We start from the raw sequence: 68,963 nt of genomic DNA on the forward strand, positions 1-68,963 counted from the left end.
ACCTGAAATCAAATATCAAAGATATCATTTTATTCATGCCAAGTTGCAATAGAAAATGAGAAATCTTAGGCACTAGAGTTCACTGAGAACAATCCAAATCAATTTTTCATACACGCAATTTATTACATAAGAAAGCACTAGCGGATAATATGCAGCGACACCTTTTGCGAGGACTAGGAAAAAAACAAATACAAGTACTTGACCAGTTGACCTATTACATTCTTAGGAAACCACACTAACGTGAGTCTTTCATATGATGAAATGACCACTTTTTTTCGTGGAAATGGTCACATTGATAAATTGAGTCTTCTCTTTAGAGATGTGATCATCAATAATTTTAATTTTCTTGTACCTACGGAAAACCTAATCAATGATTGCACCTCCAAATTGATTAACAAGCAAGGGTTCAGCCACAGTTCTCATGCAATTTGCAACATTGTATCCATCATCACTAAATACAATAGATGGGTTGAATTCACTATCATAATCATTCCATTTGACTGCAGAAACCTCCAGGCGATCAATGGAGAAGTATCCTCCTTATAAAACTTCAGATTTCACTTCTGATGGGGATGATGTGTATTGGGGGATGTTGAAGGAATCCATTTTATCTTCCCCTATGAGTCCCTGCAATGTACATCCTATGGTTAGCATAATAGATTTTATGCGAATTTGAGATCAATTATTCCTTCCTAGTGCGAATATGCTGTATTACCACTTGTTATATTAGTTCATGGTCAAGAAACTCCTATAGGTCATCATCATATCAACATATTTGAAGTCCTTTGATTTTTTAAAATTTCATTAACTAATTCAAAAATAAATAGATAGTAGGATCTGATTCCATTATTAACTTTCCATCAATTTAACAAATTCAGATTAAATACTCAAATTTTCAGGATTATTTAATTAATTATGACTATACTAATCATAATTAAGTGAAACTAATAGGAAATTTTTAATCATTTAGTAACCAGAGTAGTAGTAGCCTATGTTACCTCAGAGACCATGTCATTGAGGGCCATGCATAAAAGCTCCTATATGTAACAACACTCTTTGCTAGATGGATCTTCACTTCTTCTCCCTAAAAATGTTAACACCATTCCCCCTCCTGCCATCAACTCCTCTGCACGGCAATTTAGGCACATTGAAAAATCTCTTTGAAATTGCTCGTAGTATGCCCTAAGTACACTTGGTGGGCTTGTAGATGCCAAGTATATGTTCCCTTTGTTTATCCAACCCTTCTGGAACCTATTGCACGATAAAATTCATATCATTACTGTGTTTTTTATTCTCATGCTAATAGAGTGTGAACTATATTTGGCAATTTATATATCATTGCATAGATCCTGAATAGTTTTTATTTATTTAATATCACTTTTTATAATTCGGTAATAATGGACGTAACCGTGACTGAGATTGGGCAGCTATGTATGTACAATTGTACATAGAAAGACCGAAGGACCCTACCTCGTATAGTTATAACTTGAAAGAAAGAAATTGAAAGTAAAAAATTAGAAGCCAATTTCGTTACGGCTTTGCTTTGATATAATAACTTGATTCACAAAAAAACCAAAAGAGTTTTTGTTAAGACTTAAGAGTGTTCACCAACCACAGTTTTGTCAGTTTCCATTGTAACTGTGCATGCTAAGTTAGTGTATATGGGTAATGGTGTGACTGATGTGTGACCTCTTCCGGTTTTAACGTTTTCACCAGTGTCTTAAAAACACATGAAACACATATTTGATCCTCAAAAAGTTTGTCCATTTTTTTTTTTTTTTTTTTATCCTTAACAATTAAAAAGTAGCAAGTTGGCCTTCAAATAATGTAAACCGATTCATTTTGGTCTGTGCACTAATCTGAAAATTGATGTTGTCTGAATATTGGCCACATTTACAATAGAGAAGGCTATAGATGATGACTTAGAAATTACATGCGAGCAGCAACAGTAAATTAAAATGACAGTTCATTGTAATAGGGAACTATCAAGCATCCCCAGTAAAATAAAACGACATTGACATGTGGTCATTGAGAACTATCATTGTAATATTAATTTTAAGAAAAGATTTTACTAATGTGTGCCCTAAGGATACACAATAGTAAATCAATTTTGGAAAAAATTTATAGGGAATTGAAAAAGTTTTGACAGCTTTTTCAATTCCTAATAAAAACTTTTCTAAAAATAAATTTATTAATATATGCCTTAAGGGCACACATTAACCGGACCCATTAGTTGATCAATCAAGAATCGGACATGCATATTTTTACCTAATGGGTTTTTCATTAGGTTGGCTATACAAGGTGGGTTTTTGTAAATCTAATGGAAAGCCTACATAAAGGCACATCAAACACAACCTTTACAGAGGTTGGGTAGGTAAAGCAGCAAAAATCCTAAACTCTTCAAAGAGTAGATCTTAGCCTCCATCCACAGTATACTCTACTACTGCTGTGGGGAAAATCTTCAAGTGGGTATTTGAAGTCATAAAGTCAACAAAGTTTGTTGTAAATGATTCATGCCTAGTTTTTGGCGAAGCTTGTCCACTACCTTGATAAGTTCAGAAACCAAAGACAAAGTTTTTGGTCCAGAAGAACATCCCAAGTCAGCGATGGCTAGGCTCCTTGGCAAGGTGCTGCAGTAGAGGTTGGTTTAGCTTCCTCTGAGATGTGTTCGGTCAAAGATATTATTTTTTTCTGTCCAAACCAAATATATATATATATATATATTAATAATTAATGGAATAACATGTTGTAATTGGAGTAGCATTCCTCAAAAAGTAACAATGAAAAATAAATTTTGAGACAAATCATGGAATAGCATTACTTTTACTCCAAATTCATTGCCGACACAATTTTTATTGTGCACTAAATTATAACAGATCATATCAACCCTTGTTTAAAAAAGTACGAAGAAAATGTTGTGTATTGTAAAATTGTAATGAGATGACATGTGCTCTTATTTATTTATTTTTTTTTTAAATGCTGAGTAAACTATCTTAATTTTTCCTCCTCTTTTGCATAAGTCAAGCGAACCAGGGCACCAAAATTTTGTTTTGTTTTGCATATTAGAACAAAATGTGGCACACAAAATTGCCCATTTGGTCATACTTGAGCAATCAATTAATTGGGAAATGGAAAATCGTGTAACCCACGTGTGTGTACTTTGAAAATATTGGTGGGAGGGGTTTGGTAATTAAGATTACCTGAATCGGGGAGTTGTTTGCATAACTTGTTTCATCTATTCCACCATTCATGTGGAGCACTTGAACAACTTCCATCTCTCTCTCTCTCACTATCTCTCGTATAGATGAGTGCTTCAAAGTAAGGGAGTCAATCTCGTACCAGATACTGTACTGGTTTGACTAATGAAACGATATATTTCGGTATCGGTCAATACCAGTGTACCGTTTCGGGTTTACCATTATTTTTTATATTTATAAATAAATGAATATATATATATATATATATATATGTATGTATGTATGTTTGTGTATATATATTATAATAAATATAAAAGTTTACCATTGATGATGCCGAGAAAATCACCAGTGAGCCACACGATACTCGCACACTATGAATGTAACCTGCGCAACACAAGAAAGGAGAAAGACCTTAACAGAGAGCACCGGTGTGTTGCCGGCCAAATACCCTCCGAAGGTTAAGTTAGAATCTTTTACAACTCCAGAGTGCTAGAGAGGGTCAATTATGCGTACCTTAATTTGTGAGGGTATTGGTGCTTTTATAGTAGTCAAAAGTTGACATCTTTTACTTGGAGTTGAAGTACTTTCCTTGTAGAAATCCTCTTGAGGAGTCCAAAGCGTGATGGACAAGTCTTTTCCTTATAGAGAAGATCCTCATTAATGTGTGCCGTAAATAGAATCCTCTTTCCGCTAGGTTTCTATTTTCCTTAGGATACTATGTGTGTGTTGCAAGTATTCTCATCTAGGGATTGTCTAACACGTGGCAAGTAGATCCATCTAGGTTGTATAAGTTGACAATGGATCTGTCCCCAAAAAGGTCTTGCACACAACGAGTCGGTCTAGCGTCGGCCCACGGATGAGGAACCATCTAGCACACTTTGCAAGGACCCGTCAATCTCATATTTCACCTCGTCAGTTGCCCCCTCACCCCATGGGTTCGTCAACTCTGAGAAAAAGGACCCGTGGGGTGACGGATCAAGATTGGGATGACGGTTGTAAATCCATAGGTCAACGGCTTTAACTCAACGAGCTGTATTTTCAGGAACACATTTATTACTTCATGACACGTGTAACTCTTCTACTGGCTGTTGTCTTGGATTGAAGCGTCGCTTCGTCTTCCGTGTACTCCTATAAATATCAACCCCTTCTCTACTCATTTATTTTACTTTCCGCAGAAATATATTGTCAGAGTGCGATCGTCATCCTTGTCAGAGACCAGTCCGTCCAGTTCCTACACTAGTCATTAGCACCTTCATCCATTCATTTCTTAACTCGGTAAGTAGTTTCTTATTCGTCCTCTTTTTAGTTTCCTTTCAACTTTTGGTATTTTGTCTTTCCTTAGACTTTATGTCCTGGTCACCCTTTCCAAACCCCGTTAGAGTCTTAGGTTTTGTCATTACATGTAGGTAATGTCTAGTACGTCGAGTAACCAGTCAGTCGTCCGTGATGGAGCGAACTACAAAGAGGTTTACCCGTCAGGTTACAAAGACCGAGACGATCTGAGTGAAGAGAGGAGTCCGTCTGCATCTTCCCCGTCCTCAACAAATGAGGATATGGAAATGATCGAGCTAGAGGAGGATTCCAATGATGGTGAGGATTAAAGGATTAAGTCCGTCGTAGGTGTTGATGGACTTAAGGAGTTCATCATGCTACCAGAGTGGATGGTGAATCCCCTTAGAGCCCATTACCAAATCCCAGATTACATCCCTATCCGTCTACCTTATAAGTCAGAAAAGTGTTACTATGAAGGGCTAGACGGTGTCGGAGTGTATGAGCAGGTGCTCAAGGCGGGCCTTAGGTTTCCTCTAAGCTCCCTACATCGTGAACTTTTCAAGTACCTGGGCTTATCCGTCAGCCAAATATCCCCTAATACTTGGAGGGTTTTTATAGCAATGGAGGTCTTGTACGGAGCCATGTCAAATGGTACCCGAAGGTTGACGGTGTGGGAATTCTTCCATTGCTACCGTCCAGATGAGATAGACAAGTCAAGGGGGATGTACAGTTTTGTTGCTAGGAGCCCCATCTTAAAGGTGATTTATGAGACCCCAGATTCTAACAGGGACTAGAAGAGCCGTTACTTCTTCATAGAAGGTGACAGTTGGATGTGTCATCTGGGGGAGACGGAGCACATGCCCCTCGACACTACTTGGGGCATAATTAATCCATCCGGTTATACGTCTGTCAGTCTTTCTTCTCCTTTCTTTTTTTTTTTTTTGACGTCCGTCCTCTTTTTTACAGTTTGACGGTGCCCTCAGGTAGACCTCGAGGAGTTTACATTCCTTGAAATTTTTTTTGCCAAGTCCAAGCTAGAGGAACGGACTTGGGCAAAACTTGTTAGCCTCAATACCATCCACTGGTATTTTGATGGTCCTAAGCCAACTCCAGCAGCAATTAAATACGAAGAGCGAATCCGTCAACGTGAGTCCGTCATTCCCCATTGTTTAAGTAGTTTATGCTATTATCTCCACCTTACCCGTTTACCTTTTTAAAGATGGACGACGCTAAAAAGAGGGCAGCAATCAGATTGCAGACAGCTAAAAACAAAGAAGCCGGTGCAGATCCTATGGGGATGGGCTTAAGTAAGCCGTCGGCTAAAAGGAAGCAACAGTCCAAGGGGGATCGTGCACCTAAGAAACTCAAGGTTCCTTTGGAACCCGTTGTTGGGTTAATGGCTGAGGGTGTTAAGATGGTCAACCCAGCAAAACATGGGGTCGGCAAGGGCCTAATGATTGGTCTGTCAGTGAGCCAGAAGAAGCCACCCGTCCTGCTCCATAAGGACTCCAAATGCGCCCTGGAGAGCCTCTCGTCCATCATAACCACTGAGGATTATGAGGACTTGAGTAACCACTCGATGGAGGCTATAGGAGAGACGGGCCTTTTTAGCGTTGCTCAGGTAACTCATCCGTCACTTTTTTTGTCCATCCTCATTTTAGTTTGAAATTAATTTTTGTCTTCCTTCAGGCAATGCTTATGATGAAAGGGTTAATGGGACGGTGTCTTAACCATGAGATGACCATAAGCCGTGTTCACGATAAGGCCAGGCTGACGGAGGACGAGCTAATTGAATTGAAGAGTTGGAAGGTGACGACGGAGCAGAAACTCAAACTGACAGAAGAGGCCTGCGATGAGTACTATTAGACGACAGAGGGTCTAAAGAAAGTTCTGGAGGACAAGGAAAAAGAGCTCCGTCAGGCTAAGGAGACGGCAATACAAGAGTACCGTGATTCCGACGCCTTTCTGTCAGAGTTAGGGGTCTCCTATAATGATAGGTTTGATGACGCGCTCTGTCAAGTGAAGAACTTATACCTAGAGCTTGACTTGTCATCCGTCACCATCAACATTCCTGAATAGACCTCCGTCCAGCGTGCCCAATCAGAAGATACCAATGAGCTCTTTGGAGATGATGCCCTCGTCAGTAACATCCTTGTGGACCCGATGATTGTCGATAGTGAAAAGGACTGTCAAGTTGAAGAGACCGTTGCCCCTGCCACGAACTAAACTTATTTATTTTTATTATTGTTTCTTTCTTTTTTCTTCTTATATGTAAAAATTTCAGAACAATTTCTGGTTTCCCTGTCATGTTTTGGGGCTATGTAGACATTTCCCTTGGTGGGTTTTTTACTATTTAGTCAACTTTGCTTGGTCCGTCGACGTATTTGATATTTTGTTATGGAATGCCCCCATCAACTTTGTTTAAACACGTTTTACTTTTTGCAGACTTTGGATTTTATCAATACTTTGATAGACTCCATCCGTACTATAATATTTGTGAAAGTTGTCTTATTTATTTAATTCGTCCAGTTTGTGGGCGTCGTCCATTTAAGGTTTTCAGACTCTTTGTACGATCTATCCATTTTGCATACGTAAACCTTATCCATCCACGTTTGGACTTAGAATTTTTCATCCTCTTAGGAGGATCCATCTACCTTGTGGACGTAGTTTTTATCCGTCTATCTTTGGACTTAGAAATTTTTATTCTCTTGGGATGATCCATCCAGCTTGTGGACTTTGTTAGTATCCGTCCATTTTTAGGACTTAGGAATTTTCTTCCTCTTGGGATGATCCGTTCGTCTTGTGGACTTAGTTTATATCTGCCCAGTTTTAGGACTTAGGAATTTTCATCCTCTTAGGATGATCCATCTAGCTTGTGGACTTAGTTTATATCCGTCCATTTTTTGGGCTTAGAAATTTTCATCCTCTTAGGATAATTCATCCAGCTTGTGGACTTAGTTTATATCCGTCCATTTTTTGGACTTAGGAATTTTAAGTAGAAAAAACATAGTCATGTCTGAATATTTCTCTTATTAATTAAAAACCATGCGTTTGTAAAATGCTAAAAAAGTACTTGCCCCCTTAGGCTTAAAAAGGCACCTGTAGAAAGAATTGTTTGAAGTAAAAACTAGTAAAATTAAACGATAAACTGGGTAATTGGGGAACGTCGATGCTCTTCATATCTTCACACAGTTTCTACTGGTAGTATTTTCGCAGGTGCTTCGTGTTCCACGGGTGCTGTAGCTTCCGTCCGTCCATGGTTTCAAGGTGGTAGGTCCCCTTCCTCTGCCATGACGAGATCCTGTAGGGTCCTTCCCAGTTGGGGTCGAGCTTTCCTTGCGAAGAATCTCTAGTAGCACCCATTACCTTCCGTAGCACAAGATCTCCAACCTAAAAGTCTCTATGCCTGACATTGGAGTTGTAGTACTTTGCCATGAGATTTTGGTACCGCACTAACCTCTACTCTGCTGTTCCCCGGGCCTCGTCCACTAGGTCTAGCTGGAGGGTCAAGACTTTTTCGTTTTTATCCTCGTTGTATTTATCCACCCGACAGCTTGTAAGTCATACTTTTGCTAGGATGATGAAATCGCTTCCATATGCTAGAGGAAACAGTGTTTCTCCAGTAGGTGTTCTTGCTGTAGTATAATATGCCCATAAGACACTCGGTAGCTCGTCAAGCCAGATGCCCTTTGCCCCCTTGAGCCGGGTCTTGATTATCTTGAGCAGGGATCGATTTGTGACTTTGACTTGTCCGTTGGCTTGTGGGTGTGCAGGCGAAGAGTAATGATTCTTGATACCCAACTCTGAACAAAAGTCTCTAAATGCGCTGTTGTCAAACTGCTTTCTATTGTTGGACATTAGCACTCTTGGTACTCCGTACCTGCAGATAATATTCCTATAAACAAAGCTTCGAATGTTTTTCTTTGTGATGGTGGCTAGGGCCTCTGCTTCTACCCACTTAGTGAAGTAGTCGATACCAACTACCAGAAATTTCAGTTGCCTTACTGCTGTCTAGAAGGGGCCCATGATGTTTAGTCCCCATTGGGCGAATAGCCAAGGGGCTGTCATGGGTGTCAGCTCCTTGGACGTTTGCTTGATCAGATTATTGAATCTTTGACATTTGTCGTAGGTCTTAAGTAAGCTTGTGCATCTTTTAGCATTGTAGGCTAATAGTACCCTGCCTGGATCAACTTGTGTACTAAGGACCGTGCTCCTGAGTGGTTTCCACAAATACCCTTGTGGACTTCTCTCATCATGTAATCTGCTTCCTCATGATCTAAACATCTTAGGTACGGCCATGAGAATCCCCTTTTATATAAGACATCCTTGATTAGCACAAATCGTGAGGCTTGGACTTTTAATTTCCTGGCTGCGTCTTTTCCGTCTGGTAGCATGCCAGATCTCAGGTACACCGTTAATGGCGTTGTCCAGTTGCTCTCAGAATCCACTTCCTGCACATTTGCCCCGTCGTCAATGAGTGAGTAGTTTTGAATAAACGACAATACCTATTTAGGGGCAATCATAAATTCTGCTAAGGCGGCCTTTGCTAGATGGTTGACACATTCGTTTTCTTCCCTTGGGATTTGAATGACTCTGACTTTGAAGCTATTGACCCGATTCTTCACTTCTTCTAGGTATCTCTTCATCCTTTCATTCTTACACTCGTAATTGCCGTTGATCTAACTTGCTATCACCTGGGAGTCGCAATGTACAATTACGTCTACCGCTCCTGCTGCTTTTGCCAGGTCTAGTCCTGCCACCAATGCTTCATATTCTGCCTCATTGTTTGTTGTGGGGAAGTCTAGTCGAATTATGCATTCGATCCTATCCCCCTCCGGGGTTTTAATTACCACACCTGCTCCTCTTGCGCATTTATTGGAAGATCCATCCATGTAAACGCTCCACCGCTTAGCGATCTCTGCCCCTTTGCCTTCAGCTGGAGTAAATTCAGCAATGAAATTGGGCACAGCTTACCCCTTTATCGTGGTTCGTGGGCGGTACTGTATATCAAACTCATTCAGTTCTAATGCCCATAAGGCCATCCGTCCGGCTGCCTCTAGGCTACTTATTGCTCTTTTTAGGGGTTGATCTGTTAAGACTATAATGGTATGCGCCTGGAAATAAGGCTTGAGCTTTCGCGCCGCTGTTACCAGTGCGAAGGCTAATTTTTCCATTTGGGGGGTACCTCTCTTTTGCTCCTCGAAATGCCCGGCTTATGAAGTAGACGGGTCTTTGGGATCCATCTTCCTCTCTTACCAAGGCCGGGTTTATTGCCACTTGCGAAAAGGCTAAGTAGAGGTAGAGTTCTTCCTCTGGCTCGGACGGGCTGAGCAATGGTGAGGATGAAAGGTACTTCTTTAAATCTTCAAATGCCTTCTGACACTTGTTCGTCTATTCAAATGATTTTCTGAGAGTACGGAAGAATGGTAGACACTTGTTTGTCACCTTTGAGATGAACCTGTTTAATGCCACAACCTTGTCGTTCAAGCTTTGCACCTCCTTAACCATCTTCAGTGGGTCTAACTCTATTATGGTCCGTATCTTTTCGGGGTTAGCCTCTATACCCCTTTGGGATACCATGAATCCCAAGAACTTTCCAGCCGTCACTCCGAACGTGCACTTACTTAGGTTTAGCTTCATGTCATATGAGCGGAGGGTGTTGAACGTCTCCTGGAGGTCGTCTAGGTGATCATCTTCGTGCAGGCTCTTCACAAGCATGTCATCAACATAGACTTGCATGCTTCTTCTAATTTGGTGTGCGAACATTTTGTTCATCAGCCTCTGGTAAGTTGCCCCCGCGTTCTTAAGCTCAAACGGCATCACCTTATAGCAAAAGAGTTTTTGGCTGGTGACAAAGGAGGTTTTCTCTTGATCAACCTCCTTCATCTTGATTTGATTGTAGCCCGAAAAGGCATCCATGAAGCTTAGGAGCTGGTGTCTCGCCGTCGAGTCTACTAAAGTGTCTATCCAAGGTAGTAGGTAGCTGTCTTTTGGGCACACCCTATTGAGGTCTGTGAAATCGACACACATTTGCCACTTCCCGTTATCCTTCTTTACCATGACCACGTTCGCCAGCCAGTCAGGGTAGTATACTTCTCGAATAAAATTTGCTTCTAGCAGCTTCTTGACCTCTTTTCCTACCGCTTTGTCCCGTTCCTATGCGAACACTCGCTTTTTCTGTCGGACGGGGGGGAATTCGGGGTTCGTATTCAGGCTATGGACTATGACTGAAGGGTCAATTTCGGGTATGTCCTCGTGGCTCTAGGCGAACACGTCTTGATTCATTCTAAGAAAGCTACGAGGGCCTAACGTACCAGCGGGCTGGCTGATGTCCCTACTCTAGTTGTCTGTTCGGGTCTTAACTCATCGAGAGTTATTTCTTCTAGATCTTCAACCGGCTCTGCCGTGGTCCGTTGCTCTTCTATGCACATAGTCTGTTGGTGATCTTCCATCTCCAACATGGCAATGTAGCATTCGCGCGCAGCCACCTGATCTCCTCGTAACTCGCCGATCCCATAATCCGTAGGGAATTTGATCATTAGGTGGTATGTCGACGTTGGTGCCTTCCACGAGTTAAGGGTGGGTCGCTCGATAATTGCATTGTAAGCGGACGAATAGTTGACCATGAGAAATGTAACATCCTTAGTTATCTGCTAAGGATAGTCGCCGATTGTTACCGAGATCGTGATCGAGCCCAATGGGAATACTTTTATTCCTCCAAAGCCTACCAACGAGGAGCTCGTCGGTATCAATCTGGTTCTATCAATTCCCATTTGTTGGAACGCCGAGTAGTATAGGATGTTTGCCGAGCTGCCGTTGTCAATCAACACCTGATGAACATTGTAGTCCCCTACACATATGCTAACAACAAGCGCATTGTCATGTGGATGATGGAGATGTCGTGTATCTTCTTCCGAGTATCCAATGATGGGGCTTTCCCTTCGCGTTATCTTCGGTATGAAGCTCGTCAACTGGACATTTTAGACCATCCTAAGGTAGGTTTTCTGAGCCTTTTTGGATGAGCGAGTTGTTGTGGTGCCTCCTACAATCATCCTTATGTCTCCCACGGGGGGTCTTGGACGTTCGTTATCTCGTCAGGGGGCCTGCTTTTGGGGATTTGAATCCATTCTCTCCTTGCTAACGAACTTCTGCAGTTTGCCTTGTCTGATAAGGGCCTCAATCTGCTGTTTTAAGTCTTAGCAATTGGCCGTGTCTTGATCGTGGTCCTGGTGGAAGCGGCAATATTTGTCTCTAAAATGCCTGTTTAGATCACTCTTCAGCTTTCTTGGAAACGTTAGAGCCTTCTCGTCCTTAATCTGCATTAGGACTCGGTCTAATGGGGTGTTCAGTGGCGGAAAGCTTGTAAACCTTCCTCTCGAGGGCTTAGGGCGCCTTTCATCCCTTCTGTCTCTTGTCCTTGGTTTCTTCTGTCTTTGGTTCTGCCGTGTATCTTCTTGTCGCTCTCTCTTCCTAGGCTTCTCTTTTAGAGCCAGCAGTGCATCCTCCGCGTTCATATATTTGGTGGCTCTATAGAGTACTTCTAACATGGTTTTTGGGTCGTTTTTGTATAGAAAGAACAAAAATTTTCCCTTTTGCAACCCATTGGTGAAGGCTGCTACCAATATCTTGTCGTCAGCTTCGTCTATTAAAAGTGCTTCCTTATTGAAGCAGGTTATGTAGGATCTCACGTCTCGTCCTTTCATTGCCTAATGATCATCAAGCATGCCGTGGACTTTTTGTACCTATGTCCCCTTATGAAGTGTGAAGTGAACTGAGCGCTCAATTCCTTGAAATTGCTGATGGAGTTCAGCGTCAGTTGACTGAACCATATCCTTGTGGGACCCTTCAAGGTTGTAGGGAATGCCCTACACATGATTTCATCCGTCACTCCTTGAAGATGCATCAAGGTTTTGAAGGTCTCCAAGTGATCTAGAGGATCCTTGACTCCATCGTAACTCTCTATCTGTGGCATACGGAACTTATGTGGCAGGGGAAAGGAATTGACAGGGGAGGTAAATGGATAGTCGGTCCGGTTGACTAGGTCGTCCAGATCGCTAGACACTCGTCCCTTGAGGGCATTCATCATGACCTCCATTTGTTCCTTCATTGCTTGCATCTCCGCGACAATAGGGGGTGGGGCCATATCCATGAGGGATGGGAGGCTCATATGTTGTCACTCTTGCCTGCTTGGGGCGTTGCTACCTTCAGGCCCCTCTCGATCTCTTCATGCAACGCTGATACCTTCTTAGTCTTCTCTCTGATTGTTTGGTGCCACGTTCTTCTGGCGCAGCTGCTCTTCTAGGTTATAGTTTTATTTGGTGAGACGCTCCACAGTTATGGTGAGAGTTTGGACTTGTCTCTCGAGGGCAGTTGTGGGTGGTTCCTCTCCTTGGATGTCGTTAGTGGTTGCCATCGAGCGAGTGAGCACCATGCAAATCTTTTGTCCGGGAAGCGACAACACGGCTTATAGATCGCAAAAATCGTCGTTCCCACATATGGCACCAACTGATGATGTCGAGAAAATCACGAGTGAGCCACACGATACTCGCACACTATGAATGTAACCTGCGCAACACAAGAAAGGAGAAAGACCTTAACAGAGAGCACTGGTGTGGTGCTAGCCAAATACCATCCGAAGGTCAAGTTAGAATCTTTTACAACTTCAGAGTGTTAGAAATGGTCAATTATGCGTACCTTGATTTGTGAGGGTATTTGTGCTTTTATAGTAGTCGAAAGTTGACCTCTTTTACTTGGAGTTGAAGAACTTTCCTTGTAGAAATCCTCTTGAGGAGTCCAAAGCGTGATGGACAAGTCTTTTCTTTATAGAGAAGATCCTCATTAATGTGTGTCGCAAATAGAATCCTCTTTCCGCTAGGATTCTATTTTCCTTAGGATACTATGTGTGTGTCGCAAGTATTCTCATCTAGGGATTGTCTGACACGTGGCAAGTAGATCCGTCTATGTTGTATAAGTTGACGATGGATCCATCCTCAAAAAGGTCTTGCACACAACAGGCCGGTCTGGCGTCGACCCACGGATGAGGAACCGTCCAGCCCACTTTGCAAGGACTTGTCAATCTCATATTTCACCTCGTCAACCATAAAACATTTTCTCAATTCAGAACAAATTATTCATGGTTTTAGACTTTAGTATCAATTAAAAGAAAAAAAAATACAATATAAAAAATAGAAAGCTTAAAAGTTACCATTGCATACTAAGAAAACAAATAATACTATTAAATTAATACAAATAAGTTACCATTCTGTCTAAACAAAAATTCAAAAATTACAAAACTTAAAAAAAAAAAAAAAAAAAAACTTTTTTTTTGGTACCAGCTGGTATTGCTTGAAATTGGCTTGTATGACCGGTACATGGCCGGTACAGCTGGTATTTAAATCGGTACAAACGTTGATGTTTCAATATCGGTACGGTATTGACGACCTTGCTTCAAAGAGTTTAAGCTGCAATTTTGTTATTGGAGTGGAACCCAATTTATAGCCATAGGTACCTCTCTTTTCTCAAGAACTAGTGGTCATGATTTCGTTTTGGTTTCTTGGGCTACTTTCACTGTACCAGTGGTACTGACACAACCACTCTTGCACTTAATTTTACAAATTATTAACTTATGCAATTATGAGTGGTCGACAAAAAGTGGTGGGTCGCATTCACAAGTTAGTAATGTGAAAAAAATATTGACCACTCACAATCACATAAACGACTAAGTTGGGAATTTAGGTGGGTGATTGGACGTGTCGCTAGAATTATTCATTACCAACCTCATAGACATAAGATCATAACATGAGCCTTGCTCTTTCCTTCTTCATATATGATATACACTTATACAGTAGTCGAAGTTAATTAGATTTGTCTCAAATTCCTAATTTACAATAATGCTAGATATCAAACATGGAATTTGATTGATAACTAATTTATAAGGACGATGGATGCCAAACAAGGAATTTGATAGATAATGCAAAATATGGCTAAAACACGACATTTTGATTCTCTACAGTTCTTAGGGTACACTATCAAATAATTTTCTTTAAATCTTAACAATTTTTTTATTATAATTTAATTGTCTAAATTCTACCATGTTATCATTCCATTGACAATATTTTTAAAATGATAAAATAATGTTTCCAAAAAAAAAAAAAACTCTTTTTCCAAACTCCGTCTCTCTATAATCATCCAAAATGTCCCAACTTTTGGGCTGTCTTCATCACCTTCTGCAAGTCATTCATCCTTGAATGATTATTAATAACATTCGAAACATTATTTCAAATCTTCATCTCAATACAACAAACTCATTCCATTTTCCACAATTCTAATCATAAGGACTAAAAGAAAATTACACTAACTAACTACAATCTCTAATCTGAGTCGACTTGTTTCAACAAATTTCTCTTCAAGATATTTATTCAAAAAAAAAAAAATTCACTTTACGATGAACCATGAAAAAAGAAAAGAATATCTTAACCATTTTTTTTTTAATTATAATTTAATGGTCTAAACTCTACCATGTTATCATTGCATTCATAGTTTTCAGAACTGGATTGGATTGGGAGGTCAGACTGTGAAAATCGGGAACCAGGATGAAAACCGATTTTTTAAGCCTAAAGAACCATATTTTTAGTTAATTCCGTGAACCCCTAAAACCAGGGTTGGACTGCATGAACCGGTGGCAAGAACCGTGCGGTCCAACCCCTTAACAATTTTTTTTTTAATCTTTATAAAACAACTTAACACAATTTTATTCCACTTAATTAAATTATCCATCTCTTACAAGGAATAAATAAAATTATAATTAAAATCCTTCTAAGATATTTAACTTTACTTCAAAAATTAATCAAAATTTTAATGTTTTCATGATTATTATTTTATTTTATTAACTTTATTATTTAATTATTAAATATATGCTTGAAAATCATTAAATTTCCCTCACATATATAGATATATTAGTCAATTTTGCTAGTTTTATAAATTTAATATATATATATATATATAGGCTTTAATTAATTATTAAATTAATTATGATGTCATCAGGGTTTGACCCCGGTTCGACCTCAAAAACCTTAAACCTCTCCCTTTTACAGTTCAATGAACGGTCTAGGTCTGAAAACCTTAATTCCATTGACAATATTTTTAAAATGATAAAATAATGTTGCCAAGAAAAATAAATAAATAAAATAACTCTTCTACCAAACTCCGTCTCTCTAGAATCATCCAAAATGTCCCAACTTTTGGGCTGTCTTCATCACCTTCTACAAGTCATTCATCCCCGAATGATTATTGATAACATTCTTAACATTACTTCAAATCTTCATCTCAATACAACAAACTCATTCCATTTTCCACAATTCTAATCATAAGGATTAAAAGAAAATTACACTACTGAAGGCTACAATCTCCAACTAAGTCAACTTGTTTCAACAAATTTCTCTTCAAGATATTTATACCAAAAAAAAAAAAAAAAAATCACTTTAAGATGAACCATGAAAAAATAAAAGAAAATCTTAACCATTTTTTTTTAACCATGTTATCATTCCATTGACAATATTTTTAAAATGATAAAATAATGTTGCCAAAAAAAAAAAAAAAAAAAACTAAACTAACTCTTCTGCCAAACTCTGTCTCTCTAGAATCATGCAAAATGTCCCAACTTTTGGGTTGTCTTCATCACCTTCTGCAAGTCATTCATCCCTGAATGATTAATGATAACATTCTTAATTTTATTTCCAATCTTCATCTCAATACAACAAACTCATTCCATTTTTCACAATTCTAATCATAAGGATTAAAAGAAAGTCTACACTATTGAAGACTACAATCTCCAATCTGAGTCAACTTGTTTCAACAAATTTCTCTTCAAGATATTTATTCCAAAACAAAAATTCACTTTAAGATGTACTATAGATGCAAGTTGCCAGAGAAGGAAACCAGTTTGGCAGATCACCCTGAGAGAGGGGGAGGGGGGAGGGGGGGGAATTGGGTTGGCATATGAAGGAGGAGATGATAGTTAATGACGTTAGCAAGTATTTGGTTTTGTTTGCACTATTATTTTTATTATTTTAAAGGCACTGTTAGTGAAATGTTAATGTGGTACGGTGGTAGAATCTAGACCCTTATATCATAAAAGAAATGTTAAGATTTCACGAAATCTATTTGGTAAAATACCTAAGAACTCTAAGGAATCTTGATCCCAGAACATGTTGATATTCTTTCATAAAAGCGAAACATGAATTATTTCAAATAATGGATCAAAACCCTACTTGATGAAATTAGCAACTTATTGGTTTTATTAGAGTCAAGGCATAAAACTAAATTCATTGTCTTTAAGAAGTGATTTTGTTCCCCTATTAGGAAAGACTCCTTTAATTGATGCAAATGACTCAAGCACTTGCTCTTCAATATACAACAACACCGCACTTACAAATGGATGCCCAATATGACAGGTTTCTTCAGTATTTAATTTTTAAAAATTGGATTTTGTTATGTTATTAGGAGCTGGTTCATTAGATATGGTTAGAATAGATTGTTAGGTCAGTTTTTAAATAAATCTTATTTATTTATAATCAATTGATAGAGATTAGGTTTTCTTTGTTTATTTTTTTTTAAAGGAAGATTTCTTTTGAATTTGAATGTTACTATTAGGTTCTAAATGGTTCAAATTGTGAACATAAACTTGTCTAGATATAGATCTTAGAGTCTATAAGTATTATCAGACAATGCTCAAGGTTATTCAAGTCAAGATTCAAGAACATACAAGTTGTAGGAAGAAGATTTCCTAATCTGCCTGGTTCGATCGATTGAAGAACAGGCTCAACCGATTGAGATTCGTATGTGCAGACGAATTTTAATTAAGCCTAAACAGCAGTTTAAGCCTATTAAGGATTAGGGTTTCAGGTCTACTTCTTCTAGAATATAAAGAAAACCCTAAGCATGTTTTTAAAATGCTTTCAGAGAGAGAATAGTGTGCCTCTTTTGTAGATATGGTTAGACTAGATTGTTAGGTTAGTTTTAAATAAATCTTATTTATTTATAATCAATCGATAGAGATTAGGTTTTCTTTGTTTATGTTTTTTAAAGGACGATTTCTTTTGAATTTGAATGTTATTGTTAGGTTCTAAATGTTTAGAACAATTGGTAAATCATGAACACAAACTTATCTAGATATAGATCTTAGAGTCTATAAGTATTATTAGACAATCCTCAAGGTGATTCAAGAACATACAAGTTGTAGGAAGAAGATTTCATAATCTGCCTAGTTCAATCGATTAAAGAACAGGCTCGACCGATCGAGATTCGTATCTGCAGAATTTTAATTAAGGCTAAACAGCAGTTCAAGCCTATTAAGGATTAGGGTTTCAAGTCTACTTCTTCTAGTATATAAAGGAAACTCTAAGCATGTTTTTAAAATGCTTTCAGAGAGAGAAGAGTATGCCTCTTTTGTATATCTAGGGTTTTGTACCTAAAAGCTCTTTAGAGTCTTTGTTGAGTTGTGTGTTGAATCTTTTGTGAGATCTAGATGTGTTTACCTTCATACACACACATTGAGCTATCAATATCAAAATTCACATCAAGAACTTGATGGTTGTTTCAGTTGCTGCATAAAGAACATTCAAGAAGATCAAGATTCACAAGTAGGAGAAGTTGTGGTTGCTACAGATCAAATATAGAAGTAGTTCGTGGACTCAGAGCTATCATGGGGTTGTGGTAATAAGTTTTCTACTCGAGGTAGTAATAGAATGTTAGTGGTCTAAATTCTATTGTACAAACTTTAATTCTTTCGTAGTGGATTTGTTTTTTATCTTGAAGATAGTTAGGTTAAATCCTCCCTAGGTTTTTTACCGGTTTGGTTTTCCTAGGTCATCAGATCTTTGTGTTCTTTATTTTTCGCTGCTTTATTGTTATGCTTATTTGTGTTTAACCTAGGTCTGAATAATAAACCTAAGTATTCACTTGATTAATTAATTAAGCTAAACAATCTAGTTTACAGGAGTTTGAAAACAAACAGTTACTTTATCCTGTAAAGACATATATATATATATATATACACGTGGTTTGATGTTGATTAATAAAATATACTAAAATATTATTATTAAAATATTAAGTGAGTTTTTATTTTGAAAGTCTAGACTCCCTCAAACGGTTCATTTATCAATTAAAAGGTCTTAATTTCCTCTAAACAACCAACCAAAAAAAAAAAGGGTACATATCAATCAGTTTCCAATGAACTTGAAAGAGCAATTGCAAACGTAGATGACATCGAAAAAGATTCGCTTTAGTGCAGGAAATGTTACTGAAGTGATGTTTGTCTACATTTGGGTTCCACGTATTCATCAGTTTTCTCAAAGACACATGCAATGGCATGAACCTGTCGGCTCCTTTCGCCCTAGTTATACGGCCCGTTTCTCTACCCAATCTTTGAGTTGGCTTAATTCTAAGGCTCTCCTCTCGCCAACTTGCTTCATAAATAGCAATGGAGTACATAGCTCTTCCAACGAATGGATAGGATTGAAAAGGAACATGGAAAGATTTTTACAAGTTATATCTTTTGTCACCACTTTTATGAAAAAAAAAATTATATATTAATATGTTAAATACTGGTAATTCGGCGAAATAGTATTTCTTTTCCAAAAAAAAAAAAGAAAAAAGAAAAAAAGACCGCAGCACTTAGAAAAATTTTGTTGCGAGTGAATAAGATATGGATGAATTGTCACTACATAAAATCATCATTATTAATAGGAGTCTTTTTCTCAATTATATTCAATTTGCAAAAGTCTTGGTGAGTCTCATGGGCATTTGAAGTTAATTTTGACTCCAAAACAAGTCGGGAGTCCAAGTTTAAGAAGAATCAAGTTTTTGGAATCTTGATTCTTGCTCAATTTCTTCTCAATAGATTGAGACTCTCTTACCTCAACCCATTGAGATAGAATCTCAACTTGTTGAGATTCGTGCAAATCCAGTGATTAGATCTGTTTCTATCAGCTGTTGTGAAGGTCGGGTTTTGTGGTTTTGAAGCCAAGATATAAAAGGAATCCTATGGCACATTTTCAAGTTTTTTGTAACCCCTGTGGTCTACAAAAGTATAGAAAATTTACGATCTCTCTGTGTATAGGTGGCTCTGTGAGTTTGAGCTGATTGTATTGAGCAAATGAAACCCAGTCGGACCAATTCCTTCCCTCAAGAACTAGTTATCATGATTGTGAAACCAAAAACGAAAAGAAATTTTTTTTTAAATGTTGTGGTCTTATGATTTCTTTTTGGTTTCTTGAGGGTATTGTACTCTTAAGGACTAATGCTTGCGGACCTGCGGTCATAACTTAAAAGAAAGGAGCTGGAAGTAAAATATTTGAAGCCAAATTCGTTACACACTATCCAATATATGAGGGCAACCTATTAGTCTGCCCTCACAAACGAAGCTTCAAACTCACAATTAGATAGGGTTATAAATAAATGAAGCTTTTTATGAACAGTTTGAATTCAAACTCAAGAAATATATATATATATATATATTCATTCGTTTGTTTAGTAAAAAAATCAAAATTAAGTCCAAATTTAGGTTTAATTATTAAACAAGTCAAGCTCAAACATAGTAATGTACTTATAAATAAGCTCATGAACTTGAGACTTTTTATTTATTTTTATTTTTATTTATTTTATAAATATAAATCTGAGACTCGATTTAATTATATATAATATTATATTTTTATATGTATACTTGTCTAAAAATATATTTATATAATCTTGAGATTGAATTATATAAGTTTGTAAATAAGTCATATGATATCATTATTGATAATATAAAGTCTATTTGTAGTAACAATTCATAGATTTGTGAAGGCGTAAAATTTTTTAATCATGGTAATACTATATATAGAAAAAAAAAATTAATTAAGTAACTCATGAACAAATTCAAGCCTGTTTATTTCTAATCTTATTTGAATTAAGATTCTTTGTTTGTCACATTAAGTCTCCTGTTTGAAATTGGATTCTTGTCCATTACGTGGCTTATAAGCCACACCGCCACAAACTCATTAAATGACCACTAACAGGCATGTGAGTTGGAGGTGCCCACGTGCACCCAATAAATATCTGGCAACACCTTATATGAGAATTAGAAGAAGAAACAAATAGGCGAAAAGCACATTTTCGTCCCTACATTTTCACACGATTTCCATTTTGGTCCATAAATTTTTTTTTTACCGCTTTTAGTCCCTATCCTGGAAAACGCCTATTTTTTTAGTCCCTGCCGTTACATCAGAGACGGAAAATGCTGACGTGGCAAACGGATGGCACTGTTGGCTGACGTGGCCATTAAAATAATAATAAAAAATATTATTTGGTATTAAAAAAATTTAAAAATTAATTTATTAATTTTAACTAAATAAAAAAAAAATTAAAAACAGAATTAAAAACAAAAAATTACATGGATTAAGATCTAAGAGGGTCACGAACAAGAACAACAAAACCATAAATTCAAATCCAAGATCACAATTTCAGATATAAGAATACAAACTCAAATCTAAAAACACAAACTCAAATCTCAAACTCAGAAAAACCCATCTCAAGCAGAGCAAACCACAACCCACCTCAAGCTTGTGCTCGAAGTGGTCAAGGCAGTACCATATCTCTTTCTGTGAAGATCTATATAATCTCCTTGAGGCTAAAACAACAACAACAAATTAATAAACCAGTACACACAAAATCATCTATGAAATTAACAAAGGAAACTGTGAAGAGAAAGAGAAGGTTGAGAAAAGTGAACCATGGGCAAGATGAGGGAAGAGACGGCTGGGTTCAGATCGGCGGCGGTGGCGGAGGCTTAGATCGGTTCGAGGGAGAGATTTTGGGAGCTGATGAGTCGGGATGGGTTTGGGAGGGGAAGGAAGGCGAAGAGACGGGATAGGTTTGGGAGGGAAAGGGAGGTGAAGAGTCGACTGGGTTTGGGAGGCAAGGGTCTTGTGCGTGCTCAGATCGGCGGTGAGATGCGGGAGAGACGGCTGGGTTCAGATCAGCGGCGGTGGCGGAATGCTTAGATCGGTTCGAGGGAGAGATTTTTGGGAGTTGATGAGTCGGGATGGGTTTGGGAGGGGAAGGGAGACAACGAGACGGGATGGGTTTGGGAGGGGAAGGGAAATAGGCGTTTTCCAGGATAGGGACTAAAAGCGGTAAAAAAAAAATTTAGGGACCAAAATGGAAATCGTGTGAAAATGTAGGGACGAAAATGTGCTTTTCGCCAAACAAATACAAGTACTTGTCAACCTTACCACGTTAACATTATTAGAGAAGCACATGTGCGTAAGTCATTCAGATAACGATGAATACAAATTTTTTGTACCGTTTTTTGTGTATCACTTTATATTTCACCGATCTTATTATGTAGCTTATAAGCCACACCACCACAAAAGGCATGTGGGTTGGAGGCAAGGCAGTCAATACTATACTAAAAGGCATGTGGGTTGGAGGCAAGGCAGTCAATACTATACTGGTACTAGTCATACCGGCCGGTATGTACTGTACTAGTATGTATACCGGTATCAAAACATCAACATTTTGTACCGGTTTAAATACTGGCCGTATCGGCCATGTATTGGCCAATATCGGGCAATACTAGTCGATACAGGAAAAAGTTTTTTTTTTATTTTTTTTTATTTTTAAGTTCTGTAATTTTTGAATTTTTATTAAGACAGAATGGTAACTTATTTGTATTAACTTATTTGTATTATTTGTTTTCTTAGTATGTAATGGTAACTTTTAAGCTTTCTATTTTTTATATTGTATTTTTTTTTCTTTTAATTAATACTAAAGTTTAAAACCATGAATAATTAGTTTTGAATTGAGGAAATGTTTTATGGTAAACTTTTGTATTTATTATAATACACACACACACACACACACAAACACACACACACACACATACATACATACATACATATATATATATATATATTTATAAATATAAAAAAATAGGAGTAAACCCAAAACAGTACACCGGTATTGACCGGTATGCAAAATATATCGTATCGCTGGCCAAATCGGTACAGCTTCCGGTATGGTATTAACTCCCTTGGTTAGAGGTGTCCATGTGCACCCAACAAATATATGGCAACACCTTGTACAATAATTAGAAAAGGAAACAAATACAAGTACTTGTCAACCCTACCACATTAACATTATTAGAGAAGCACCTGTGTGAGTCATTCATATAATAATGAATACAAATTCATTGTACTTTTGTTTGTGTATCACTCTATATTTCATCAATCCCATTATGTGGCTTATAAGCCACACCACCACAAACTCATTAAATGACCAGTAACATGCATGTGGGTTGGAGGTGCAAGAAACAAATACAAGTACTTGTCAACCCTACCACATTAACATTATTAGAGAAGCACTGGGGGGGGAATTGGGTTGGCATATGAAGGAGGAGATGATAGTTAATGACATTAGCAAGTATTTGGTTTTGTTTGCACTATTATTTTTATTATTTTAAAGGCACTGTTAGTGAAATGTTAATGTAGTACGGTGGCAGACTCTAGACCCTTATATCATAAAAGAAATGTTAAGATTTCACGAAATCTATTTTGGTAAAATACCTAAGAACTCTAAGGAATCTTGATCCCAGAACATGTTGATATTCTTTCATAAAAGCAAAACATGAATTATTTCAAATAATGGATCAAAACCCTACTTGACGAAATTAGCAACTTATCGGTTTTATTAGAGTCAAGGCATAAAACTAAATTCATTGTCTTTAAGAAGTGATTTTGTTCCCCCAATAGGAAAGACTCCTTTAATTGATGCAAATGACTCAAGCACTTGCTCTTCAATATACAACAACACCGCACTTACAAATGGATGCCCAATATGAGAGGTTTCTTCAGTATTTAATTTTTAAAAATTGGATTTTGTTATGTTATTAGGAGCTGGTTCATTAGATATGGTTAGAATAGATTGTTAGGTCAGTTTTTAAATAAATCTTATTTATTTATAATCAATTGATAGAGATTAGGTTTTCTTTGTTTATTTTTTTTTTAAAGGAAGATTTCTTTTGAATTTGAATGTTACTATTAGGTTCTAAATGGTTAGAACAATTGGCAAATCGTGAACATAAACTTGTCTAGATATAGATCTTAGAGTCTATAAGTATTATCAGACAATGCTCAAGGTTATTCAAGTCAAGATTCAAGAACATACAAGTTGTAGGAAGAAGATTTCATAATCTGCCTGGTTCGATCGATTGAAGAACAGGCTCAACCGATTGAGATTCGTATCTGCTGACGAATTTTAATTAAGCCTAAACAGCAGTTTAAGCCTATTAAGGATTAGGGTTTCAAGTCTACTTCTTCTAGAATATAAAGAAAACCCTAAGCATGTTTTTTAAAATGCTTTCAGAGAGAGAATAGTGTGCCTCTTTTGTAGATATGGTTAGAATAGATTGTTAGGTTAGTTTTTAAATAAATCTTATTTATTTATAATCAATCGATAAAGATTAGGTTTTCTTTGTTTATGTTTTTTAAATGAAGATTTCTTTTGAATTTGAATGTTACTGTTAGGTTCTAAATGTTTAGAATAATTGGCAAATCATGAACACAAACTTATCTAGATATAGATCTTAGAGTCTATAAGTATTATTAGACAATGCTCAAGGTGATTCAAGTCAAGATTCAAGAACATACAAGTTGTAGGAAGAAGATTTCATAATCTGCCTAGTTCAATCGATTAAAGAATAGGCTCGACCGATCGAGATTCGTATCTGCAGAATTTTAATTAAGCCTAAACAGCAGTTCAAGCCTATTAAGGATTAGAGTTTCAGGTCTACTTTTTCTAGTATATAAAGGAAACTCTAAGCATGTTTTTAAAATGCTTTCAGAGAGAGAAGAGTATGCCTCTTTTGTAGATCTAGGGTTTTGTACCTAAAAGCTCTTTAGAGTCTTTGTTGAGTTGTGTGTTGAATCTTTTGTGAGATCTAGAGGTGTTTACCTTCATACACACACATTGAGCTATCAATATCAAAATTCACATCAAGAACTTGATGGTTGTTTCAGTTGCTGCATAAAGAACATTCAAGAAGATCAAGATTCACAAGTAGGAGAACTTGTGGTTGCTGCAGATTAAATATAGAAGTAGTTCGTGGACTTAGAGCTATCATGGGGTTGTGGTAGTAAGTTTTCTACTCGAGGTAGCAATAGAATATTAGTGGTCTAAGTTTTATTGTACAAACTTTAATTCTTTCATAGTGGATTTGTTTTTTATCTTGAGGATAGTTAGGTTAAATCCTCTCTAGGTTTTTTACCAGTTTGGTTTTCCTGGGTCATCAGATCTTTGTGTTCTTTATTTTTCGCTGCTTTATTGTTATGTTTATTAGTGTTTAATCTAGGTCTGAATAATAAACCTAAGTATTCACTTGGTTAATTAATTAAGCTAAACAATCTAGTTTACAGGGGTCTAAAAACAAACAATTACTTTATCCTGTAAAGGCATATATATATATATATACACGTGGTTTGATGTTGATTAATAAAACATACTAAAAATTATTATTAAAATATTAAGTGAGTTTTTATTTTGAAAGTCTAGACTCCCTCAAATAGTTCATTTATCAATTAAAGGGTCTTAATTTCCTCTAAACAACCAACCAAAAAAAAAGGGTACATATCAATCAGTTTCCAATGAACTTGAAAGAGCAATTGCAAACGTAGATGACATCGAAAATGATTCGCTTTAGTGCAGGTAATGTTACTGAAGTGATGTTTGTCTACATTTGGGTTCCACGTATTCATCAGTTTTCTCAAAGACACATGCAATGGCGTGAACCTGTCGGCTCCTTTCGCCCTAGTTATACGGCCCGTTTCTCTACCCAATCTTTGAGTTGGCTTAATTCTAAGGCTCTCCTCTCGCCAACTTGCTTCATAAATAGCAATGGAGTACATAGCTCTTCCAACGAATGGATAAGATTGAAAAGGAATATGGATTATGGAAAGATTTTTACAAGTTAAACCTTTTGTCACAACATTTATGAAAAATATATGTATATATATATATATATATATTAATATGTTAGATACCGGTAATTCGGTAAAAGTCTTGGTGAGTCTCATGGGCATTTGAAGTTAATTTTGACTCCAAAACAAGTCGGGAGTCCAAGTTTAAGAAGAATCAAGTTTTTGGAATCTTGATTCTTGCTCAATTTCTTCTCAATAGATTGAGACTCTCTTACCTCAACCCATTGAGATAGAATCTCAACTTGTTGAGATTCGTGCAAATCCAGTGATTAGATCTGTTTCTATCAGCTGTTGTCAAGGTCGGGTTTTGTGGTTTTGAAGCCAAGATATAAAAGGAATCCTATGGCACATTTTCAAGTTTTTTGTAACCCCTGTGGTCTACAAAAGTATAGAAAATTTCCAATCTCTCTGTGTATAGGTGGCTCTGTGAGTTTGAGCTGATTGTATTGAGCAAATGAAACCCAGTCGGGCCAATTCCTTTCCTCAAGAACCAGTTATCATGATTGTGAAACCAAAAACGAAATTTTTTTTTTTTTAAAAATGTTGTGGTCTTATGATTTCTTTTTGGTTTCTTGAGGGTATTGTACTCAAAGGACTAATGCTTGCGGACCTGCGGTCATAACTTAAAAGAAAGGAGCTGGAAGTAAAATATTTGAAGCCGATTTCGTTACATACTATCCAATATACGAGAGCAACCTATTAGTTTGCCCTCACAAACGAAGCTTCAAACTCACAATTAATTAGATAGGGTTATAAATGAAAGAAGCTGTTTATGAACAATTTGGATTCAAACTCAAGAAATATATATATATATATATATTCATTCGTTTGTTTAGTAAACAAATCAAAATTAAGGCCAAATTTAGATTCAATTATTAAATAAGTTAAGTTCAAACATAATAATGTATTTATAAATAAGCTCATGAACTTGAGACTTTTATTTTTATTTATAAACATAAACGGATAAACCTGATACTCGATTTAACTATATATAATATTATATTTTTATATGTATACTTGTCTAAAAATATACTTATATAAACTTGAGATTGAATCGAATAAGTTTGTAAATAAGTCATATGATATCATTATTGATAATATAAAGTCTATTTGTAGTAACAATTCATAGATTTGTGAAGGCGTAAAATTTTTTAATCATGGTATTACTATATATATATAAAAAAAAGTTAATTAAGTACCTCATGAACAAATTCAAACCTGTTTATTTCTAATCTTATTTGAATTAAGATTCTTTGTTTGTCATATTAAGGGCCCGTTTGGATATTGTTGAAAACTGAAACTGAAAACTGAAAAATACTGTAGCAAAATAATTTTTAAATGTGTGAATAGTACCGTGAGACCCATTTTTAATGAAAAAGTTGTTAAAAATTGTGGGTCCGTAAACAGTAAAAATTAGTGGAAAAGTCACATGTTGCGGCTACTGTTCAATGAATAGTATCCGCAACAGTATTACTACAGTAACACTGTCTCTGAAAAGCTGGGGAAGCGTGTTTTTTTTTTTTTTTTTTAAAAAAAAAAAAAAAAAAGGCTAAAAACGTGCAACGCACACCTCAAACGGTCTCTAAGTCTCCTGTTTGAAATTGGATTCTTGTCCATCACGTGGCTTATAAGCCACACGGCCACAAACTCATTAAATGACCACTGACAGGCATGTGAGTTGGAGGTGCCCACGTGCACCCAACAAATATCTGACAACACCTTATACGAGAATTAGAAGAAGAAACGAATACAAGTACTTGTCAACCCTACCACCTAAACATTATTAGAGAAGCACATGTGCGTAAGTCATTCATATAACGATGAATACAAATTTTTTGTACCCTTTTTTGCTTATCACTTTATATTCTACAAATTCTATAAACCACATCACCACAAACTCATTAAACGACCATTAATGGGCATGTGGGTTGAAAGCAAGGTAATCAATATCATACCGGTACTAGCTATATTGACTAGTATGTACCGTACTAGTATCGAAACATCAACGTTTCGTACTGGTTTAAATACTGGCTGTACAAGCCAATTTCGGGCAATTCCGGTTGGTACAGGAAATTTTTTTTTTTTTTTTTAAGTTTTGTTATTTTTGAATTTTTTTTAGAGCAAAATGGTAACTTATTTACATTAACTTATTAGTATTATTTATTTTCTTAGTATGCAATGATAACTTTTAAGCTTTCTATTTTTTATATTGTATTTTTTTTTTCTTTTAATTGATACTAAAGTCTAAAACAATGAATAATTAATTCTGAATTGAGGAAATGTTTTATGGTAAACTTTTATATTTATTATAATACACACACACACACACACACACACACATATATATTTATAAATATAAAAAAATAGCAATAAACCCGAAACGGTACACCGGTATTGACCGGTATCCGAAATATATCGTACCGCTGGCCAAATCGGTACAGCTTCCGGTGCAGTATTAACTCCCTTGGTTGGAGGTGCCCACGTGCACCCAACAAATATATGGCACCACCTTGTACAATAATTAGAAAAGGAAACAAATACAAGTACTTGTCAACCCTACCACATTAACATTATTAGAGAAGCACATCTGCGTGAGTCATTCATATAATAATGAATACAAATTCATTGTACTTTTTTTTGTGTATCACTCTATATTTCACCAATCGCATTACGTGGCTTATAAGCCACACCACCACAAACTCATTAAATGACCAGTAACATGCATGTGGGTTGGAGGTGCAAGAAACAAATACAAGTACTTGTCAACCCTACCACATTAACATTATTAGAGAAGCACCTCTGCGTGAGTCATTCATATAACGATGAATTCAAATCCTCTGTATTACTTTTTGTATGCCACTCTATATTCCACTAATTACTATTTGCCATATTTTGATTTTACTTTCCTAATAAAATAACTGAAATTTAAAATGAAAAGTAATCATACACATGATAAATAATGATTAGTGAAACATAAAGTGATACACAAAAAGTGGTATAAAGAATTTACATTCAATGATGATAGGACCATTATTCAATCAGCCATATATAACTATCTTTGTCATAGAAATGGTCACTTTGATAAACTGAGTTTTTTCTTTAGAAATACAATCAGCAATAATTTTTCTGTACCTACAGAAAACCTCCTCAATTATTGCATCTCCAAAGTGAGTGGCGAGCAAGAATCCAACCACAACTCTCATACATTTTGCGACGTTGTATCCATCATCACTAAATACAATAGATGGATTGAATCTACTATCATGATCATTACATTTGACTGCAAAATCCTCTAGGCGATCAATGGAGAAGTATCCTCCTTTCAATTCTGATGGGATGATGTGTATTGAGGGATATTGAAGGAATCCATAATATCTTCCTCTGAGTTTCTAGAATGCATTTCCTATGGTTAGCACAATAGATTTTATGCAAATCTTGAGATCAATTATTCCTTCCTAGTACTAATATGCTATATTAGTTCACGGTCAAGAATTCCAACAGGTCATAATCAACAAATTTGGAAGTCCCTTGATTTTTTAAAATTGCATTGAGTAATTCAAAAGTGTTGATATGGCAATAATTGCACTATACCGGGAGAGGAACCCAGTTTATAATCATAGGCACCTCCCTTTTCTAAGTAGCTAGTGGTCATGATTCTCAAACAAAAATAAAAAATAAAAGTAGCGGTCACAAATTTACTTGAACAACTTCCATCTTGATTCACAAATTATTGCACCTGATGCAATTATAATAAATGACTGAGATTGAAAGTTGAAAAAACAACTTTCAATTTTAACCATCATTAAATAAAATATATTAAAGGAAAATTAAAAAGTAAAAAAGTAAAAAATGTAAAAAAATTTGTGAGAGAAAATGGGTGAGTAGCATCAGGTGCACCTGATCTCAATCCTCAGTCCGCTGGTTGGTTATGTGAGTTTGAGTTGATTGTACTGAGGGAGATGAAACCAATTTATAACCAAAGAACCTTTTCTCAAGAACTTACTGTTCATGATTGCGAAATCAAAAAAACCAAAAAATAAAAAAATAAAAAAGAGAAAGAAGTGGTCAAGATTTCTTTTTTTAGTTAGAGTATCTCAGGACTATAAGGCCTATGTCTAAATGACATTTGGGTTCTACATGTCATTGAGATACTGTGCTTAGTGACAAAAAGGATAATGCCATTTTACGAATGCAATGAAGTTTTTTTTATACTTGTATTTTTATTTTATATATATAATTTTTATTTTTAGAATTTGATTTATAAATGGATAAAGTAATTTGAAAATCAACAATAAAGTGACTTTATTTTTTAGACAATATTTTAATGAGAGTTAGAGTTACATTTTTATCGAATTGTCTTTTAATTTTGTTTGTACTTAAACATAAGAGTATAGAAATATTTTTTAACAAAAAAAATAAAAATTTCAAACAGAAAAAACTCTTTAAATAGTTGTACAGAGTATTCACCAACCGCAGTTTTGTTAGTTTCTAATTATCTTTGCAGGAGCAATTGCAAACGTAGATACACATCGAAAACATTTATTGCTTTAGTACTGGTAATGTTACTGATTTGATGTTTGTCTACATCTGGGTTCAATGTATTCATCGGTTGCTTTTAAACATATGCAATGGTCTCTGAACGTCCTATACGGCATTTCATGCCGTTTCTCTGACCAATCTTTGAGTTGGCTTATTTCGTAAGCTCTCCTCACACGGACTTGCTTCATATATGCTGATATATAGCTACAGTGTAAATGAACCATGAGCTTAATTCGGGAAAATGCAAAAAAAAAAAAAAAAAAAAAAAAAGTGTTTGATTATTTAGCAAATAAGTCAAACTTATATCAAGTTTAGACTCGACTATTAAATATGTCAAACTCAAATATAATAATATATATTCATGAACAACCTATAATTGATTTATCTATATATGATTTTATATTTTTATATGTATATTTGCCTAAAAATATACTTATTTAAACTTAATAATATGATATCAAGTTTTTATTTAAAGTTTGTTAATAATATAAACAATCCATTTATAGTAAAAATATTAATGAATTTGTGGAGATGTAAAATTTTTTAGTCATGGTATTACTTAAAATAGGGGGGAAAAGCTAATCAAGTAGTTCATGAACTAACTCAAGCTTGTTCGACAAGAAAATAAACCAAGTTTGAATATGTAGTTTCGTTTCATGATGAAATTAAACTTGGCTTATGTTCAAAATATTATTACAAGAAAATTTTTTAATTTTTAATACTTGGTTTGGCTCAACTTGTTTATGCCTTAAATCAAATGTCGAATGAAAAGTTGACAATGAAATAAAGAGAAATCAATTGAAAAGTAGAGTATTTTTGCATTTTTTTTTTTTTTTTGTGTGGCTAATCTTATATAAAGACTAGTGGCCATATAAGAAGAAAAAAATCTTTACTTGCAGTTTTAGATTTTTTTTTTCTTTTCAGTTTCAGCGGATTTGATTCAAGGTGTTCTGTCAATTTGATGATTCTGTCCAATTGGAATGGTAATATTTTTGAAAAGTTTGAGAGTTTCAACCTTTTTATGGGTAAAAGAATTATATTGTTTTATGATGACTACTCTTTATTATTAGGTCAAAATACCAATCACTTTTTTTTTTTTGGGTTTTTTGTAGGTGGGATTTGAACACACATCCCTTATTCAATGACAAAAACTTTACTATTTGATCTAATTGAAATTCACTCACAATGAATGCGTAATTCATAGACCATCCAAATATATCATTTTCTTCATGCCAAGTTGCTAGAGAAAATGAGAAATTGTAGGCACTGGAGTTCAAGAACAATTCAAATCAATTTTTTGCACACGTTATTTATTACATAAGAAAGTACTAGCGGATAATATAAGGCAACATCAATTGCGAGCGAGAACTACGAAAAAAAAACAAATACAAGACCAGTTGACCTACCACATTATTTGAAAACCACACTAACGTGAGCCATATGGTGAAATTAAACAAATACAAGACCAGTGGTCATTTCATCATATGAATGCATTCATATGATGAAATGACCACTTTTTTTCATGGAAATGGTCACATTGATAAATTGAGTCTTCTCTTTAGAGATGTGATCAGCAATAATTTTCCTGTACCTACGGAAAACCTCATCAATGATTTTATCTCCAAATTGATTAACAAGCAAGGGTTCAGCCACAGCTCTCATGCAATTTGCAACACTGTATCCATCGTCACTAAATGCAACAGATGGGTTGAATTCACTATCATAATCATTCCATTTGACTGCAGAAACCTCCAGGCGATCAATGGAGAAGTATCCTCCTTTTAACACTTCAGATTTCACTTCTGATGGGGATGGTCTGTATTGAGGGATGTTGAAAGAATCCATTTTATCTTCCTCTATGAGTCCCTGGAATGCACATCCTATGGTTAGCATAATAGATTTTATGCAAATTTGAGATCAATTATTCCTTCCTAGTGCAAACATGCTACATTACCACTTGTTATATTAGTTTGTGGTCAAGAAACTCCTATAGGTCATCATCATATCAACATATTTGGACTGTGGAGTCCTTTGATTTTTTTTAAATTTCACTAACTAATTCAAAAATAAATAGATAGTAGGATCTAATTCCATTATTAACTTTCCATCAATTTAACAAATTCAGATTGAATACTCAAATTTACAAGATTATTTAATTAATTATGACTATACTAATCATAATTAAGTGAAACTAATAGGAAACTTTTTATCATTTAGTAACCAGAACTGTAATAGCCTATGTTACCTCAGAGACCATGTCATTGAGGGCCATAGCTAAAAGCTCCCAGATGTAACAACACTCTTTGCTAGATGGATCTTCACTTCTTCTCCCTAAAAATGTTAACACCATTCCCCCTCCTACCATCAGCTCCTCTGCACGGCACTTCAGAAACACTGAAAAATCTCTTTGAAATTGCTCGTAGTATGCCCTAAGTACACTTGGTGAGCTTGTAGATGCCATGTATATGTTCCCTTTGTTATTATCCAGCCCTTCTGGAACCTATTGCACAATAAAATTCATATCATTACTCTGTTTTTTATTCTCATGCTAATAAAGTGTGAACTATATTTGGCAATTTATCATTGCATAGATCTTGAATAATTTTTTTTTTTAATATCACTTTTTATAATTCGAAAATTACAATGGTGGAGCGAAGATTTCAGTTGTGAACATCCCTGTTATAAACACAAATAGGTGTTAGTTGAGCTGGTACGTAGATCTTGAATAGTTACATTAAGAAAAATGCTAAAGCGTGTATTACCAAAAGCACATCTTATGAAGAATTTGATAACTTAGTAATACCAATTGACCTCAAGAATAGGAATAACTATGTCTTTGTCTTATGTTTTTAAGGTCAATTGAATGCTAAAGTTATTCTTGAGTGATTGACATATAAATTACTCATTTCATAAGTGCTTAATTAGAGGTAGTTATTTGTGTATTGTTGCATACAATATTTCATTCATATGAATGGGTTTGAGAGGGATATTGTATGCAATCATTATACAATATAATAAATCATCACTTCACATTAACAATGAGGTTTCAATTTCTTGCTTAAAATTCAAGATAAGAAATGCAAATTTCTTTTGTAATGCAGTATTAGAGCAAATCGTCTTGAGCTCAAATCTTGTTTTCATTCTACCTCTCATTTAAAAAGTTAAAAATCACATATGTTGGCCTTTTGGATAAAGTGGTAGTTTATTAATCGCATGATTATGGATATAATTAATTAAATTAAACTTTTTTTCTGTTTAAAGAATAAGTTACCTGAGATAACCATTGGAGACTATAAGAAGAGTGCACAAAATGCAAACTGTTGCTTGGAAAAAGCCTACCATAAAAAGAACCAGGAGTTCCTGAGAACAAACATGGACCAGCACCAGGCCCCATTTGACAACTCATTTGTTTTTGGAAGCTTGGCAATGACTTGAAAATGGTATTAAAGTCATTTCCAGGAAGGTCGTTCAAAAACACTTGATATTCAAGTGATTCATGGCCTAGTTTTTTGCGAAGCTTTTCCACTACCTTGATAAGTTCAGAAACCACAAACAAAGTGTTTGGTCCTGAAGAACAACCCAAGTCAGCGATGGCTAGGCTCCTTGGCAAGGTCCTGCAGTAGAGATCGGTAATAGCTTCCTCTATGATTGGTCTGGTCAAAGATATTACTTTTTGCTGTCAATGTCCAAACAAAATGAGTTTGAATGAGTAGTGTAATTTATATGCTCATAAACTAAGAAAATAATTGTCCTCTATGAAATGGGTTGTACAACCAGACGTATTCAACTATTCAAAGTATATCTGTGGTAATCGCGTATGGTAATCGCGTATAATTTCATGTGTATGGTAAAATGCAGTGATGATAATCGCGTATATCTTATATTCAACTATTCAAAGTATTATAATTTTTCTTCCTCTTTGTGTTAAGTCAATCAAACTAGGGCCGCAGTAAAAAAAAATTTATGTTATAACAAAGAGAAATAATTGTCACACACTCATTATTATATATTCACTATACAAACACGTGCTACCTCATATTGAATTGGCGTACTTAAAACACTATTTTAATTAAAAACGTGAAATTCAAAAATCATATTTTTAAAATATGATTTTACAATTTTAACTAAAATCGTGTTTACAAAGCGTGTAAAAACAAGTATTTAATAAGATTTTCTACATAACAATATATGGCACATAAAAAATGTCATTTTTAACGTGGCATTGGCCTGACTTGAACAATTAAGTGGGAATATCATGTACCACCTGTATATATGTACCTGTATGATTTGAAAATATTCGTGGTAGGTGTTTCGTAATTAATTTTACCTGAACCAGAGAGTTGTTTGCATAACTTGTTTCACCCATTCCACCATTCATGTGGAGCACTTGAACAACTTCCATCTCTCTCTTCTCTCTTGTGTATAGATGAGTGATTCTGTGAATTTATGCTGTGACTGTGTCGTCTGAGAGGAACCCAATTTATAAGCATAGCCACTTGCCTTTTCTGAATAAAGTATAAACTGGTGGTCGTAATTGTCAGACCAAAAAAATGAAAAAATTGTGGACATGAATTTTCTGGTTTCTTGGGGATAATAATGGACGTAACCATGACTGAGAGTTGGCAGCTATGTGTGTACATAAAAAAACTGAAGGACCCTACCTCGTATAGTTATAACTTGTAAGAAAGAAATTGGAAGTAAAAATCTTAGCTAGAAGCCAATTTCGTTACTGCTTTGCATTGATATAATAATTGATTCACCAAACGAAAAAAAAAAAACCAAAAGAGTGTTTGTTATGGGTGTACACCAACCAGAGTTTTGTCAGTTTCCATTGTAACTGTACGTGCATGCAAAGTTAGTGTATATGGGTAATGATGTGAGTGATGAATGTAACTGATGTCTGACCTCATCCGATTTTAATGTATTCGCCAGTGACTTTTTTTTTTTTTTTTAAGAGTTTCAATCTATGACGTTTACTCTTGATCTTGATGATAGTTATTTATCATATTATCAGACCAAAACACCAATCAATTTTTGGTGTAAGCAGGAATTGAACCCATAATTTCTTATTCAACCATCCAAAATTTTACTAGTTGAACTAACTGAAATCTACCGGTGTCTTAAAAACCCATGAAACATATATTTGATCCTCAAAAAGTTTGTACAATTTTTATTTTATCCTTAACATTTAAAAAGTAGCAACTTGGCCTTAAAATAATGTAAAACGATTCATTTTGGTCAGTACACTAATCCGAAAATTGATGTTGTCTAATTGGCCATATTTACAATAGAAAAGGATGTAGATGATTACTTAGAAATTACGTGCGAGCAACCACAGTAAATTAAAATGACAGTTCATGTGGTAAATGGTAAGAGGGAACTATTAAGGGTCCGTTTGGATAGCACTTATTATTGCTGAAAGTTGATAAAAACTGATTGTTGCTGAAAACACTGTAGCAAAATAATTTTTAAATGTGTGAATAGTGCCGTGGGACCCACTTTTAATATTAAATATTGCGTGAACAGTGCGTGAACAATGCACGCACAGTAAATTTTGTCCCCAAAGTCAAAAAAGCTGGCCAAAAAAAAAAAAAAAAAAACAGAAAACGCAACTTAACTTTAAGTAGAAAGAAGTGCTATCCAAACCTTACCTAAGCATCCTCAGTAAAATAAAACGACACTGCTTTTTTTTTTTTTTTTTTTTTTTTTTTTTTTTTTTTTTTTTTGAGAAAGAAGACATCATATTATTTTATTAAGGGGGCCATTTGAATCAGCTAGCAATACAGTAAGGAGGTCTGGTGGTACATCTTCCATCTAGACCGTCATATGTGTGAGAGAATTTGCTTTCCTCGCTAAGTAATGAGCTACCTTATTTCCTAGTCTTCGTATAAAGGAAAATTCCACAAAAGAGAAATGTGAACTAAGAAATAAAATATCTTGTAGAAGGTGCCCATAGTGTGTCAAATTGCTGGTACCCTATTTTAGTGCTTTCATCAGGGTCTCAGAATCTCCTTCAAGTATCACGTTATCAAAGCCCAATTCCAAAGCCAACTCAAGTGCTCTTCGTGCTGCAAGGATCTCAACTTCAAACACCGTGCTTGGGAGTGGTATTTTCTGTGATAAAGAAGCCATAGGAAGGCCTTCATTGTTTTGGATAATGATCCCCATGCTCGCAGTATTTGTGTCCGTGAACGTTGCGCCATCAAAGTTAATTTTGTAGCTGTTTTCTCCAGGTGGTAACCAAGTGGCTGATCGTTGAGGTAACGCTAATCTTTGGGGCAGCGTTGGTGCTTCACTTGGGAGGGTTTCAAGCCATTTTTCACAAGCTTTTCCAGAACTTTGTCCAACGATATAGCTGGTTTGTCGAGTCGAAGATTGTTTCAACGATTCAATAGGTTCCAAATCATTGAGGTAAAGAGCTTTGGTTCTTTATCACCTGAAAAAACAAACTCAATAATGTCAGTGAAAGAGGTGCTCCTCTTGAGAGCATCGTGGTTCCACATGGGTGTGTGTCTCCAGAGGGGTTCAAGCAGTGGGCATCTATATAGTGCGTGCACTGTATCTTCCTTGTGCTGTTTACAGGCCTTGCACAAGTCATCTACCAAAATTTTATGCTTGACCAAGTTCACTTTAGTAGGAATAGAATCTCTGCAAGCTCGCCAAACTAGATGTTTTACTTTGTTTGCCACTCCCAAGTTCCAAATTTTTCTCCACAACGGCTTTATGGGTTCAAAGTTGGACGGTCCTTGTTGCTGTCTCAACTATACATCATGTAAGAACCTGTATTTGGACTTTACCAAGTATTCTCCATTTGGATTAAAAGGCCAGATCAATACATCATCTTGAATGGATCGGTATAGAGGTATATTTTTTATGATGGAGGCTTCAAACTCATAGAACATCCGCTCAATGACATCCTCCTTCCATGTTCTATAGATCGAGTCCATCAACTCCCTAACCATGACCGTTTCTCCACCAACAGGTTTTAGTGTGATAACCTTTGGACAGCTTTTAATAGGGAGCCAATTATCACCCCAAACATGGACTGAATCTCTCCTTCCAATTCTCCATGTCGCCCCCTTTTTAATCACCTCCCTACCTTTGAGGATGCTCTTCCAAGCATATGATGTATTACTCAGATTCTTAGCTTCCAAAATTGTAGAGTTTGGAAAGAATTTTGCTTTGAAAACTCTATAGAACAAGGATTGAGAGTCATGAAGGAGCTACCAAGTTTGTTTTGCTAAAAGAGCATCATTGAACAATGAGAGATCTTTAAAACCCATACCTCCTTGTGATTTTAATCTACATAAATCTTGCCACTTCACCCAATGTACCTTCCTATTATCTCCTCTTTGGCCCCCAAAAAATCGACAAATCAACAACTCAATTTCACGGCACAAAGTAATCGACAATTTGAAACATGTCATAGTATATGTGGGGAGAGCTTGAGCCATTGCTTTGATCAAAATCTCTCTCCCTGCTTGTGATAGAAGCCTTCCCTCCCATCCTTGCAACTTCTTCCAAACCTGTTGTTTAATATGGGTGAAACTCTCCTTCTTTTTTCGACCTACAAGAGATGGTAGGCCAAGTTATTTCTCATAGTGGTGGATGACCGAAACTCCAAGCAACTCCTTAATCAATGTTTGCCTCCTCTCATCTGTGGACTTGCTGAAAAACAAAGTGGTCTTCGCTCTATTAATTTGTTGACCGGAGGCTCTTTCACATTTTGCAAGAATATTAAGCAAGCTTTGGCATTCGCTTTCACTAGATCTGCAAAAAATGAGACTACCATCTGCAAAAAGAAGGTGGGTTAGTTTAGGCCCATTACGGCAAATGGAAACCCCCTTAATATCTCCATTCGTGGCTGCTTTACTTATCAATCCATGCAACCCCTCGGTGCACATGAGAAAAAGGTAAAGGGAGAGGGGGTCACCTTGGCGAAGTCCCCATGTGGGGGTAATCTCACCATGAGGTTCTCCATTTATCAAAACAGAGTAGGATGCCGTTGTAATACACACCATCATAAGCTTCACCCACTGCTTATGAAAACCCATTTTTTCCAGCACTTTTTCCATATAAGCCCATTCCACTCTGTCATATGCTTTTCTCATGTCAAGTTTCAAAGCTATAAACCCTGTCTTCCCTTTGGTATGATTTCTTATATAGTGCAAAGTTTCAAAGGCTACCAGACTATTATCAGAAATTAGGCGGTTTGACATAAATGCACTTTGGTGCTCAGAGATAAGTAATGGCATAATATCTCGCAATTTGTTTGCTAGTACCTTAGAGAAGATCCTATACAAAACATTGCTTAAACTGATAGGCTGAAATTGATGCACATATTTTGGATTTTTTACCTTAGGAATTAGAGTGATAAAAGAATGTCCAAGTGATGGAGATAAAAACCTGGTATTAAGGTAATGCAAAATTGAAAGTGATACAACTAAACCAATCAAAGACCAATATGTTTTATAGAAAAGAGGTGGCATATCGTCGGGGCCAAGCGCTTTCATAGGCGCCATTTGCTTGAGGGTAGCCTTAACTTCCTCCATTGTAAAGTCCTTAATAAGCTTGTCATTCATCTCATCTGAAACCACCCGAGGGATAACCTCCATTACTTCATCAAAGGTATCTGGGTTTGCAGAGGTAAAGAGGTCCATATAAAATCTCAAGATTGCGACTGTAATCTGTGTTGGCCGAGTGCACCATCTGCTTGTGTGATCATACAGACTTTTGATGTAATTTCGGCGACGTCGTTGAGAGGCTCTGCTATGAAAAAATCGTGTATTACGGTCCCCATCCTTAAGCCACATAATTCGTGATCTCTATGCCCACATTTTGCCTCTTTATCTAGCAATAGATTGACTTCAAATTCTAGGATTCTCATGCAAGTGGAATCTCTAGTTCTGACTGCCTCTCTCTCAACTTGTTGTAGTTGCTTTCTTTTTTTCTCTAATTCATGTTTCACAGTACTGAAACTCTTTTTACTCCACCGAGTTAATTCCTGTCCACACTTGTCAATTTTTGTCAGCATCCTTGTCTCCCACAGGTCTGTTACAGGTTCCTTCCAAACCGCCTCCACAGTATCACTACAACCTTTGTCAATCAACCACATATGTTCAAAGCGAAACGGTTTTTGAAAGCTAGAATCCATACCTTCAGGTGTAATCCAAAGTGCTTTATGATCAGAAGTTGTGACATCAACATGATGGATTTGAGTGCCAGGAAACATAGGAAACCATTTATTGGTCGCCACGGCCCTATCCAACCTCTCCCACATCGTATAACCTGTATAGTGCTTATGCCATGTGAAGGGGAATCCAACAAACCCCAAGTCCATGAAGCCACACTCATCCAACACGTCTCTAAAGGATTGCATTTGAGTGTGTGGCGTATCTCTGCCTCCTTCTTTTTCTGACTGTCGTGTTATTTCATTGAAGTCCCCCGCGCACAGCCAATGAGAGACACTTCGATTCTTCAAAGTTCTAAGTTTCACCCAAGCTTCATGCCTTTTTTGTGTATTAGGTTCACCATAGAAGCTAGTGAATCTCCATTCATTATCCTTATTTTTATTGATGGTGGTGTAAATATGGTTATGGGAGAAAGTTTCTATATCCAGATTAAAATCTTCCTTCCAAAAAATGGCCAAACCTCTTGCCTTATTTCTTCTAGGAGCTTCAAATAAATTTTTGAACTGAATTATTTGTTGTATCCATTCTAGCCTTGCTTTATCTGTCCATGTCTCGACTAAAAACATGACAGAGGAATCTTTTGCTCGCACTATCTCCACAAGTTGATCTTCTGTACGTAGGTTCCCAAGCCCACGATAGTTCCAAACTATTAAACTCATTGCTTCCGGCGGGGCTGGGAACCAGCCTCTGCAAATATCTCTGTGTTATCCATATCAACTTGAGAAACCACATGTTTCTTATTAGGTAACTCAGTTTGATGAAAAGAATGAGTAGCTGCACGTTTTTGCCCCAACACTTCTGTTTTACCCGAGTTAAATTTACTATCTGCTCTTGGTATGCGTTTCCATGTGGGTTGGGGAAGAGGGTTGATGGTGGTGTCTGTCAGGTTTGGTTTTTCAGTGGGGAAGATGGTTGATTTTTCAGTGGTTGGAGTATTTAGGGTGGGTAGTGTTGGTTCAGGTACGTGGTATAAGTGAATAGGGCTTGTCGTGGATGATGGGGACAGGCTAGGTGTGTGGGAGAGAATTTTGGGATTGCTAAAGTTTGGAAAGGGTACGATTTGATTAGGGGAGGATTTTGTGATTGGTGGATTTTGCTGGTTGATACTATCCTCAATAGGTAAGTCAAACTTGCTTAAGTCACGGTCCAGCTCATCTAGGTGTTTTTGAAATTGGCCATGCGTGGCATGTGGCATAAAATCCGGACATAAATGAGTAGTATCAGTTTTGGTATTCTTATTAAGGAAAGGATCCTTCAGAATTGAATTGGAGCAATTAATGGGTTCAACGGTTACCTTTTTGGGTTGGGCTGTGGTGGTCTGAGTTTGTGCCGATGTGGTGGTCATTGGTGGTTTATGAGATGGTTCAGGGGAGGCTCCGTTGGTTTGCCGTGGCTGTGTTTTTGCATAGTAACCCAGGACGGTAACCACCGTCTTGTAATAACCTGTAAATGGAGGAGCTTTTATCCATGGGCCATATTGTTTGTTTGCCTCAGTCAAAGTACCCTCACTATCTGTCCACAAATCACAATCTCTATTGTTATGGGTCAGGCAGCCACACCAGTAACAAAGATTGGGCAGTCGCTCATACTTAAAAGATACCCAATGTTCTTTGTCATCATCCAAAGCGATCGCCCGCCCTCGACACAAGGGTAGTGAAATATCCACCTTAACCCGGACACGCATAAATCCTCCTCCATCCATGGTGTGCGATGTTGTTTGTGGTGCTACCTCTCCCACCAGTTCGCATAGGCCTTCTGCTACTCGTTTGTTCCTGAAGCGTATCGAGATACCATGTACTTGAACCCAAAAATGTGTGGAACTGAAATGCATATCTTCTACCTCTGTATCTTTGTCATACCGCTGTAGAACCACTAAGTGTTTGTCAAAACTCCAAGGTTCATTGGACAGAATAGAATCTACTTCTACCTTATTATCAAAAATAAAGAGAACAATGTGGTTCCCAAGATTTTTAATCCTGAAGTCATTTTTTGATCTCCACAAGGGTTTGAAGGTAGCTGCTATTGCATCAGTATTCAAAGCTCTTTTTGTCAAAAAATTTGCAGCTATGATGTGTTCAGTCGTTGCCAGATCTTGGTGAAGTCGAAACTTTGGTTCTTCTCTATTTGAAAGAGAGAGCCCCGTCCGCTGCTTGGTCAGATCTTCCATGGACAAAATGAGAGAAATTGAAAAAAAAGAAAAAAGAGTGTTTCCCAAACCCCAAAACAGAGAAAAAATCCCACAAGCCTTAGGCTGACATTGTCACACTAAGGAACAAAAGGCACCTTTTTTGACAAAAAGGGACAAACCCGTTCTACAGTCCTAGGAGAGATCAGAGAGTATAACCTTTCCTAGTAACAGAGAAACCTTCTTAAATATGATAGTCAACAATATTTTGTAAGGTTACCCATAAGAAGGAAAAACTGACACTGTCATGTGATCATAGGGAATTATCACTGTGGTATTAATTTTAAGAAAAGCATGTTATTTCGACACCTACTTGATCAATTGAAAATTTATCTCGACACATCTTCAACAGTTAGTTGATCAATCAAGAATCGTACATTCAGATTTGACCTATTTGGTTTTTCATTAGGTTGGCCATACAAAGTGAGTTTTTGTAATCCTAATGGGTAGCATATATAAAGGCACATCAAACGCAACCTTTATGGAGGTTGGAGAGGTAAAGCAACAAAAATCCTAAACTTTTCAAAGAGTAGATCTTAGCCTTCATCCAGTGTATACTCTACTACTTTTGTGGAGAAAATCTTCAAGTAGGTATTTGAAGTCGAGGGTATTTGAATTTGTGGATTCAAATTTGCGTTGGTAACGTCAGTAAGTACCATATAGGCTATAACAATTTAGAATAAGTTATTCTTCACTGGAAAAAGCTTCAATTATTTGAGTGGATATGTGAATTTGTTTTGCCTCTAAGGTTAATATATTTATTTGAGTGGATGGTTAAGTCCTCAGAGTCGTTTTTTACTTTATTATAGTTGTTCTTTCATTTTTCCCTATGTCACCATATGTTTTATTATTTGTGTGAATTTTTTTTTTTTTTTTCGTATGGTTTATGTTGCTAGCTAAATGGTAATTAGCTTGTAAATTAATCTGAGTGGTAATTTAATATATTTATTAATTCTGCCCCAAAATCAATTGGGGTTTAAATTTTTTTCCTAACATTATTTTCATTTTTTAAAAATTTGCATAAATTTCAACTTTTATCAATATTAAAATGTCTTTTTTTGTCCCAAAACTATTGAAAACATCACACTTTCCTTCTTTAAACTTTTAAAATATTTTTTTCACCTCTAAACTATTGGGAAAAAAAAAAAAACATTTTTTGTCCCTATTTTTGCAACTAAACTATGGAAAAAAAATGTTTTTAAAAGAAAATGTAATGCTTTCAATAATTTAAAAAAGATAATAAGAAATTGGGTGAATTGCAAATTACACTCCTAAAGTTTGGGAGTAATTACATTTTATATCCTGAAGTTTCATAATATAGATTTTACTCCCTAAAATTTTGGGGAATTTGGATTTTACTTCCTAAAATTTTGGGGTGTTTAGATTTTACACCATAAAGTTTTAGAATTTGGTAGTGTAAAATCCAAACAACCCTAAATTTTAGAGGGTAAAATCCAAGTTTTGAAACGTTAAGGTTTAAAATCTAAACATCTCAAACTTCAAGAAGTAAAATCTAAATTCTAAAATTTCAGGGTATAAAATCCAATCACACCCAAATTTTAGGAGTGTAATTTGCAATTTACCTTAAGAAATTTTTAAAGTTTAGAAAAAGAAAAAAAAAATTAATGCAAAATTTAAGGCCCAAATTGGGCAAATCTTAAAGTTAAAATGGTGTGTTTGACCCAAAAATAAAAGGTAATGTTGTTGATGAACATGAGCATTCACATGAATCACATCCAACTTAGAAAGCTTTACCAAGTTTTTAAAGTTAAAAAAAAAAAAAAAAAAAAACACTTTTATTGCTTTTTTAGCTACCAAATTTTCAAATACACCTTACATCTCACTCTTCATGTTTTTTATACATTCAATAATAATAGGGATTTGAAGCTTCTTTTTAAGAACCAATCATAATTCATAGGGATCAAATGTAATCTTCACGGTGATTTTGAAATAATTCTTTCAAATGAATGAGAAGCACATCTAAACACCTTTTTTTTTTTTTTTTTAATTATTATTTTTTTAACCTATATTATTGCAGAGAAAGACTAAAATTTCTCGAAAAGTGCTAGGCGGCTTGTTTGGCTTTTATAGTTGGGTTTTCTCTCTAAGGTTTCTCTGAAACCCTAGAGGTGAAAAAAGGTGCTTGTCGTGGACAAGAAAAGTTTCTCCTGTTTAGGTAGAAAACTGGTTTTCTACATTCTCCATTGTCTGACCGAGTCTCATGGAGGACTTATCAAGACGTTGTGAGAAACTTAAACTCTCAGAGCACGAGGGGATGAGGTAGATCTTGACGTTTAAGAAGCGACGGAGGGATGGATCTTAGCAGGAAAGTTTTAACAAAGAGACGAATAAACTTAGAAACGGTGGTTAAAGCACTAAAACCCATTTGGAAGACATCGGAGAACTTCGAGGTTCAAGATGCTAGTGATAATACAGTGCTCTTTCTGTTTCAGAATGAAGAGGACATGGAAAGAGTGCTTTGGTCAAGTCCATGGTCCTTCGACAAGTATCTAGTAGTTCTACAAAAATTCAAAATTGGAGACTCAGTATCCACCATGAGCTTTGACAGGGCACCCTTTTGGGTTCAGATTCACGGGTTGCCCATGAGAATGCAGACCAGAGAAGTCGCCGAGAAGATTGCAGGACCCTTAGGCGACGTGGAGAAGGTTGATGTGGGGGAAAAGGTTTCAGCTTGGGAAGTATCTCAGAGTACGAATGAAGCTTGACATATCTCAACCGTTGAGCCGAGGAAGAACCATAAGGATGGGAGGGTTGAAAACAGGATGGGTAGACTTTCGATACGAGCGCCTCCCCATTTTCTACTACTGGTGCGGTAAGATAGACCACGATGATCGAGACTGCCCTCTTTGGATAAACAGTAAGGAGTCCCTTGGTTCGGAAGACAGGCAGTTCGGTCCGTGGTTACGGGCTGATTCCAAACGTCTCCAACAACCCATGGTTGCGGAGGTTGATAAGAGAAAGCCTAGCGGGTGCAACGGGGAGGAAAAAGTAGTGGACGAGCCGGTGAGCAGCCTCGGCCAGGCTCTAAACCTAGGCCAACGGCAGCAGCAAGGAGTCATAGTGGGGAAACCGTTCCACAGGGAACGAATCCTCACCGAGTTGTGGATTTGGAAATGGAGGATACTTCGCCGCAAAGATCTCGCATAGCGTTATTCTCGGAGCAGTTACGTGAAATAGACCAGGCAATTAAGGAATTTGATATCCTTAAGGAGGAAAATAAGGGGAAGGACAATCACGTGGTCTACAATAGAAGGGTGCCAGCCAGCCATGGTAGGCCACAAATGAAGCAGAATTTAAATTTGGGCTCGAAACAAAGGAAGGAGGCCCATACGGTCCTTGAGAAGAGGGAGGGGTGACTAATAAAGTTGATGGGCCATTGACTCCCCAATTTTGCAGAAAGAGAACTTGAGTCCACGATAGTCAATTGAGAAGCATAAGGAGACTCGGGGTTTGGCCCAGACCTCTACCTATGGATCTTTTAACACCTTTATACCTGAAGGTGTAAGGCACACTTCGGACTATCAGCTCTCACATAACAATTCTCTGGGTAAAGAAAACAAAACAAGGGTTTCGATGGTCGACAAAACAAATGGGGATAGATGCACTGAAAAATTGGGTTCTTGGAAACGCATACCAAGAGAACCAGTGGAAGGGAAAGACCGAGCTAGTGGAGAGAAGGCAGTCGGTGACAAAAGGAAATATGCAGTGCCACTCAAATAAATTCAGCAGAACTTTTAAGGAAAAAAGGAGCAAGATGGAGGCGCAGGTTTCGCAATGGGTCAGTTAATGGCAAAACACTTGGGAACGGCAGAGGTTGCTAAGCAACCCCGCCGAGATCAATGAGTACATTAGTCTGGAACTATCGGGGGCTTGGGAACCGTCGTACAGTTCGCGCCCTTGAGAAGGTAGTGTCTTCTAAAGATCCCATTTTAATTTTTTTAATGGAAACTAAACTTGTTGTTGCAGAGTTTGATTCAATAAAGGAGGGTTTGAAAAGGTCCAAGGTTGGTGGTGCTTAGTATACGAAGGAGTGGGGGTTTAGTGTTATTATGGAAGAAAGAATTCTTTGTTTCGGTACAATCTTACTCAGAGAGTCACATTGATGCGATCATCAACCAAAATGATGGGTCTCAGAATTGGAGGTTCACGGGTTTCTACGGTAACCCGAACACTAACAGAAGGAAGAGTCATGGGTATTGCTAAAGAGATTATCTAGTAATAACAGTTTGCCGTGGGTATGTGCTGGAGATTTCAATGAACTCATGCACAATGGAGAGAAAGAAGATGGAAGCTCGAGGCCAGTGCGACAAATGGCTAATTTTTGTGAGGCGATAAATTCATGTCAGTTGTGTGATTTGGGCTACATTGGTCAGGATTTTACTTGGAGTAGATGCCTGGGAAACAGAGGATGGGTAAGGGAATGCCTGGATAGAGCATTGGTTTCTTCTGGTTGGGCTGCTAAATTCCCAAAGAGGCGTCTATATCACAAAGCCAACTCTTCTTCAGATCATTGTATACTCTTGCTGAAAGACAGCCCATTGACGTCTCGGAGAAAACGTGGTCCTAAACCCTTCCGCTTCGAGACAATGTGGCTTAAAGAGGAGTCATGTGCTGATGTTGTAAGTACCGCTTGGCTCAAAGGTATGTGTAGCGATTCAGGTTCATCCCTTCACCATTGCCTCGAAGAATGTCGTCTTTCATTAAGTGCCTGGAATAAAAATGTTATTGGCCATGTTGGAAAAAAAATAGCTTCATTACAAGAAAAATTGGAGACGTTAGAATGTCAGAAGGGTAGCCCATTGATATTGGAGGAAATCCACTATACGTGGAGTGAGCTAAACAAACTATTGGATGCCGAGGAACTCATGTGGCACAACAATCTCGGATTTCTTGGCTAAAGTCAGGTGATAAAAACACCTCTTTTTTCCACACCAAAGCTTCCAGCAGGCTTCAACGGAACACCATTGATAGAATCCAAGACTCAAATGGAGAATGGCAGGAGGATGGGGAAGTAATTGGCAGGATTTTGTGGAGTATTTTGACTCTCTTTTCACCACCTTGAACCCAGTGGTAAGTGATGAGCTTCTCACTGCTGTCCAATGCAAAGTTACGGGCCCAATGAATAGCTTACTTCTAAGAGAATTCCAAGCCAGTGAGGTAGAAAGGGCACTGAAGTAGATGTTCCCAACCACAGCACCCGGCCCGGATGGAATGCCTCTGATCTTTTACCAGCACTACTGGCCCATGGTAAACTCTGTAGTCTCTAAAACTGTTTTGGATTTTTTAAATTGCGGTTTAATTCCTCCAAACTTTAATGAGACACATATAGTGCTGATTCCAAAAGTTAAAGATCCAAAACTAGTGACAAATTTCCGCCCTATTAGTCTTTGCAACGTGGCGTACAAGATCGCAGCTAAAACTATTGCAAACAGACTCAAGCAGATTTTGCCAAAACTAGTCTGTGAAAATTAGAGTGCGTTTGTGGCAGAACGACTAATCACTGATAATGTCCTAGTTGCATCAGAAACCATGCACCACATCAGCCAGAAAAGGAAGGGGAAAATAGGGGAGATGGCACTCAAGTTAGATATGAGCAAAGCATATGACCGGGTTGAATGAAGCTGCCTTCATCAAATCATGCTTAAGTTGGGCTTTTCAAAAAGGTGGGTAGCACTCATCATGCAATGTGTTAGTTCTGTCACCTATGCTGTTTGCATCAATGGTGTTCCTCAAGGCCACATCACACCTTCAAGAGGTTTCGTCAAGGAGACCTACTATCGCCATATCTCTTTCTATTTTGTGCGGAAGGACTTTCTGCCATGTTCCACCAAGCAGTCCAGAGGCGAAGATTAAGAGGGATTGTGGCAAGCAGAAGTGGCCCAAAGCTCTCCCATTTATTCTTCGCTGATGACAGCCTAATTTTGGCCGAACCACTCGTGAAGAAAGTGCTGAGATTATGAGAATCCTAAAAGTATATGAGGACTCCTCGGGGCAACAGCTAAATAAGCAGAAAACCTCTTTGTACTTCAGCCGGAATACAGCTAGAGAGGTGCAGGAAGCTATCAAGACTTTGTTTGGGGCACAGGTGATCAAACAACATGAAACTTACCTTGGTCTTCCTTCCCTAATAGGCAGATCAAAAACCAACTCCTTTGCCCAACTAAAGGAGAAGGTGGCGAAAAACTGTCCGGTTGGAAGGAGAAGCTTCTCTTACCTACTGGAAAGAAAGTCCTTATTAAAGTAGTTGCTCAAGCGGTGCCAACCTACACAATGAGCTACTTTAAAATTCCCAACTCGATTTGTGATGAACTTACAAGTATGGTGAGTCAATTTTGGTGGGGGCAGAAAAAAGAGGAGAGGAAAATGGTTTGGCTGAGCTGGGACAAGATGTGTCTTCCCAAGGAAAAGGGAGGAATGGGTTTTCGTGACCTCAAAACATTTAATAGAGCCCTCCTAGCCAAACAAGGTTGGCGGTTACAAACCCATCCCGACTCTCTGTTCTATAGGGTATTTAAGGCAAAGTATTTCCCAGACTGCAATTTTGCCTCAGCCTCACTAGGCCGAAACCCATCCTATGCATGGAGAAGCATCATGTCAGCCCAGGAAGTGGTGAAGAAGGGTATGAAGTGGCGTGTAGGGAACGGTGATAGCATCCTTTTATGGTCGGACAAATGGTTACCTGCACCAGCAACTCAAAAAATCTTGTCTCCCCTGAACCACATCCTGCCTAATGATGCTAAAGTCAGCACACTAATTGATTTGGAGAAAAAAGTGTGGAATGAGCAACTGGTCAGATAGGTGTTAGGTGAGGAGGAGGCGGATTTGGTACTAGGAATTCCTTTGAGCTTGTACCTACCTCCGGATCGATGCATATGGGCTGGCAATCCTAAGGGCAAATTTACAGTTAAATGTGCCTATAAGAGTCTGATGAAGGGCCATATCAACTGCAGTGAAGGGGAGTGCTCTGATGGTACGGTAATGAAACAAATATGGAGATCCATTTGGGGTATGAAGACTCCAAACAAAATCAGAAGCTTTGCTTGGAAGGCTTGCCGAGGCATCTTACCAACCAAAGAAAATCTGAAAATGAGACATGTCATAGCCGATGATCTCTGTGAGACCTGTGGACAAGAGGCAGAAAACTACAGCCATTTATTCTGGTTTTGTGATAAGGCAGCTGAGGTATGGAGTAACTGCAAACTAGTCTTCCCCTTTCAAATCGAGAAAAGGTGGAACTTCATTAATGTGATGTGGCAGATTATTAGGCAACGGCCCATAAATACTGATTTGTTGGAGAAAACCGTGACTGTGTGTTGGGGAATTTGGAAAAATAGAAATGCATTTAGGCATGGTGGCACAAGAAAACAAGGTAGCGTAATTGTTCATGGTGCTATGGAGCTGGTTGAGGAGTACCGAACTGCAAATGAGGTGGTAAGCTCCATTAATCTCTATGAAGCAATCAAATGGCACCCACCCGAGAGTCCTCAGTACAAGATGAATATAGATGGAGCCGTGTTCAAAGGGCTGAAAGCATCAGGAATGGGTATGTTGGTGAGGGACGCAGAAAGCAGAGTCATGGCAGCTATGAGCAGAAGATTCCCAGCACCCTTGGTAGCTTTGGAGATTGAAGCAAAGACTATGGAGGCAGCAGTAATTTTTGCTTGGGAAATGGGGTTCAGGGAGGTGTCTTTTGAGACAGATTCCCTGATTCTCTACAGGTCTCTCTTAGGCACATCTGAACCGCCATCTTCCATTGAAACCATTATTTCTAGTATTTTGTCTGTAGCTCAATACTTCAATTTTTTCAGTTTCTCCCATGTCAAAAGGCAAGGCAATAGGCCTGCCCATATATTAGCGCAATTTGCGAAACAGATTAGCGACTTTCAAGTTTGGTTGGAGGAAACTCCTAACCTCATTGAGTCTGCCTGCTCTCAGGATGTAAACGCCTCAGACTTTGAGTAATAAAAGAAGTTATGTCTTCCCATCAAAAAAAAAAAAAAAAAGACTAAAATTTCTCATTAAAAAGGACCAAGACTTTATGCGAATAACTTTTGCTTTCACTTTGAGCATGTAAGGTTGAATCCTTTGAAGCAATCCAAGAAGTGGAATGGTGGATGAGCTTTGACATTGGCAAATTAAGTCGAAAAATAAAATGCTGTGAAATCCTAATGGAAGAGAAGACTCGATCTTGATGGTGACTTTCTGTTTCAATGAAGGGATGATGGTGGCTTAACAATACAATTGGCAGATGACACATTAATTTTTTCCATCCAAAAGATAATGGCAATAACTAAATTGACACACACTGAATATGTTAGGGGCTAAATTGAAATATGGTGTAAGGATAGAACTAACTTTGTAATTTACCCTATATTATATTTTAGGCACCTTCTTCTATTTGTGAACCTTAAATTATTGCCTAGATGGCCTAATGGATGAGAGGCTCTAAGGCCATAAGAATTGGGAAACAAAAAGGGCATATCCCTAGTTTTAATATGACAAACTCACGATGAAGTTATTTTTGAGAGAGTTTTAACCTATGGTGTCCACTCTTGATGAAATGGTGTCCTCTCTTGATGAATGAAAGGAAAGACAAAATAACCCACTATAGAGGAAATACAATGAATGCTAAAACTTTGATCAATTGGGAAATGAAAGAGCCCCTTGGCTTGAGTTTTGTGGTAAGGATGGAAACATTTAGGGGTAATTTTGTAATTTTATAATTTGGATACAATGGGTTTGGTGGAAACTCTAGCCAGCCATTTTCTTTCCTTTTTTCTTTTCACCCCAACCAAACACAACATTAAAAACAAAATGTTACAATGCTAATTTAAAAAGGAAAAATAAATAAGATACAATTCCTAAGTGTTGTATAATAACTTCTCCAAATACATTCAAAGTATTGAAGTCTATTAAAATTTGATTGAGTAGTCTTTTTTATTTTTTTTTTCAGAAAGAATTTAATAAAGTAATCTAGTACCTAAATTTTACCCATTTAAAAATAATTAGAGAGAATAAAAAAAGAGTCTAAATTTGGTAAGGATATGGTGTAAAACCCATGTTTTGCACAATCCAATAAGAAATTGTCATATAACAACATTTTACTTAAAATTCAATACAACTTACCACGCCTAATAACATCCGAATAAACTTCCAAATCCCACTTTGAATGGATTTATATATAGGTATTATAATTGATTGGGTGTGGTTAAATTTATTCTTAAATATGTGATAAAACGACATGGCATGTTGAGATTGGAAGGGAGTTTTACTCCACATCCTTATAAAATTTAATCTCATAAAAAATAATAATGATAATAGTAATGATTATTTCACATTTTTCTCACCTAATCACTCGATCTACATGATATCGAAGTGCATTGGAATTCAAAAATAAAATAAAATATCGAACTAATAAGTGGATTGGATTTAAAATTCCTAAGAAAAGAAATAAAGATAAATATTTTTTGTTTTTTTATTTGATCAATACAAATATGTATTAGACTTTTGTTTTTTGAGGTTAAATGCATAGTTTTAAAAAGTGGACCAAACTTTACCGGTTCAATTGAGAATCCGACCATAATTTGGTTTACTAATAACAAAGAAACCAATACCACCATGTACACTTGATGCGATAGTCACTTTATAAATATAAGTAGTTGTAGGTGTGAGATAAGGGCCAGGTTTGAAGTAGGAGCTAATTCCGGTTAAATGCGGCCATCTGGGTAAGTGGGTGATTTACCCACACATTTTTTCTCACCTAATCAGCCATCACCGAATTTACATGCTATAAATGCTCCTTTTACACAGATGACATCTTACATAAAAAACTGGTAAGTTACATTAAATTTTCACATATGGTAACCCCAAATATGGATTCCGATTCTATCATTGGCCTTCTGTGCTGGACAATGATATTACTCCATGACATATTAAAGCGGCAAAATAGAACAACCCATCTCTTCTTGTTCGCTCATAAAGCCAAATACATTCACATAGAGACTCACAGTTTCTGTTCTCAAAGATCAGTTTTTTGTTGTGAAGTTGGTCTGCAATGGCTGTCTCCTCCCACAAATCTCAAATCCTTTTCCCTTCTTTGAATCCCAATCCCAAGCTTAATGCCCCTCGAAATTGCTTTTTCACACACCCAGTTCCTCGCACAAAGCAACTAAGTCGAAGAACCACTCGGGTCTCTGTATTTCCCGGCACTGTATCTGATAGTTCAACCCAAAAAGTACAATCTTTCAATGAGGTACGGATTTGGGGTTGTTTCGTTTTGTGTTTATTTGTAATTTTGGTTTCTGGGTTGTTTTGGTTTCTGAATTTTGTTTGGTTTTTTGAGGTTGTTGCAGTTGATTGAATCATTGATAGATCGTGTTGATTTATCTGAGGCTGAGGCTGAGGCTTCCCTTGATTTTTTACTAGAAGATGCAAATGAGGCACTGATTAGTGCTTTTCTTGTTCTGCTGAGAGCTAAAGGGGAGACATATGAAGAGGTAAAAAGTTCTCTTCTTTTGAGTTCTATTAGAATGAGTTTTATCATTGACATTTCAAAATTATAGTATGCTGTTTGCCCACTTGGAATTGATAGATATGGTATTAGAATTTATTGTCTGAGTGAAATTTCATGGAATAATGATATTGAAGGCATGTTTTCTAGCTGCTTCTTAACACTTAAAAATCATGTGAATAGATTTTTACTTGATAAATCTGAGGCCACCCACCCAAGTTTTTTGCCTAAATGCTTTTATGGCCTGTTTGGATGGAGGGGGGAAGGAGGGGGAGTAGAGGGGAGTAGAGTAGAATTGGCTAAAAACAAGTTAATTTTGTGCTAAATTTACTCTACTCCCTCTCCTTCTCCCTCAATCCAAATGGACCATTGAGGACTTAAGCCAATTCAATTTTTGTCTACAAAAGAATGCTTAATGTTACAACAAATGGAGGATAATGAAGGGTTCAAGCGATAGCCTTGTGGTGATGGCATCTTCCTGTGTGGTGTCCCATGTCTATGGTTCAAACTCCACCTCCCCCTCCCCCAATATCTACCTATCTCAAAAAATGGAGGATAGTGAAAGTTAATATTTTTATGGGTTTTTAATGATTAAACAGGTTGTGGGGTTGGCAAGGGCAATGCTCAAGCATAGTGTGAAGGTAGAAGGGTGGAATGATGCAGTCGACATTGTTGGAACAGGTGGTGATGGAGCAAACACTGTGAACATTTCCACTGGGGCTTCAATACTTGCTGCAGCTTGTGGTGCAAAAGTTGCAAAGGTTGGCATCCCTCTCAATGTTGTTAAAAGTGCGTTTAAGCGCAAAGCGCAGAGCGCAGAGCGCAGAGCCCTTGGGGCTTTTTCCCTCTAAAGTGAAGCGCCTCACAAAAGTGCGCTTTAAGCGCGCTTTTTTGAGCTTTTTGTAAATTTTTTTTAAAAAAAAATCCTGATTTGATTTTTAGCCATTACATCTAAATATGTTTGATATAAGCCATTGATTTAATATATAAAAACTAATAGTGTGGTGTGCTACCATACACCTAAGCCTATCTCTTTAAATATTTTTGAACTTTTAACCACAACCACAACCACAACCACACAAACAAACACTAAATCAGACAATCACAAAGATAACATTACTTAACATTCTAGTACTTTTTAGCCTTTGCCTTCTTGGTTTCATACTTCTATTTTGATTCAACCATGTTTTGTAATCATGGCCATCAAATATCATGTTTGCATATATATTATAAAACACAATAGAATTATATAAATGTTATATAAATTATATGAAATGTTTTATTGTAATTTATATGATTAATTGATCACTTGATTGTTGTGTTGAAAATTAATAATTTTTTTTAAATTTATTATTATTATTATTTTTTAAATGTGCGCTTCACATCGATCAAGTGTGCGCTTGCGCTTTGCTCTTTGCGCCTAGGCTCCAGGAGGCCTTTGCGCTTAAGTGCGCTCAGCGCTTTTAACAACACTGATCCCTCTACACTTACTTTGAGGCTGTGATCTTTAGTGAGATATATTACAAATGTATGAAATAGTGATTGATTAATTGTTTTGTGTTCAGCAAGGAAACAGGTCAAGTTCCTCCGCCTGTGGAAGTGCTGATGTATTAGAAGCATTGGGAGTAGCTTTTGACTTGGATCCTGAGGTTAGTGTAATTAATTTTATTTTTCAAAATTTAGTTGACGCTCCAATGATATTATGGGTAGTGAGTGACTATGCTTCAGAGCAGCTTCTTGTGTGGTGAGAAGCATATTCTGACCGTTAGGAGATTATAAACTGGCTGCACTAGACTTTATAGTTTTAGACAATTCAAGAAATACATTTCAACCTAGAAGTTATCGTGATAATTTTGCAGTCAGATGAGGATGCTATCTCTATCTGATGATAGATGTTTTTCACTCATAAGCACAACGGTAATTAGTATTTATGCCCATAGTATTATTTCCAAACCTATACCCACTGAAACCCCAAACTATATCTAGCAGAGAATTTTTTTTTTTTTTTTTTTTTTTTTTTTTTTTTTTTTTAAATGTGAATGTTTGTGCTCTACTTATATAATATGAGAAGAGTGCCAATATTCTGAACAAATGATTTTTTCCTATATTAATTCAATTTCTCATTGTTTTTTCTTTAACTCAGGGGGTTACGAGGTGCGTGAACGAAGGAGGAATTGGGTTTATGATGGCTCCAAGGTATCACCCAGCCATGAAGATTGTCGGCCCTGTTAGAAAAAAGCTAAAAGTGAAAACTGTGTTCAACATATTGGGCCCAATGTTGAATCCATCTAGGGTTCCTTTTGTTGTTGTTGGAGTATACAAGGAAGACTTGGTAAGTATTTGTATCAAGAATATTAAAATTATCATCTACTCTCCTAAAACTTTATTTCTTGATGATTTAATTTCATATAACTCCCCCCCCCCCCCCCCCTCCCATCACCAAAAATTAAGAGATTTGAAACTAATTACATAACAAAAGTGATTGAATATTTCATTGTTTCAAATGTAGTCACTATTTTGCTAGGATTGTTTCAATAGATATAAGGTTGTGACTAAATAGATAATTAATAGATTAATTGTTAGTAAGATTCAAAGGATTTTGATTTTGATTTTGGGTCTTGCTTGAATTGTTGATGAATGTATAATTGACTGAAAACTTTTTGAGTGTTATGTACTTGCTTATTGGCTCAACATAGTGCTGGAGTATCTCAAATTGTAATCCAGTTAAAATGTTTTGTTTGCAGTAGAGCTTAGACAACTTATAGTAGCAAAAATTAATCTCTATTGTTTCAGTTTGAGAGCATACCAAACTAAAGCAACCATGTTAATGTTTCATATTTTTATTATTACAGTTATCACTTCATCATTGATTTCATTGTGTATTCTCTAATAATAGAAGGAAGCTGATACAAAATTATATACTGTTAATGGACTTGGGTTCACTTTTCAAGTAATTAGTTGCGTATATGTGATAATAGATTTTTTCTTAGTATATGTTCTATTTGTTGTTTAGGTCTTAAAAATGGCTAAAGCATTGCAGCTTTTTGGCATGAAAAGAGCATTAGTTGTTCACTCAGAGGGCTTAGATGAAATGAGCCCCCTAGGTAAGATACTTCTCTTTTTGAATGCTGAAGTATGCATATTACAACTGTAGAATTTGACATTTTCGTATCTTTCTCTCTCTCTCTCTCTCTCTCTCTCTCTCTCTCTCTCTATTTTTAAATTATGAGATAAACTATGATGAAGAGGCCTTCCATCAAGATTGATCGGGCATAACCCATTTTTACATGCCTTGGTCAGTTTTCTTATTGATCCAAACCATTTACATAGATTTACAAACAAAAAAAATTGTATCTCTTACATTTTGCATTTGTAATTAGTGCCAACTTATTAAATTTTTTGCTTATATTTGAATGGCATATAACATTGCTTATCCATGTCAAAAAAGAACATCTTTTTTAAGTGGAAAAAACCATAATTTATATTTTCAATTTATGTCCTCTCACATATTTTTCCTCAGTGTATCGCATAATTTAAAATTTTCTAGAAGCCTATCAATACGTGTACAAATGGTGATGCTCTATCAATCTTGATGAGGTGTGCCCTTTTAAAGTTTATCTGTTTAAGTATATTTGTAGATCTCATCTTAGTCACGGATCAATGGTTTGAATACAGGACCTGGGCTAATCCTTGATGTCACTCCAAAAAACATTGAGACATTCTCATTTGATCCATGTGAGAATCTTGCCTCTAATTTTTAATTTGTTCATGTTTGATTAGTATCTACGTAGTAATGGTTATGAACAATTTATTTATGCTTACTAATAAAGACATAATGTTTATTGGATAGTGGAGTTTGGCATTCCCCGCTGCACCCTAGATAGCTTGAAAGGTGGAGATCCAGAGTATAATGCGGATGTTTTAAAGCGTGTGTTATCAGGACAGAAAGGGTCCATTGCCGATGCACTTGTAAGTTCTTTGGCAGTCTGGCTCTCATTAAGCTGTTAATGTCATGAATTACTACTTATGATCGAGAAATCTAATAATTACCAAAATATTTGAACAGATAATGAATGCAGCAGCTGCTTTATTGGTTAGTGGTCATGTGAACACCTTGGGTGAAGGGATAATTTTGGCTCGTGAAACACAAGAATCAGGAAAAGCTCTTCAGAGGCTTAATTTGTGGATAGATATTTCCAATGTAAGTTAACTAAAATAAAAAAAATTAAAATTAAAATAGCTTCAAATTGTGATTGACTAATATAAACTTCTTTGATCTCATTCGTTTGATAATTGCAGAAATTGAAAAACGAAGCAGCCCTTAAGTATGCCTGAGACTCTAATATCGGTTAGGGAGTTCTGAAGATTGAAAGCCAAAAAATAGCATGGTAAATGTCAAAGTATTCTGACATGTGAAGGCTTCTAAGTATTCAGACGTGAAGACTTTGAAGTGTATAAACTTTCACCTGCTTAAATTTTGAATGGCCCATTTAGAGCCAAGTCTTGTAATCAGTAGAGCTTTATGCTTCATGCTGATGTTTTTCAAATTTTAGGGATGTTTATATCCCAGAGTTGTTTCTCAAGATGTAAGTGACCTACAAGAATTGATAAATGCAGTATTTCACTTTGAAGTAGTATCCAAAGAGACAGAATAGCAGTAAAATAATTGGTTGAGGAACTATTAATGTGCATCTCTCTCTCAGACAAATAAAGAAATGGAATTGGTGTTCAGAGCATGAAGAAAGAGCAAAGAAGAGCTAGAAATGGTGTTGAACTAGGCTAAGGAGGTTATATCCTCCACACACTTCGTGATCTTCAGGTTGTTTTTATTTTTTTTAATCTATCCATCATAGTATGCAAGCTTCTATTCAACTAGATCTGCATATGTTATGCCATAACAAATGCACATGTTAAAAAAGATATCCTGTTACTTGATAGAGATTTTGAATCTCTGATAAGTTCTGTCATAGTGAGAGTACAGATGCCAAATTTGAAGTGAATAAAAAAAATCCTATATTTTAATTCTTGTCCAATTACCATCATCTGTTTTCTTTGATCTCACCTACATGATCATTTCTAGCATCCAAGTTGAACAACACTTATCACTTCTCTATTTTCGTAACAATGAGAAACTCGATGACTGTTCACTATACCGTATTCTTGAGGAACTTTTTGTTTTAAATGTATGTTCTATTTGAAGGAGATGGAAGTGGTATTCAAGCAGCTCTAGCAGAGTGGACAGGACATAGAACCCTAAAAGGACTGATTGAAGAATACAATTTTCAGTTTCTTGTTATCTTTTATTGTAGTGGTTGTAGAAAACTGGTTGGGAGGTCAGCTTGTTCCCCTTCTCGCCAAAGCTGGTGTGATTGCCAATTACTTTGCCCATCTGTGTGAATAATGTAGATTCCAGATGTTTTTGTAAACAAGGTGAAAACAAAGAAATAAAAACATTACAAATGTTCCTAGATCAAGTTTCATTGGCCAAACTACAAGTTTTGTAATAACACTACATTGGTTGTTTGACACTTAAATGTTTTTTGGTAATGGAATGAAATACTATTTTAGAGTTTAAACAACTCTACTGAGGTTTTCCGCTAATCAAACTTTTTGGGGTCAAGCTCATGTCCTGTTTGAATGTCATTAGTGTAGCTTATATGAGTGCTGGTCGGAATGACCCTATTTTTTTTGTTTATATATGCTTTCTGTTGAACTAAGCAAAATTCCAAAGACAACCTCTCATTTTATAATTTTTATTCTCTTTTTGTAGTTGGATTGCAACCGGAGTATAAGTCTTGTAACTCTTATTTTTCTTTAGATTGTACCTTATACACAAAGCCATGGAAATTTCTGATTTGTTTGAATGCGGGCTTGCAGTGGAGGGGCTGCAGCCTGATGAGACATTGCTTAGAGCATACAATGCATTGGTTAGATCTTGGTATATGTTTGATGTGGCCATTGATGTTTCGTTCCAAATGAAGAAGTGCTGGCCCATATCTTCACCTAAAATTTTCTCATGAATCGATTATTTAAGCATGCCAAAATGGAGCCCTAATGATTGCACCTATGCCATTGTGATTGAGGCACTCTGCAGGACTGGTGATATGGAAGAAGCTGTTCATGTTTTTCAGGAGATGGAGGAACCTGGGGTTACCCCTAGAGCTTTTGCTTGAACAGAACATATTGAATGGCTTTGCACCCATCAGAGGTCGTATTTGGGATAAAAAGTGCTACAAGCATGGAAAGGGGCATCTGCCTCTATTGATGCATATGCTTATGCTGCTGTCATTTGTGGGTTCTGTGACAAGATATGGTGCATTGATCCATAGGCATTGCAAGAATTGAAATTTTCTATAAGCTTAATGATATGATGTAAAAGGGTATATAAAGTTGGTAATTATGTGATTGTTGGCTTGATTCTTCAATGATTGTGTAATATGGGCATGCCTTTGGAAGCATTGTGTCTATTTGAAGAATTGAAGGGATGAAGAATTTTTCCTGATGAGCTTCTATACAATATTGTGGTGGATGTTTTTTGTAAACAGGGGAAAGTTGAAGAAGCCAAGACATGAAAGGTAAGCATATGGATTTAGATATTAAGCACTATATGACCTTGATTTAAGGATGCTATTTCCTTGGAAAAGTTTTTATTGCCTTGAATCTATTTGAGCAAATGAAGGAAAAGGGGTTCAAGCCTGACATTGTTGTTTATGATGCACATACTGGCGGGGTTTCTAGAAATGGCTTCACATCCAAGGAACGTGACCCTTTGGATTATATGGAGGCACAGGGTTTGAAACCAAAATCTGTTACACACAACATGATTATTGAAGGTTTTTGTAAAGGTGAAGGTGGATGAAGCTGAGGAACTGCTAAGAAGTTTGGAATATAAGAGTGTGGATAACTATTCTGCAAAGATTAATGGATACTGTGTAGCCAACCATAAAAGTGAGGCCTTTAAACTTCTTGTTAGGCTGTCAAAGCTAGTCCTCAGCTAAGAAGTTTGGAATATAAGAGTGTGGATAACTATTTTGCAAAGATTAATGGATACTGTGTAGCCAACCATACAAGTGAGGCCTTTAAACTTTTTGTTAGGCTGTCAAAGCTAGGGGTTTTAATTAAAAAAATGTTCATGTGCTGAACTACTGAGTAACCTTTGCTTGGAAAGGTGTCTACAATAGACCTTCAAGGTGCATTGGTGCTTGAGACAATGTTGGCATTGAATACTTATCAAAAAAAAAAAAGACAATGTTGGCATTGAATGTAAAACAATAAAAATAATGTTCAGTAAAGTTTTAGCTGCCCTGTGTGAGGCTGGAAATATGAAAAAGGGCCGGTGGCTTTTTGATGATGGAGTTGAAAGCGGGTTAATTCCTGATGTCATTTCCTACATAATGATGATATATGGTTATTGCAGATGAATTTCTTACGAGAATCCCATGATCTCTTTCATCATGTGAAGGAGAGGGGCATGAAACATGATCTCTCTCTTTCGTGGTTGTATGGTATAAATTTTGTTTTGATTTTCAACAGTGTATATTTCCCTTTGTGGAGTTGGATGCTAGTACTTTGATCTTGTTCTTCCTAAAATTGTTGCCACCAAGAGCTAAAATTGAAAGTGCTTAAGCCACTCTTGGGTATGTATTTTATCTTACACTCTCTTAGCTTCTTGCATAACATTATTCATTTTTTATTGGTTAATGAGACCAGTGGTTTTGAACCCATAATCTCACCCTCCACAAATTCTTGTGGAATGAGGAAGTGATATTTGAGCCAAAGCTCATTGGATTGACATGATTATCATCTTCTACAAAATGTGACTTGTTGCAGTTTCCATTAATCCTGGTTTTCCTTTTGAACAAGGTATTGCTAATTAGAGTTGTTACGAAGAGAGAGAGTGATTGCTTGTCTCTAAATTTTGCTACCCTTTAATGGCTTTTATGTTCCTTGTCTGATTTGTTCCATAATTTGGCCATTGTAGGTACAATGTAGCAATAAAGTGTGCAACTAAGACTCCAGGTACCGTATGCATTGGGAAGTTACACAATTAACCAAAGAAATAATTGTCATACTAACTGGCTTATTGTTAGCATATAAAAATGGTTTGGTTTTGACAGATGAAGCTCATGTCAAGGAGTTTAACTTGAAACAAATGTGGAGTCGTTCAAATGGGTTTTTAAACTTTCGTTCAATGAACTTCCCTTATGGTCTATTGTTATTTTCTTCAGATTCTATTTGATAAAAGGAACACCGTGCTTTCCATTAACAACAGGTACTGTATTCAGAGAACCAATTATCCAGCTTGTTCCCGGTTTGTAATGTTTTCTTGAAAGCCAGTTTCTTTTTCATGATAAAGCCAAGGGCCCAGAATCCAGATTGACTTGGTTTTCTTTTCAGTCCAGGGCAACACATACAGATTCAACCAACCTGCTGCCTCCGCACTTCCAAGTTCAAAACTTGGAACACAACACTATTTTGATAATCAAAAACATCCGATCTTGGTGAATTCGCTGATTTGATATTCTGTGAGCCAGGGCATTTCTTTAAGAAAGCACTAATAAATCAACAAAAATACACTCTGCTTGACCATTTCACATCAAATCATCACCATGACTGATATTGCTTCCTAAGCCCGCATTTCATACACTGGCCGATTGGGTTGAGCTTAGCTGTTTGTGAGTGCTTGTAGGGCAATTGGACATGGATCAATTATGCTTGCAACTAAATTCAAGAATATATCCTCAAAAAACCTCTAAAAGTAACATAATTTACTTATGTTTGAATGGATTTTAGTTAGCTTAACCAATAAAATCTTTTATTGTTGAATAAAAAATTTGAGTTTAATCTTAGAATACACCAAAAATTAATTGGTGTGAAAGCAAGAGTAAAAGGTGATCACCAAGCACGTTACTCAAAATCAAACAAACGAATGTAGAGACCAAATACTTTTTGAAGAAAACATCATATGCATCACAAATCACAATGCTGAATCACAAGTATTCGGATTTTATGACCGATTTCATATAGAATTTCCAACTTCCTTATGCATATAAAGAAGGATTTCAACTGGCTCATGAGACTTTAATTTCACAGACTGAACACAAGGTTTAGATTGAGATGTCATTAATGTCAAGGTCCGGCGTAAGTGTTCAAGCTCAGTCCATATTCTCTAAAGCCCATATCTAATAGTGAGCAATGTCTAATATCTCATTGGAAATTTCGTTGTTGCTTATTTTGAATATCAATTGCCAAAGTAAAGGGAAAGTTAAGAAAACAACAAAAGAAGAGGAAATTTAAAAGGTCTAGAAAAAAAAAGTAGTGAAGCACTTACAAGAGCTCCAACGATTGAAGAGACAAAATACTTCTCTCTCTTTCCATTACTCCCTAGGGTTCATTTCCCAAGCTTTTATAGAAAAAGATTATACCAGAGATCAAAAAAGCTTAGGGGAGAGCAATTGGGAGAAGAAGCACTTCCATTCTCCCCATTTCTTTCTCATTTTACCCATGCTGTGTGATTTGTGACACAGCAGCTAAAAATCTCTGGATTTTTACGAGAAGGCTCTGTCTGTGATACCTCAAATTGTGTGGATTGAATTGTTTGAACTTGTGTTGTGCAAGGGGTGTATGGAGTCCCATATCACATGTTTACTAGTAGATCTTGAGTTTATAAATGATTATGAGGATTTCTAATTATTACATTATTATTCCTTTTGCGGGCGTTTGGTTGGAGGAGTGGAAAAGTGGGAGGATGGAAAAAAAAAAATTTGAATGTCATATAAAACAAAAAAAAAATCAACAAGAAATAATAGATTAATGAGGAATATAATGAGGACAAGAAACAATAGAATGAGGAATATAATGAGGACAAGGCAAAATAAATAAATAAATAAATAAATAAAAAGAAAAAGAAAAGAAGAGAGAGGAGAACCTGGAGTTTACGTTGCACGTTGTTGTGCTGTGAAGATGCTAAGAAAGAGATAAGGATGAAGAGGCAAAAGATTAATCAGGTCATAGGTAGTGGGAAAGTGAGAGGGGTAGGTGAGTGCAATAAATGTGAGGATATTTGTGTAATTTATTATTCACATTATCTTTTCTTCTTAGTTTTCCTCCCAAATTGGGAGGACAAAATTATATGGGCCCAGAGGGATTATTTTCTATTCGATTTTCATTCTCTTTTGTTTTCTCTCCTAAACCAAACAAGAGAAAATTTCATTTTCCAACTTCTTTTCATTTCATTCTTTTCCATTCTCCCTGTTTTCACTCCAACCAAACATATTCTTAGAGTGTAAGCACAAATATGGCTAAAGCTTTTATCCTCAAGTTACGCCATCAATTGTTGAGTGTAGGTTTTTACTTTACTTTTTTTATTTTAGGTCTTAAGCTAGTTTATTTATCCAAAATCGAATGTATCAAGTGAATTTATTTATATGGGCCTTTATTTCTCTTTCAGTTTTATAATACTGTACAATTTTTATGAGTGTTCATCTATATATATATATATATATAACCATTGAATAGTCACTTCCATATGTAATTTTATCATTTTTGTCTTCTTCTGTGTCACTGTGTGTTATAATATGAATTGCACCCCATTGAATTTAATATGATTATAAGTTTATAATATCACTGTTTCGAACTATATTTCCATTATATATATATATATATATATAAAGATTTCGCCAAATCAGGGGTTTCATTTAAACCCCCTGGGTTGAACCTTGAACCTGCCCTGCATGCTATTAGTGAAAAATCCACAAATAGTATCGTACTGAGCAACTACTTATGGCCAGGTGTTCGAAAACTCCTTTCACTTTGTTCATTTGCGAAATTGTTTTACACATTGTTTTCCCTTTTGTTTTTTGTTTTTTGTTTTTTTTGTTTTTTTTTTTTTTGTTTTTGTTTTGATTTTTTTTTTTGTTTTTCTATAAAGATAATACTTTGCAGGCTATGCACAGCTTAATGATATGCATTTTTTGATCTTGAATTGTCCTCTTAAGAGATCCTAGTAGGATTGTATTAAAAGGCACTGTTTTTTCAATGCTTTCTTGTCACTACTAAATTTGTGACATGTGATTCAATTTCCATTTATTCTGAAAACTTGTTACATCTAAGTTTATGTGTCTTTCTTCTAAGATTCTATTCTTATTTTATCCTTGTATGCAATTGTGCTTATTGATCTTATGGTGCCTCACATGAACATTTGTGCTACTAACTACTTGACGTTTGTAATTGTATTATACAAATTAGTGGTACAATCAGGCTATATGTTAAGTTCAATTTTAATTTTACTTATATAAGTTGGGATGGGATTCATTAGATCATTCATTATGTAGCTTTATTTCCCCTCTCTCTCTCTTAGTTGGTTCAAAGCAAATTTTTGTGGAAGCTAAATGATTTACATGATAATGAAATAGAAGCATCTGACAACGTTCATCTTGTTCCAAGTTGGTTGGATGGTATCTTACATGTCAAATTCCAACAACATGCCATGCATTGAAGATTGCTATTTTCATGTATGCTTTTGCTACTTCCCCATAAATTGAAATTTTGTCTAATGTAATCTACATCACTACATCACAAGTCACAACCCCTAAAAATGAAAAATTTTAATGAGGCCATAGGAAAGATCCCATTGCAAACATTCTCTTATAGTCAACATCCCCAATTATTAGTAGCCTATAGTCTCTAAACAAACAAGCAAGCGTCCACTTGGCTGAAGAACTGTCAAGTTAATCTCCAAAGGTGGGACTGGAGGGTGTTTGGGAATGTAAACAAGAACCTGAAACAGAAGCAAAGCAGACTCTAACAGCTCGAATCCCTTGATAGTCTCCATGAGAAGGCAGAGGAAATTCAGGGGTTAAAGAAAGAAATCAACGAAATCCTAGTCAGGGAGGAAATCTTGTGGAATCAAAGGTCCAAGCTTTGTGGATTAAATGGGAAGATCGTAATACAAAGTTTTTCCATGCTACGGCCAGCCAAAGACGAATAAGAATAGAATTGTAGGTTTGCAGAGCTCAAATGGGGAGTGGCAAGAGAACCAGGAAGATATTGAAGGAACCATTCTGGGTTACTTTGAGGCCATTTTCAAGTCTGACCAGCCAACCAACTTTGATGCCAGCCTATGTGCCATACACCACAGGGTCTCCCCAGACATGAATAACAGTTTGCTAGTAAAGTTCAAGGCTGAGGAAGTGTAGAGAGCACTCAAACAAATGCACCCCACAAAGGCCTAGGTCTGGATGGTATGTCCCTCGTCTTCTACCAAAAGTACTAGGATATCGTAGGCACTGATGTGACCAATTGTGTGTTAAATACTCTTAATTCTAGTGTGATGCCTTGTGGTATTAATGAAACATATATCTGTTTTATCCTAAAGGTAAAATTCCCCAAAAAAATTAGGAATCCAAACCCATTAGCCTATGCAACATTATTTACAAATTACTTTCCAAAGTGCTTGCTAACAGACTTAAGAGAATACTTGCAGAGGTGATTGATGAGTCACAGAGTGCTTTTGTGGCAGAAAGGCTCATAACGGACAATGTGTTGGTGGCCTTCAAAACAATGCACAACATCGATCAAAGGAGGAAGAGGAAAGAAGCACTTATGGCCTAAAACTTGATATGAGCAAGGCCTAGATAGGGTTGAATGGGTGTATTTGGAGGTTATGATGCGCAAGATGGGCTTCCATGAGAGTTGGGTCTCCCTTATGATGATGTGTGTAAGTACAGTGGAGTACTCAGTGTTGATCAATGGAGAAGCCAAAGGAAAAATTATTTCGTCAAGGGGACTTAGATCCCATATCCCCTTAACTTCTTTTGTTGTGCATCGAGGGGTTATCTGCCATGCTGAATAAGGAAGAGAGGGAAGGCCATATAAAAGGGGTAGTAATGTGTAGGGGTGCCTCATGTATATCCCACCTGATGTTTGCTGATGACAGCATTGTGTTTTGTAAGGCCACAGTCGATGAAAGCAACAGGGTAATTAAACTCCCTGAGGATTATGAAGGTGACTCGGGGAAAAAGATTAACAAAGAGAAAACCTCTCTCTTCTTCAACAAGAATACTCCCAGGTAGATCCAAGACCAAGTGAAGCAAAACTTTGGTGCCCAAATTATTCAGCACCATGAGGTGTACCTGGGGTTGCCACCATTAGTAGGTAAGTTGCTATCAAATGCGGGCAGAGAAACACTCATCAAAGTTGTAGCTCAAGCCATGCCTACGTACACAATAAGTTGCTTCAAAATCCCAAACTCACTCTATAAGGATCTGAATTCTATGATGAGCAATTTTGGTAGGGGCAGAAGGATAAGAAGAGGAATATGGCACAATATCATGGAAGAAGCTATACATATCAAAGGATAGAGGTGGCATGGGCTTTAGGGACTTAAGAGCTTTCAATTTAACTCTCCTTACAAAGAAAGGGTGGAGAATCCAGAAAAATCAGAGCTCCTTGGTCCACAGAGTATTCAAAGTGAAATATTTGGCAGAGAATTCCTTCCTTAAAGCATAGTTAGGTAGAAGGCCTTACTATGCTTGGAGGAGCATAATGGCAGCGAAGGAGATCATAAAAAAAAAGGTCCAGGTGGAATATTGGAAACAAGGAAAGGGTATGCATTTGGAAGGATCAATGGTTCCCAACTCCAGAATCCTTAAAGTGGTGAGCCCGAAAGCCTTTCACTCTAGAACTGAGATGGTGTTAAGCCTCATAAACATGGAGAAGAGAAGTTGGGATGTGACAAAAGTGAGGAATAATTTCCTACCCCATGAAGCAGAGGTGATTCTGGGCATACCCATCAATCCTCGCTTCCTTAGGGACTATACTGTCCAAATAAGATTAAACATTTTATGTGAAGGGCCTATATGAACATCCTCCCAACAAAGTACTAGCTAAGGTCTAGGGGGATTAGACAAGATGAAAAATGCGACCTTTGTGGCAATTGCGACTCATCAGGACACACCCTGTGGGGTTGTAATTTAGCTAGGGCATTCTAGGGAAGCATGAAGATTAAGCTGCCTAGTTTCAATTTTCCTCCTAGGGACTTTATAGAAATAGTGTGGGAAATTAAGAACAAGCACCCTAAGCTTGATTGGGAACTATTTGCTGTAACAGCATGGAGTTTGTGGAACAATAGAAATACAGTGTGTCATAGTGGGTAAAGTAAAAGTGTTGATGTGATAGTAAGGGAGGTGGCTGCATATGTTGGAGAAGTTAGATAGATGAAAAAGCCCCCCCCCCCCCCCCCCCCCCCCCCACCCACACACACACATACATATATGATATATGTGTGTGTGGTCACCGAATACTACTTAGGTGATAGTATTTGGGTCCCCAATTAATTTCTATGTGGGCTATATTACAATCCTACCAAATGGGGCTCTAAACTTAGCCTGGCTTGTCGTCTCCAAGCCTTAATCCAAGATCCTCTCTATGGTTTCCCTCAGTTCCCCACTGTTTCCCTCTATATATCTCACTTCTCCCCCCAAATTTTTCAACCCTTCAGCCTTTACCCTCTTCTCCCTTTTATAGTCTCTTGTTAGTGGGGTGATCATCATTATTTTCCCACTTCACACGTATTCTCATGTTCACCAGAATTTTAAGGGATCCTCACAACTTTAGAGGATTCCCTTGAAACTTTTTCCAGACGCCAAATAGTGTTTGGTAGCGATTTCTCCAATGGCACTATCAGTCCTCGGTTTCTAATCTTACTGGGCTCACGTCTCACCCCAACTTCCCTTGTCACTAGTTAGTGTTTTAGCCAACCACTTAAGACATCTTGAGTAGTTGTCCCCTTGACCCGACATCCCATCTTCAGGATTGGGCCTACTGTGATAAGGCCTAGAATTAACTCCTCCCCGTATGTACCAAGTTTAGCTCCTCTAATGGGCCCTAGGGTCTTATGTTGGGTTTTGGATAGGTGGGCTAACACGAGTCTTCTAGGCCTGTCCCCCCACAATATATATATATATATATATATTGTAAGTCACAATTTGATTATTTTATAAGTTTATATTAACTTGAATATTATAATTCACATAAATTGTGCCTACTTAAAAAAAATACCATATAATAACTCAATCATGTGTAAAAATCTCTACATATAAGAACAAATGTTACTTCCTCCAAAAATCAAATCTTGACTCTATCACTATGCATGAGCTATACAACAACCGAATTAGTGGCATTCCAATTATTACATCTCAAGAATGTCTTTAAAAAGAATAGAAAATGGAAGAAATGACGGGTAAAATCCCACTATTGTAGATAGGGGAAAGACAATGATATTTGTAATAAATATTATCTATTCTATTATGAGTGATTCATTTCTTGTTTAGTTTACCATACATCCTTTAACAAAAAATACTAAAGTTCAAGAAAATAAAAGATAAAAGAAGATGAAAAGAAACAGTTGATGAAGTATAAAATAAAATACTAAAAGGAAGACCAATAATTTTTATTCGTGGTATTTATATCAACATTCCAATCAAACCAAAGCTAAGAATTATTTGAAAGACAGTCAATGAAGGCAATGCTTAATATGAATTGAAAATCCCTGCAACTATTATAAAGTTTGTGAGAGGTAAAATATTGACTGAAATTTCAACAAATAACTGATGGCATTAAAGATTTAGGATAAGAAGATGATTTCGGAATGCTAGTAGTAAAGGAATAAATAAATATATAGATAAAGGAACCTGAACAGGAAATGTTATGAAGCCTACCTCACTTATTAATTTGTGTAGCAGAAGAATCCTTGAACTCGTAAGTACGAACTATCAACAACTGATGAGATATAGGGTTCTCTTGCAGCGATCAAACTAAGCCATGAAAGGATATATATATATATATATATATAATAGGACAAAGTTTCAAAAAACTTGTAAAGAAAATTATTATTATTATTTTTTGTCCCTCCCGTTACTCGTACATAAATGGAAATTGGCTCGGATAGCTTCTTTATTAAATGAAATGAATCTCTGCTTTATTGTACAGCCCCGAACAGTAGATGGATAGTTTATAAAGAAAATAACCTCTTCAAACTCCAAAAACTTGTGTGAGGTTGGAGCATCCAGTACTGCAAGCCTCACCAAGATTACGGAGCCAAAAGATTAGCTTATTCACTTCCTTCCTATTTAACTCTCACGTTAACACGGCCAAGTTTCTCGGAATCAAAAACTATCACATTAACACTCAAGAACCCGGAATAAGCTTTGGGGATTACTACACTCAACCTAGAAAGGTCTTCTCTCTTTTGGAAAACTCATCACACATACTAAAGAATGCCTTATCTCGCAAGATAAATTAAGCTCATGTGTCTTATCTCAAACTCTTTGAGATCCAGTAAATAGACTCTCAGTCATACGTCTTTTTCTTTCCACTATGACATGTCTTCCCAGCAAGTCCTCAAAAGACCTCTTATTAGCTAGAAACAAGTTTTATCAATCTGCATACGAGTTTATCTCCTTAGTTGCAATTTCTTTTAAAACTCTCTAATAAATAAATGGTAAAGGGGAGAGAGAGAGAGAGAGAGAGAGAGAGAGAGAAAATTAAGAATCAGTAACTAACTAACAGAAATTATCCTTATTTACAGGAACCAATAGGAATTAGACACGTTGCTGCTGATGTGGAAACGATTATTAGTGAACCTTTACTGAAGGCACGTGATAGACGTGTGCTTGTTTTAATCTCAATGCTATATACAACTGCTAATTACAACGTTATATTTTCCCTGTTTTTTACCAAAATATTTATAATTTCTATTTAAAGCTCCCCAGTATGTGCTCAAGACACCCCATCAAGTCTTTAAACCTATTATGGACTCGTCGTTTCAAATCTTAGTTCACTCAAGTTATACACACACCACCACTGTGTTATATTTTTTAATGTTAAGTAAAATATTTTTATTCATTAAAGAAGATTATTTCAGATACACAATATCTGCATCAAACTACTCTTAAAGACCTAACAATCAAACAATCTTAAAAAAAAAAAAAAAAAAAAAAAAAAAAAAAAAAAAAAAAAAAAAAAAAAAAAAAAAAA

General features: G+C 36.5%; 2 protein-coding genes and 2 pseudogenes across 2 annotated transcripts; 2 read left to right on the forward strand and 2 right to left on the reverse strand.

Moving 5' to 3' along the window:
• Positions 1 to 3,275, reverse strand: part of LOC112037072 (S-adenosyl-L-methionine:benzoic acid/salicylic acid carboxyl methyltransferase 2-like) — a 6,594-nt pseudogene extending 3,319 nt beyond the window's left edge.
• A 25,090-nt stretch (positions 3,276 to 28,365) lies between these two features.
• Positions 28,366 to 34,421, reverse strand: LOC111993259 (S-adenosyl-L-methionine:benzoic acid/salicylic acid carboxyl methyltransferase 2). Its single transcript, XM_024025106.2, has 5 exons — positions 34,347 to 34,421; positions 33,291 to 33,695; positions 32,265 to 32,519; positions 31,622 to 31,885; positions 28,366 to 28,623 (listed from the first exon to the last, which is right to left on the reverse strand). Exons 1-5 carry the CDS (start codon positions 34,419 to 34,421, stop codon positions 28,519 to 28,521), a joined length of 1,104 nt encoding a protein of 367 aa, XP_023880874.2. The 3' UTR covers positions 28,366 to 28,518.
• A 16,824-nt stretch (positions 34,422 to 51,245) lies between these two features.
• LOC112019259 (anthranilate phosphoribosyltransferase, chloroplastic) lies at positions 51,246 to 56,563 on the forward strand. Its single transcript, XM_024051790.2, has 10 exons — positions 51,246 to 51,668; positions 51,769 to 51,912; positions 52,526 to 52,687; positions 53,492 to 53,575; positions 54,070 to 54,258; positions 54,940 to 55,030; positions 55,602 to 55,661; positions 55,777 to 55,895; positions 55,993 to 56,127; positions 56,226 to 56,563. Exons 1-10 carry the CDS (start codon positions 51,471 to 51,473, stop codon positions 56,259 to 56,261), a joined length of 1,218 nt encoding a protein of 405 aa, XP_023907558.2. The 5' UTR covers positions 51,246 to 51,470; the 3' UTR covers positions 56,262 to 56,563.
• Positions 56,564 to 56,738: 175 nt separating this feature from the next.
• On the forward strand, positions 56,739 to 59,559 carry LOC136069862 (pentatricopeptide repeat-containing protein At2g26790, mitochondrial-like; annotated as a pseudogene).
• The last annotated feature ends 9,404 nt before the right edge of the window (positions 59,560 to 68,963 follow it).

The sequence above is a fragment of the Quercus suber genome, unplaced genomic scaffold (genome assembly GCF_002906115.3).
Source record: "Quercus suber isolate HL8 unplaced genomic scaffold, Cork oak 2.0 scaffold_11, whole genome shotgun sequence".
Lineage (NCBI taxonomy): Eukaryota > Viridiplantae > Streptophyta > Magnoliopsida > Fagales > Fagaceae > Quercus > Quercus suber.

Bases quoted from the DNA above. Each gene is read 5' to 3' on its own strand.
- LOC111993259 (XM_024025106.2), bottom strand. From the start codon at position 34,421: ATGGAAGTTGTTCAAGTGCTCCACATGAATGGTGGAATGGGTGAAACA. The intron at 33,696-34,346 runs GTAAAATTAATT...GGACATTGACAG, and splicing joins CAAACAACTCTCTGGTTCAG to CAAAAAGTAATATCTTTGAC. The intron at 31,886-32,264 runs GTAACATAGGCT...TGTGCATTCCAG, and splicing joins TCAATGACATGGTCTCTGAG to GGACTCATAGAGGAAGATAA.
- LOC112019259 (XM_024051790.2), top strand. From the start codon at position 51,471: ATGGCTGTCTCCTCCCACAAATCTCAAATCCTTTTCCCTTCTTTGAAT. The intron at 53,576-54,069 runs GTTAGTGTAATT...TCTTTAACTCAG, and splicing joins CTTTTGACTTGGATCCTGAG to GGGGTTACGAGGTGCGTGAA. The intron at 54,259-54,939 runs GTAAGTATTTGT...TTTGTTGTTTAG, and splicing joins GAGTATACAAGGAAGACTTG to GTCTTAAAAATGGCTAAAGC.